Below are 59,163 nucleotides of genomic sequence, written 5' to 3' on the forward strand. Positions count from 1 at the left end.
TTTTCAGACTTTTGGTATTAGTCTGATGAACGAAGTCACGCAGTCATTTCTTCTTTCTGGCTTTCAGTCCTTCTGAGATTCAGTCCGATGTACAAAGTCACGCAATCTTTCTTTTTTCCTTCTGGATTCCTGTCTTTCTTCCTTCCTTTTGAATTACAGTCCGATGGTCTTCTCGGTTTCTCGATTTTCATTTCGTTTCGTTGATATTATCGCCATTTTGTAATTTTAATTTTATATGATTTAAAAAAAAATCATACCTACTTTCGGTATGTATTCTCGGTAAAGACTAGGATTTTTATGATGAAATGGGGAATGCTTCCGACGGCTGTACGTTGATCATCAGTTGGGTTTACAGTTTAGACGCATTAAAAGTGGATTTCTTGCCACTCTCCGGCATGTTTTTCAGAAAGAAATCCAACTCCTTGACGAATATTTCCATTGCTGGGGCTGGCAAGCAAACTCCCACGGCTATCCCTTCCTCTCCCTTACTGTTCTTACAAGGAATATAGAAGCTCCCTGTTCTAGGAATACTTCTCACAACACATTCGGCTGGCCCACCATAAGCTGGCTTGCCCCACCCAAAGTCCACCTTTCCAATCCCGGCACGGGTGACATCCGACACAATGAATGAGTCCACCGCCGCTCGGACTGGCCTGCCTCTGATCACCATTAGATCTTCCACCGACCGCATGTACTCCTCGTTCACTTCTTTTTTTGCCTTCCTCACCAATTCCAAAGCATAACCCAAATTAGTGTTCTCGCAGAGCTTTCCGGCAGTCGTGACTGCTGCTGGGAACGCAAGAACGTTGCCGTAGTAACCGCTGGGTAAAGGAGGATTGAACTTGCCACGCGCACTGACAGGGGCCATCATGCGCACCTCCTTGTTGCGGTCGAACTGGAGTGCGATGGTGCGGCATCGCCAAAGGCATGCGATGATCACCTCAAAGGTGGTGGACTGGCTTAGGTGATGCGGCACAAACCTACGGATGGCAGACACCTCGGCACGGCCGAAAAAGAAGGAGCGGCAAGCCATGTCCTCGAGCGGGGTGATGGTGCCAGTACCCTTGGTGTCGATCACCTCGTCGTACTCGCGGTGCGTGCATGTCAAGCATGTTGGGTCCCTCGCATTTAAAAGATGTCTCTGCCATACGGGTAAGACGGAAGGGGCGCGCGCCCCACGCGCCACCTCGCCCACGGCTGTCATGAACTGGACCAGACCAGCGGCATCGCTCATCGTGTGGTTGAGGCGTAGTGCGAAGATGAACCCGCCGCATTTGAGCCGCGTCACCTGCAAGCAAGTCATGAAGATGCCAAGATATGATCAACTTTAGGGGGGGAAAACTAAAAAAATTCACGAGTTCCTTAGCAGAATTTGTACCTGAATAAGCAGTAATGGGCAATGAAGAACCCCTCCAGAGCCTGGAAGGTCAAAAAGAAGCTCCTCCAAGCACGGGAATGGAGGTCGAAGAGCATCACCAAACTGCTCAAGTGTAACATCGACATCTGCCTCGATGAATACGACACCCTCACTCGTGCATTCTACTACAAGTTTCCTTCCAGGCCCTTCTCTAAGCCTACCTGCAAATGGGTAGTAAAACACAAGTGTTTGAGCAAGTGCCTCTCTGATGACTTTCACAGGGTCTCTCCCTTGCATCGAGGGATCGTGTCTATAAAATTGTATCAGCGGGGCTTGAAATCGTAAAAACTCTTGATCGTCGATATCAGAAAGTTGTTTGAACTCGTGGGGTGTGGGCTGAGCTGGGGCAATTAACTCGGGCTTGGACCTTCGTACTGTGAATACCAGAGACTGAGTTGGTGCTGCCATGGCAAGCAAATGGTTCTTAGAAAGTTTGGGAAAGTTTGGTTTTTTAAGACTCTGTAACGTGTGTGCTCTCTGCACCATAATTCGTTCTTCGAAGTTGCTATTTATATAGAAGAGGTGAAAGGGCCGTACAACTTGTTGGCAATTCCTGTGTTTCTTGTGTTTCGTCTGAAAGGTAATCCGCATGACGACCACCGAGTAATTCGTTAGACGTTCATGAACCGCCACCCATTTAAAGCCACAAATATAAATCTGCTTGTCGAGTCGGATTTTGAATTTTTTTTTGAATATTTTTGGGATCTTTTTTGACTTTTTTTAATTTTATATTTTTCGTATTTTTTAAAAAAGAACTTTTTTTGTTGGAGTTCAAATTTTAGTTTTTACAAAAATTACAATCTAAAATTAAATAATTCAATAATTAGTAATTCGTAAAATATACTGTTATGCATTCTAGTTGTCAAAAAATTACAATTTAAAAATAAATAATATCCATCATCTACACCTAAAATCATCTATCATTAACGTCCAAAATCATCCACACCCGTCATACACATCCATTATAATAATATTTCTTTTCAACTATTACAATAAACATTTTGTTCCCATTTGACAAAAGAAAAAAAAAACCCAACAACAACAAAACAAATTATTTTGCCAACCAATTAAAAGTTCCCAACGACAAAAAATGAACCAAACTAAATTAAATATTTCAAGTTCCATTTCAACAATCAAGTTGTACCTAAAAAAAAGATGATAAGATTATAAACTAAAAACAATAATAACTTTCAATAAATATGATTAAATGATAGCAATATGAGGTATTACCAACTTTAAGAGAAATTTGGTCCAAAGCAAATGATAGAGAGTATAATAATAATATGTGGGACCAAACTCTCAATTAGTTTAAGGCTACGTTTGGATGTTGGGTTGAGTGGAATTGAGTTGAGTTCTCTATGAATAGTAATGAGTCGAGATGTAAGATGAATTTATATGTGTTTGAATGTTAAGATTAGTTTAGATGTATTTATGAGAAGTTGAAAAAGATTGTGGGTTCTGCGTGTAAATAGGTGTTGAGTTGAAAAATGTAATGAATCTTACGTATAAAAAGGTTTTGAGTTGAAATGAATTTAGTAATTTGAGAGTTGAGTGTTTGGATGTTAGAAGAGGTCTAAATATGAACCAAACTCAACAAAGCTGAGTGCAATCTAACAACCAAACAAGCCCTAATTAACCACCAACACAAATTAACGTCCTTTTATGTTGTGGCATAGTTCTTGTAAGTATCACATTGATAATTTAAATGTGGTAATTAATATGAAGAAAATTAGGATAATATATGATAAGCGTTAATTAATGATCACATTTCATGATGGCTTTATACTTATCTCATCTAATCACATCATTACAACTTTTCTAAATTTTCACTCAAAATATAAAAACAATTCAACTTTTTCAAATTTCAAAACAATAATAATACTAAAAAGATTATATTCTAACAATATTTTATTCAACTATTCTAAAGCCATCTCATCTTATCTCACGATCCAAAAGAGCCATTAGAATTAACTTCATCCTTGATCAAAATACAAATTAAACCACTTCTGATAGTTGGTTCAAATTAACAAATAAATATTTGATGAATATCAAATACATAGTAATATTTATAATAATGAACAAAAACTGTCTCAGTACATTGAAACAGTTGCAGCTAATACACAATCTCTTAATAACGTGTGAATAAATCTCTTAAGATAATAACGTGGGAAGCAGTTGCAGCTACAGCAGGTTATAATAACGTCATATCTCTATTTAAGATAAATACACAATCTCAGTCCACAAGAAGGAACAAAAGAAAGGAAAGTAATGTTAAGGACATATAAAGAAAAGCTTAAACCTGACCAGAATCAAATGTCAATGCAGGTTATTACAATCATCAAGAACATTGACACACTAAAGTATTCTTCATACACAGGAATAGTTACAAATTTAACAGCAACAAGCCAACAACCATATTAATAAATGGACCAACTAGGTACATAAATTATTGCCACAAGTCTAGCATTAGCCGAGTAGTAGTTGCACCACCCTGAATAGACGTAGGAGTACTTATGCCTTCTATTTTCATGATTTAAGAACTAGAACGCAATACACAAATAAAATAGTGCAAAAATATTAATTCAACTTGAGACTGTTTTAGTTCTTTACAATCACTAAAACAACCCCACATGTTTAGGTTAGTCGTTCAAAACATCCTCACAAAAACCGTCCCAAAAACACAATACATACATATTAACTCAAATTGTGGATGTTATAAAACAAAACAACTATATATTAATCATTCAATACATGCAAAACAAAACAACTCTGAAAGCTCAAATAATAAATATTAGCTCAAATACAAACTAGACGTACATGCCAAATTCGACAAAGTGGTGAAATCTACTATGATAAATTTTAATTAAAACAGCTAGGTAGATTATAATTAATACACAAAAACATCCCCACAAATAATTCATATGATTTTCCATACCATACTTACTTAGTATGACATATCACAACCATATCACAACCAAATTCATAAAAACCAATATAAGAATCCACCCATTTTCAAGATTCACAATGCATATACCCATCTAGATTCTACACAGATTCACAAAGCATCTAGCCCAATCTACACAGATTCACAAAACATCACGAAATAGATTAATTTCTCTTTTCATTTGCACATTGAAATCAAATTAGTGCATAGATTCACAACATTTCAAAAAACTCACCCTGATACCGTGATGACATTCCATAGAGTTATCATCACAAAACTTAGTTCTTATAGCTTCGTTGAATCGTTAACCTCGAGACCCTGTAAAATTTTATGAGCAAATCAAAAATCAAAATAAAAGAGAGATAGAGAGATAGAACACGACGGGGTTGTGGGTGAAGAGATATAGACAACTAAGGGAAGAGAGAGAGATAGGGCCATAGGGGCTTACCAGAACAGAGAAAGAGAGAGATAGATAGATAGAGAGAGAGAGAGAGAGGTCATGTGACGAGACTTTGAGAGAGGCCGTGCGGTCGCCAATGGGATTTTGAGAGAGAGGTCATGTCGCTGGGGGGGGGGGAGCCACGCATAGGTTTATAACTGAAGAGTGAAGAAGAAGTGATGAAAGTGTAAGGGGAATTCTCCCCACGGGAAAGGCCCATAGGACTTTGGACCAGAAGCTCAACCCAAAAAGGATCTTACTCAAAGCAAACCATCAACCAAGGAGAGGCATCGTCAGGTCAACAAGACAGCTCAACTTGATGCATCGGTGGCCTCCCTCGACAATAGAGTATGCACGAGGTACACAAAAAATGCGGAGGACCGTCAAATCATCAGCATTAGAGTATCAATGGTTCCCAAAAACCGGGTTGAGGCTTAGGGAGCTACCCCATATTAATGACACTGTGTGTTTACATAAAATATCCGCAAGTGCACAGAATCGTAGTTGTAGTAAAATATTTTGAAAAAAACGGATATCGAACCCACATGGAATAATTATGCTATTGAGTATTGAAATTGACTAAATTAATTACTATTTGGAAAACCATAATTTGAAGAATGGATTATTTAAATTAAACTGATGAAAAGTGCATTAAAATTAAGATCTTAAAGATAATAATAATAGATCTAGAGCATTTGATTTCACCTAACAAATCCCACACAATTTAGTCATCCTTATTATAGAATTCCAATTATCTTAAGTTGATGATAAAAATTCCTTAACAATTCAATACTTTCTCTCGAATAATTCCAAAAATATCTCCAATTAATAACCCCATATCTTTATGTGAATTTAACTAGTTGGAGACTCATTAAGTTCTTTGGATTTTTCTTAAAAATTACACTAGTCGTAGTAAAACATCTCTACTTTCACTCAACTAATGATGCTTAATTCTAGAACTCTAATCACAAATCATCTCTTGGTCTCATTGTGATTCAATAAATCGAACAATAGTTAGCTAGAAACTTGCAAGCATTAAGAAGAAGGAATAAACACTCAATCATGAAAATATTAAAAATAAAATAACTTAAAATATAAATTGTGTGTTCAATACTATGCTACATCAAAACTCTAGAAAAGAAAATTAGTTCATAATGAAATTGAAAATAAAAACAATAAAACTAGCATTCTTCGTTGGAGTCATTTGATGAAGTATGTGGCTCTCGCCTCTGCCCTCCAAATTCGCCTCCTGGAGAGAAACTTAAAGAATAAATTTTGGAATAATATTAGACTCTACAACTCAGACTCTAAAAATTTTAGACTAACTCCCCTATTCATCCCAAAGGATGGGATTAAATAGATGTAAAAACTCAAGTCCGAAAATAAGATAATTGCAGCTACAATCTAGCCTAAAGATCTGAAAAATAGTTTCTAAAGATCAATTTTAACAAAAAGGAAAATTATCCCAAAAATAACGAAATTATCTAAAATTGAAGATTCAGTTATATGCGGCTTGAATTGCGGAGCTCGGGAGAATCTCATGGTCAGCAAATTGATTGTGGAACTCCGAAGGGTCCCATCGGGTAGATGTTGTGTGCGCTAAATATAACTAACATGGAGGTAAAAACTGAATGGGTGTGGAGGTCACAAAGATCGCACGACCCTCTCCTCGCCTACCGAGTGGAAAGACTCCCGACTGGGATGAAAGACTCATCTCACATTTTCTAGTTGTTGCCCACGATGTCATTTTGGTTGGTCTTTTAAGTTATTTGGTTATACTAGTTGCCCAATCTAACCACCAGGAGCCTTGTCGCCAAGTCTTCGCGCCCAGATCTTTGCTTCCAAAAGGTAGAATATATTGGCGCCAAGTCTTCGCGCCTAATTCTTGTCGTGAATTCTAGTCGCGAGTTTTGGTCGCACTTTTTTTTTGTATCAAAATGTCATCATTTCGCACTAAATCTTCTCATTCCTTCAAATCTAAGAAAATAAAGCAAAATATATAGAAATAAAATAAAATTAATAATATTGACAGAAAAATGACACTTTTCATAAATAAGAGAGTAATAAAAATCATATAGAAATCACACTTATGAAATACCTCCAAACTTAAGTTTTGCTCGCCTTCGAGTATCGAGTAAAGAAGAAAAGAAAGACAATTAAAACAAGCATTAGTTTGATTCATAAAATTTATTGTCTCAAAGATTGCCTAAAGTTTATAATTCAATAGAATCATTCAAGATCAATCAAGTCTAAAAGTTAATTCAAAACTCAATCCCACTGCATAGTCCATCTCCACATTCATGCATACCTATCACTCTCACCTCATCATTAGCTCCCTGGATAATACACCAAAAGAATAAATAGAGCATCTCACTTCTAACATCACTTCTCAACCATTGTAAATCTCTCAACATACCTCTCTTTATTATACTTTCAAGTCCCTCTCTCTTTACCCCTCTATTCGATAGATCGGATATTTTTTTTTCTTTTTTTTTTCATGGAAATATTCCATACCTTTTTGACTGCCTTCGTGGATGACTCTCGTCCGTCTTTGGCCACACAGTAGACGAGTTGAATTTTCACACCTCTAAATAACTTATGATTTTGATAATATTGCTATAATTAACTTTAATTGTTGAACTTCTACCTCTCTTGCCTTTCATGCTCTTGTGAGTCTGTGATTTTGTGTAAACTTAGTTCTCTTGAAAGATAAGTAAATTAGTGTTTAAGCTCAAATAACGTAGGGAATATGAAGTTTACAAGAAAGAAAAATATAAGACCAAAATATAATTCAATAAAGCTTAAATGGGTGGCTAGGGATAAAGATAATGAACGGATAAGCTTGAAATGTCAATCGGTCCAAAGAATGTCTTAATCATTTCTCCAGTAATATTTTGTCTAGGATTTCACCTTGACTATTATCAAACAAATTCTAGAGTAAGTTGAGACCATACAAATTCACAAAATTCACATAAAATTTCCCTAGGTACTCAAAACAATTAATGAGCATAAAAAACATTCATTGAATATAGAAAACATCAAATTAAGTAAGATCAAGTAAGAAATTAACAACTAGACATAAGCAATGAGAATTTTTCCTAAAAATTATAATCAATTTCAATCATATTCTTATCATAGGCTTTTTATTCATTAAATTATATTGTTATTATTATTATTATTATTTTTAAAAAATAAAATAATATCATTTCCTCCAAAGTTAAATATCGCATTGTCCTTAATGGAAAAAATGGAGAAAAACTAAAACAAAGAGTGAGAGAAGGTAAGAGATGCTCTCCTAATTTTTCTAGTTCTGCCAATTGAATATTTGCCTTGAAGGTGCAGCCATGTACTCCTTGGAGATCTCCTCGCCTGTTCATTCTTGTAGGATGAAAGCAAAAGAATAATATTAAACAAAGGAAAACAAATAAAAAAATTTCGGTTGCCTCCCAAAAGCGTTTTATTTAAAGTCTATAGCTAGATATTGTCCTTTCATCGAGTTAAAGTCTCCATCCATATAGGGTTTTAATCTCTATCCATTTACTTTAAATATGCATTTTTTTTCTAGTAATGAACTTCAACCGCCCCATAGGGAAAGACACAGGTCGCAAAAAACGATCTCGACTACTGAGAGCGTAGCTATCCTAGGAAGAGTTGAAGTCTTGAGTTAAATAATAGAACTTTCTTCCCGATTTTGAATTCCCTCCTTAGAATATGCTTATCGTGCCATCTTTTAGTTGTATCTTTGTAAATCCGAGCATTCTCATAAGCATCATTGCGGAATTCATCCGTCTCGTTAATCTGCAGTATTCTCTTCTTACCAGCCGCTTGTAAATCAAAGTTCAGTGTCCTCGTCACCCAATAGGCTATGTGTTCTAGATCCACAAGCAGATGGTAGGCTTTTCCATAAACGAGCCAATAAGGCGATGTCCTGATCGGTATTTTGAATGTTGTCCGATAAGCCCACGGTGTATCATCTAACTTTCTCACCCATCTGTCTGAAAGGTGCTCATGGTCTTCTCCAGTATGCGCTTCAGCTCCCAATTTGACACATCGACCTGGCCGCTCGTTTGAGGATCGTTTGGTGTCGCCACGTGATGGGTAACTCCATACTTAGTTAGTCGCGCTTCAAATTGGTAATTGCAAAAATGCTTACCGCCATCACTGATTATGGTCCTCGGAGTACCAAATCGGTAAAAGATGTTCTTCCGCAGGAAATTCACTACAACCCTCACATCATTGGCTGGCATGGAGACCGCTTCCACTCATTTTGGGGACATAATCTATAGCCACCAAAATAAATTTATTAGAATATGAGGATGGAAAAAGGACCCATAAAATCTATACGCCAAACATCAAATAATTCAATCACTAAAATATCGTTTAAATGCATCTCATGTTTCCTAAAAATCTTGCCAGCCCTTTGACAATGATCACATAAATTAACAAAATTAAAGGAGTCTTTAAAAACGGTCGGCCAATAAAAGCCGCATTGTAAAACTTTCGTTGTCGTTTTTGCTCCATCAAAGTGGTTGTCCGCATCCAAAGAGTGGTAGTGTCTGAGTATGCTCTCAATTTCTTCCTCGGGCACACATCTTTTGATTATCTAGTCCATGCAGTGCCGGTATAGAAAAGGTTCCTCCCAAAAATAGTATTTCAAGTTGGAGAAAAACTTCTTCTTTTGTTGATATGTCATCTCGGCCGGTAGAATTCTAGATACTAAATAATTTACCATGTCGGCATACAATGGATCGACTTAAATAGCCATTAATTGCTTGTTCAGAAAGGTTTCATTTTTTGGAAATTTCTTCTCGCCAGCCCCCTCTTTAAGCTCAAGACGAGATAAGTGGTCGGCCACTACATTTTGGGTACCTTTCTTATCTTTTATTTCCAAATCAAACTCTTGTAATAGCAAAATCCATCTTAACAGTCTTGGTTTGACATCTCTATTCGATAACAAGTATTTAATAGCTGAGTGATCGGTGTAGACAACCACCTTTTAACCTATCAAATAAGAACGAAACTTTTCAAAAGCAAACATAACTCCTAACAATTCTTTTTCAGTGGTTGCATAATTTAGTTGAGCTTCTATTAAGGTCTGACTTGCATAATAAATAACATGAAATTTTTATCTTTTCTTTGCCCCAAAACAACCCCTATAGCATAATCACTAGCATCACACATTAATTCAAAAGGTAAATTCCAATTCAGTGATTCAATGATAGTGCTGAAATTAATTTCTTTTTCAATGTTTCAAAAGCATGCAAGCATTCATTAGAAACTTCAAACCAAGTATCTTTAATCAACAGAGTGCAGAGAGGTTTAGTAATTTGGGAAAAATTCTTGATAAACCGACGATAGAACTCGGCGTGACCCAAGAAGATCCTCACGCCTTCACATTGGTCAATGGTGGGAGTTTGTCAATAACTTTTATCTTTGCTCGGTCAACCTCAGTTCTCTTAAGTAAATGCGGTTGCTGTGCACTATTCCCTCCTCGACCATGAAGTGGCATTTTTCCAAGTTTAAAACAAGATTTGTCTCCTTGCATCTCTGAAAAACTAAAGATATATTAGATAAGCAATCAAAAGAGTGACAAAAAACCGAGAAGTCATCCATGGAAACTTCTAAAAAATTTTCCACCATGTCCAAGAAGATAGACATCATGCATTTTTGGAAAATAGTTGGCGCATTACAAAGACCAAAAGGCATGCGCCTATATGCAAATGTGCCATAAGGACAGGTGAAAGTGGTTTTCTCTTGATCTTTGGGTGTAATGGCTATTTGATTGTAATTGGAATATCCATCTAGAAAACAGTACTAAGTGTGGCCGGCAAGTCTTTCTAGCATTTGATCAATAAAAAGTAAGAGAAAATGGTCTTTCTGAGCTGCATCATTCAGTCTTTGATAGTCTATTCATACTCGTCATCCTGTGATCGTCCTCATCGGTATGAGTTCATTGTTGTTATTCTTGATCACGGTTATCCATCCTTTCTTTGTGACGACTTGTACTGGACTTATCGACGCATTATCTGAGATTGGATAAATGATCCCGGCATCTAAAAGTTTCAATACCTCTTTATGTACCACTTCTTGCATTGATGGATTTAATCTCCTTTGGGGTTGAACAATTGGTTTAAAATTATTATACATTAAAATCTTGTGGATGTAAATTGAAAGACTAATTCTTTTGATGTCCGAGATGGTCCAACCCAAGGACAGTTTGTATTCTCGCAAGACTCTCAGCAACTTCTCCTCCTCTACATCACTGAAGGAACTGTTAATAATAACTGGAAAAATAGAGTTTTGATCTAAGAAAGCGTACCTTAAATTTGATGGAAGCGGTTTGAGTTTAAGCTTGGGTGGTTCCTTACTTGGGGATGTTAGCCGAGATGAGTTTAGCTCTTCCCCTTTCGGTTTTATTGAAGGGTAAAGGGATGGTGTAGCTTCTAAATATCTCTCACACTCCCTAACCTCTTCATTTTTGGATTGAATAGATGTAGATTGAGTAAGACATACCTCAAGTGGTAACTTTAAAATTTAGCTCCATAACTCGTCGGCCTTGACTATTTCTCAGTCGCTTATTTGAAAACAAGAATGTACCTCGGAAGGTAATTTCATAGATTTAAATACGTTAAAAGTGACATGCTCCTCACTGACCCTCAAAACGAGTTTCTCTTACTGGATATCAATTAAAGTTCTCCCCATCGCTAGGAAAGGTCCGCCAAGTATCAAAGAGATCTCCTCGTCCTCCTCCATATCGAGTATAATGAAGTTAGCCGGGAAGATGAACTTATTAATTTTCACTAGTACGTCCTCTCGGGTATTTAATATATCTGCCTGCCAACTGTAGAGGGATGGTGGCCGACTTTGCTTCTCCAAGACCTAGTTTCTTGAAAATAGAGAGAGACATTAGATTAATACTTGCCCCTAAGTCACATAAAGTTTTATCAAAATATGAATTTCCTATAGTGCAAGGAATCATGAAACTCCCCGGATCTTTCAACTTAGTTGGCATTACTTTCCTCGGTCAGCATTACAGTTTCATGCTTCTCCAACTTCTTCTTATTTAATATATCCTCCAAAAATTTTGCATATTTAGGCATTTTCTCTAAAGCTTCAATGAGAGGAATATTAATATGCAGTTGCTTAAATATACTTAGAAATTTAGAGAACTGATTATCAATCTTATTTTTTCTTAATCTTTACGAAAAAGAAATTGGTGGATCATAAATTGAACGCGAATAAGTTTCAGATATAAACTCCCTGGATTTCTTGGATTTTGCAGCCCTTTTATTCTCCTTAGTCATTTCAGCTTGCTGGTTGGTCACATCCCGCTTTGCTTCTTTCACCGCATACTAGGTTTCCTTCTTCTCGATCTCCACATTTTCAGCAGCTTCTGCATCTCACTCAGTATTTACCGTCTTTGGCTGGTCATATGTCCGCCCATTTCTTAGTGTTATGGCTTTGACATGCTCCTTCAAATTGGTCACAGTGTTGCTCAGTAAAGTCCTTGTTGTCCTCTTAGTAAGCATGTTTGAGAGCTGACTAATTTCGCCTCAAAATTGCGGATTGATGCCGAGTTGTTTTGGATCACCATATCAGTCTTTTATATGTACTGCATAATCATATCCTCAAGTGCCGACTTCTTCTCTTGCTGAGGAAACTATTGAGGTGGTCTAATCGGCCCTTGATTATTGTTTCATGAAAAGTTAGGGTGATTTCTCCTATTGGGATTGAACGTGTTTGAATAAGGATTGTTTTGACATTGAAAATTGGACACGTAATAGGCTTGTTCATGACTCTGTTGGATAAAAGGATTCCCTACTTGGCAATCTAGACTTGAATGATTTCCTGCGCAATGATCACAAACAACATTAGTTGTTGTGAATGATTTGTCATCTGCGCCGCCAATGTGATAATAGAATCAAGTTCAAAAAATCCAGCCATCTTCTTTGGCATTGCTCTATCTGTAAACCATTGATAATTGTTGGATGCCAATTCTTCCAGAAGTTCATATGCAACTTCATGGGTCTTACTCATTAATGCTCCAACAGCGGTCGCATCAACCATAGATCGATTGGTGGGTCTCAAACCATTGTAAAATGTCTGTACTTTAAGCTAGGTTGGGAGGTCGTGATGTGGACATTTGCGCAATAAGTCCTTGTATCTCTCCCACGCCTCATATAATGATTCACCCTCAATTTGGGTGAATGTAGTAATATTATTCCTTAACTTCGTTGTCTTGGCTGGAGGAAAATATTTTGCTAAGAATTTTTGTGATACCTCCTCCCAAGTGGTGATGATGCTAGGGGCAAAGAACTCAACCAAGTTTTTGCTTTTTCCCTAAGTGAAAAAGGAAAATGTCTTAATCGAATTGCATCATTTGTCACTCCGTTGTGTTTAAAAGTATCACAAATTTCTAGAAAATTTACAATATGTACATTAGGATCCTCTTATAACAGACCCCCAAACTGGATGGTTTGTTGAATCATTTGAATGATGGCAAGCTTGATCTCGAAATTATTAGCTTGTATAGCTAGCCGCCTAATACTAGATGTCGCCCTATTGATAGAGGACATAACATAGTCTTTTAACGCCTTGTGCTCCTAGTCCGCCATATCAAATTTGGAGGCAGTGTCCTCTTTCTCCTTCTCTTTATTGATCCGACATAAGGTTCTTTCAATCACTGGATCGAAAAGTGTATGCTCTAATGATTTAGATTGGGTCATGCATTTCTGATTCCAAAAGAGAAAAGCCAAACTGAGATCTAATTTAAACCAATTTTAAATAAAACAAAATTCAAAGTAGTAAAAATCTAGCTAGTATCAATATCAATAACAAATAATTATTCCCCGGCAACGACACCAAAATCTTGTTCGCATAATATTGCAAGTGTACATAATTGTAACAAGTAGTAAAGTGTTTTGAATAAAACAAATATCGAACCCACATGAAATAATTATGCTATTGAGTATTGAAATTGACTAAATTAATTACTATTTGAAAAATCGTAATTTGAAGAATGAATTATCTAAATTAACTGAAGAAAAGAGCATTAAAATTAAGATTTTAAAGATAATAAGAATATATTTAGAACATTTGATTTCACCTAACAAATCCACACAATTTATTCTTCATTGTTATAGAATTCAAATTATCTCAAGTTGATGATAAAAATCTCTTAACTATTCAATACTTTCTCTCGAATAATACCAAAACTATCTCCAATTAATAACTCCATATCTCTATGTGAATTTAACTAATTTGAGACTCATTAAGTTCTTTAGATTTTTCATGAAAGTCACACTAATCGCGATAAAGCATCTTTACTTTCACTCAACTAATGGTGCCTAATCCTAGAACTCTAATCACATATCACCTTTCGGTCTCATTATGAGTCAATAGATCAAACAATAGTTAGCTAGGAAATTGCAAGCATTAAAAATAAAGAATAAACACTCAATCATGAAAATACTGAAAATAAATAACTTAGAATATAAATTATATGTTCAATGCTACGCTATATCAAAACTCTAGAAAAGAAAATTAGTTCATAATGAAATTGAAAAGAAAAACAATATAACTAGTGTTTTTCGTCAGAGTTGGTTGATGAAGCATGTGGCTCTCGCCTATACCCTCCAGATCCGTATTCTCGAAAAAAACTTAAAGAATAAACTCTAGAATAATATTAGACTCTAAAAATCACACTTTAAAAAGCTCAGACTAACTCCCATATTCATCCCACAAGAATATAGATGCCAAAACTAAAATCCGGAAACAAGATAATCGCGGCTACAATCTAGCGTAAAGATCTAGAAAATAGTTTATAAAGATAAATGTTAACAAAAAAAAGGAAATTATCCCAAAAATAACGGAATTATCTAAAATGGAAGTTTTAGTGATATGCGGCTTGAATTGCAGAGCTCGAGAGGATTTCATGGTCAGCTGATTGATTGCGGAACTCCGAAGGGTCTCATTGGGTGGATGTCATGTGTGCTGAATATAACTAGCGTGGAGGTCACAAATGAACGAGAGTGGAGGTCACAAAGATCAGACGGCCCTTTCCTCGCCTACTGAGTGGAAAGACTCCCGACCTGGATGAAAGACTCTTCTCGCCTTTTCTAGTTGTTCCTACAATGTCGTTTAGGTTGGTCTTTTAAGTTGGTCGGTTAGACTAATCCCATAATTTAACCGTCCGAAGGCTTGTCGCCAGGTCTTCGCGCCCAAAGTTAGAATATATTAGCGCCATGTCTTCGCGCCTGATTCTGGTCGTGAATTGTCGCGAGTTTTGGTCGCGCCTTGTCTTTTGTACCTAAATACTCTCATTTCGTACTAAATCTTTTCATTCCTTCAAATCCAAGAAAATAAATAAAATATAGAAATAAAATAAAATTAATAATATTGAAGGAAAAATGACACTTTTCATAAATAAAAGTGTAATAAAAATCATATGAAAATCACACTTATCATTTTGAATCAAGGCACACTCACAATTATGAAGTCGATATGCACGATGCATTTAAATGTTCTGACAAAATGAACAGTACGGGGACTTTGGCATTATCTGCTCTCCGAACCCCTAGTATAAATAGCTGATCCCAAGTACGAGGAAGCTCTCTCGAATCATTAAACTCTCTTACTTATTTACTATATTCAAAGAACACTTACTGACTTGGGCATTGGAGGCTCCCTGGCCCCTAGGCCGCTCTCTCAATGTCGCATACGTTCTTCTGTTTGCAGAGCCCGTTGTGAAGACCTGAGTTATTAGGACCTGACCCAAGGGTGTGCGAAACACGATATCAACAGTGACGCTGTCTGTGGGATCAAGTTAGATTTTGCGTTTCCTTTGTACATCTGAGGCAACCCATTCCAAGTAACTCAGAGGATCGCTGAACCGACTTGAGATAGGATAGTAGAGCAAATGGAGGAGCAGACGCGCAAGAATGAGAAAATTACGACAGAAGAAGGCCAAACAAGTGAGGACAGAACGCAACAAGTGGCGGAGGAGGTAAGCACTCAGCTTCCGATCCCCAATCACATGGAGGTTGCGAGTGAGATTTGAGACAAACGATAGCTCTGAAAGGCCAAGCCAATCAGGCCGCTGGAACTTATCCTCCTCCACCCAAGCCGGCCAGAATGGCGATCTGAGGGGGGATGGCACAAAAAGCTCGAGATGCCATGTGACAACTTCTCTCTGAGCACATGGATGTGTTTGCAAGGAATCATGGAGACATGCCTGGGATAGCCCCTGAGATCATACACCACAGATTAAATGTAGACCCAAAAATCCGAGGAGTGCGGCAGAAGCGTCAGTGTAGAGAAGAACGCCACTATAACTAAAAAGGTGGATAGACTACTGAAGGCGAGGTTTATCCGAGAAGCCCATTACTCGGAGTGGTTGTCAAACGTGGTGTTGGTTAAGAAGTCAAGCGGCAAATGAAGGATGTGCGTTGATTTTACTGACCTCAACAAAGCTTGGTCGAATGACAGCTTCCCGCTTCCCCAGATTGACCTCATCATTGACTCTACGACGGGTCATCATATGCTCAGCTTCATGGACACCTATTTTGGATACAACCAAATCCGCATGAAGCCCAAAGACGAGGAGAAGACCTCGATCATCACAGACCGAGGTCTATACTGCTACAAGGCAATGTCTTTTGGGCTAAAGAATACGAGGGCCACCTACCAGCGGCTAGTCAATCGAATGTTCAAAGACCAAACAGGACGGAATTTGGAAGTCTACATGGACGACCTATTGGTCAAAATTGAAACCTTAAGACAACATCTGGATGATCTGAGGGAAGCTTTTGCAATATTGCAGCGATATCAGATGAAGTTGAATCTGGCAAAGTGCGCCTTTGGCTTCGGGTCGGGAAAATTTCTAGGGTTCATGGTGCCCGAGCGAGGTATTGAAGCCAATCCGAAGGTAGACGTTATCTTCAGTGTGGCTCCACAGCGAAGCATAAAAAGTGCAGAGGTTAGCTGGGTGAATTGCCATGCTCGGTATGTTTGTCTCAAGATTGACCGACAAATGCCTACAGTTCTTCAAGTCTTGTGGAAAGTGAAAATGTGGGACGACAAGTGTGATTAGGCATTCGGAGCCCTCAAGGAATACCTCACTAGCCCCCAGCTACTTAGCCAAGCCAGGTGTGGGGAAACGCTTACTCTATACCTGGCCATCTCCCCTCAGGCGGCTTCCTCAGTACTAGTGCGTGAGGAAGAAGGGGTCCAAAAGCTGGTATACTATGTCAGCTGGGTGTATCGAGGAGCCGAAGCCAGATACCCTTGCATAGAGCAATTAGCCTTTGCATTAGTAACAACCATGCGGAAATTACGCCCATACTTTCAGGCTCACCCTGTGTGAGTTCTCACAGAGACTCCTCTGAAGAAGGTATTGCAATGGCCAGATGTTTTGGAACGCCTTATGAACTGGATAGTGGATTTAAGCGAGTTCGATATCGAATACGCTCCTTGAACCGCTATGAAGGGGCAGGTATTGAAGAACTTCATCACCGAGTTTACCAGATTCCCAACAGTGGGCTATGGTACACGCTCTAGAAAATCCTAGCAAGGATTCGTCGATGGCTCATCTTGACTCTCAAGGGGGAAGAGCACAATTATGCCATTAAATTGGCTTTTAAGACAATGAACAATGAAGTAGAGTACGAAGCGCTGATCCAGGATTACAAGTGGCTAGAGCCTTAGGAGCTGTCGAAATTGAAGTATGGGCCGACTCCCAAGTGGTAGTGAACCAAGTATTGGGAGAGTTCGTCGTCGAGAGCAAGAAGTTAAGGAGATACCTCGCGTTGGTAGGGGCAAAGCGGCTTCACTTCAAGTATTTCCAAATTCAGTAAATACTAAAGATGGAAAATCAGAAGGTGGAAAAATTGGCACGCGTAACATCTGGGCAGGAAGGCTCAACCTTGCCGGATAACACGGTGGTTAAGACAATAGAAGTGCTCTCTCTCAGGATTCAGGTCATGACAATACAACTTAGGATCCCAGACTGGGCAGCAAGTATAGTCAAGTATTTTGAAATTGGTGAAATGCCTAAAGATAGGCAGGAGGCAAGAAAAATCAAGAATAGAGAGGCGCACTACACCATGATCGAGGCAGTCCTGTATCAGCAGGGTCACTTAGCTCCTCTCCTAATATGTATCTCCCCGGAAAAAGCGCAATACATGTTAGCAAAAATACATGAGGGAATCTGCAGGAACCATTCAGGAGGACAGACACTAGCCGGGAAAGTGACGAGAGTGGGTTACTACTGGTCCCAACCTCTCTGAGACGCTAAAAGCTACACTCGGAAGTGTAAAAAATACAGCCAAATTCCCCATTGCCCATCAGAGAAGCTGACGTTGATCACCTCACCTTGGCTATTTGCCCAATGGGGGGTCGATCTAGTCCGCCCCCTTTCCTCGAAAAAATGAGGGGTCAAATTTGTAGTGATGGCGATCGACTACTTCACCAAATGGGTTGAGGCAGAAGCTCTAGCCATCATCACTGCAGGCAATATTACATGATTCCTGTGGTCCAGCGTCCCGCACACTATCATCTCGAATAAGGGGAGGCAATTCGACTCCGATCACTACCGAAACTGGTCCCGAGACTTGGGGATCAAATTTCGATAGTCGTCCCCGGGGCAGCCGTAGTCCAACAGACAAGTCGAGGCAACTAACAAAACGCTAATGGGAATACTAAAGAAACGACTCAAGGACCGAAAAGGCACATGGGTTGAGGAGCTCCCTGCTGTGCTCTGGGCTTACCAGGTCATAGTAAAGACGCTAACTGAGGAGACCCCCTTCGCTCTCACCTACGGGCATGGGGCAACGCCACTAGTGGAAGTCAGACTTCCCACGTACAGAGTGCAACACTTCGAACGAGAGTCTAATGATGGAAGACTGGAGGAACAGCTGGACCTGCTGGAAGAAGTACAACTAGAAGTAGAGATAAAGGTTGTGTCCGATAAAAGGACTGAGAGGTATTTCAACAAGCGCGTGCGGCAGAGAACATTCCAAGTAGGGGAACTGGTACTCAAAGAAACTGGAACGACGATGCGGGACGAGGGAAAAATGGGTCCCCGCTGGGAGGGTCCATACGTGGTCATTGCCACAAACCGACCAGGTTCCTATCATCTCAAAGATTCCCAAAGAAACGAATTGCCACACCCATGGAACGCCGATCACCTACAAAAATATTACTGTTAAGCAAACTCCCTTGTCATAATTCCTATGTTTTTATTAAAAAAGTTGCAGAACGTAATCCTAATAAATTAAATGTGGCACACATCTTGGATTTCTGCTTCCTTCTCAAGGATAAAGTTATATTTGAAACCTCTGTATTGAATCTAAACCTTTGTTCCATAAACATTTATAAACAATTGAAACAATAAACAGTAACTCTCACGGAATAACCAAACATTAGGTTGAAATCGCAAAGCACAAGTACTGCAATAAAGTGAAGTCCATGAGAAGATCAGGATATACCCATTCCAAAGTGCCAAATTGAAAGATGGCTCTCACTCACGAAACAAGCAATGGAAAAGTAAAACCCATATTCTTGGTTCTTTTCACTTTGATTACTTCCAAATCATTTTGCTACAATTATAAACGTGTAAAGAACTACAGAAAAGTCTGTATTTACATAATGAAATTATAATTTTGGGGACCCTGGAAGAAAGGAAGGTCAGTTTTCGCATTGAGCATATAGAAATTGCAAACCAGATCATATATCCCCTAAATACTTAATATGAAGAAGAGAATGCAGAATAAATAAGAAAAAACTCACAGTAGACTAGGACCCACCGTAAGACATATATATCTCATATTGTTGAGATTTTATTTGTCACCTGACTAGTTCTAAGCTTTTCTCAATATAAATACATATTTATTTCTATTGCATTGGATTAACCATTTGCAAATTTTTTGCTTACTACGAACATTATTTCTACAGATTTACAGATCTACTGTTCACCATTCATCCTTTATTTTACTACTTTTTTTCTTTCTCCTCCTACTTTCTCTCTCTCACCCAATCGTTTTAATTGCAAAATATATATTAAAAAAAATTAAGTGTAAATAGTAGAGTATGGATAAATATATTATGTATCTACATATATTATCATATGATTTATGATACATTGTTAATTGATAACATATATTATTTAACATTTTATATGGTCAATGATAATAAATTAGATGAAAATTATATTGTTAACTTATGTAACTATTATATAAAATAAAATATATACCATTCGGTCGGTTTCGATCTAGTCCGGTCTAAAAATCATATACTCTAGGACTGGACCGAAACTCATTGGTTGGCAAGACGATCGCTTCCACTCATTTGGGGACATAATTTACAGCCACCAAAATAAATTTATAAGAATATGAGGATGGAAATTGACCCATGAAATCTATACCCCAAATATCAAATAATTCAATCACTAAAATATTGTTTAAAGGCATCTCATGTTTTCTAGAAATGTTGCCAACCATTTGACAATGATGACATAAATTAACAAAATTAAAACAGTCTTTAAATATAGTCGGCCAATAAAAGCCGCATTGTAAAAACTTTCACTGCTATTTTTGCTCTACCAAAGTGGCCGCCCGCTTCCAAAGAGTGGTAGTGTCTGAGTATGCTCTCCATTTTTTCCTTGGGCACACATCTTCTGAAAATCACACTACTTGCGATAAAGCATCTTTACTTTCGCTCAACTAATGGTGTCTAATCTTAGAGCTCTAATCACATATCACCCCTCGGTCTCATTACGATTCAATTGATCGAACAATAGTTAGCTAGGAAATTGCAAGCATTAAGAACAAAGAATAAACACTCAATCATGGAAATATTAAAAATAAAATAACTTAGAATATAAATTGCGTGTTCAATGCTACACTACATCAAAGCTCTAGTAAAGAAAATTAGTTCATAATGAAATTGAAAAGAAAAACAGTGTAACTGGTATTCTTCGTTGGAGTCGGTTAATAAAGGATGTGGCTCTCGCCTCTGCCCTCCAGATCTGCCTTCTCGAAAGAAACTTAAAGAATAAACTCTGGAATAATATTAGACTCTAAAACTCAGACTCTAAAAAGCTTAAACTAACTCCCTTATTCATCCCCCAATACAGGATTAAATAGATGTCAAAACTCAAATCCGAAAACAAGATAATTGCGGCTACAATCCAGCGTAAAGATCTGAAAAATAGTTTATAAAGATAAATATTAACAAAAAAGGAAATTATCTCAAGAATAACGGAATTATCTAAAATGGAAAATTCAGTTATATGTGGCTTGAATTGCAGGGCTCGGGAGGATTTCATGGTCAGCAGATTGATTGTGGAACTCTGAAGGGTCCCACTATATGGACGCCGTGTGCGCTGAATATAATTGGTGTGTAGGTCACAAAGATCACACGGCTCTCTTCTCACGTACTGAGTGGAAAGTCTCTCAACCGAGTTGAAAGACTCCTCTGTTATTGCCCACGATGTTGGTTAGGTTGGTCTTTTAAGTTGGTCGATTAGACTAGTTGCCCAATCTAACCGCCCAGAACCTTGTAGCCAGGTCTTCGTGCCCAAAAGGTAGAATATATTGGCGCCATGTCTTCGTGCCTAATTCTAGTTGTGAATTCTAGTCGCGAGTTTTGGTTGCGCCTTGTCTTTTGTACCAAAATGCTCTACTTTCGCACTAAATTTTTTCATTCCTTCAAATCCAAGAAAATAAAGAAAAATATATAGAAATAAAATAAAATCAATAATATTGAAGGAAAAATGTCACTTTTCATAAATAAAAGAGTAATAAAAATCATATAAAAATCACACTTATCATTGTGAATCAAGTCACACTCACAAATATGAAGTTGATAAGGAGTCACGCCGCATTTAAAGGTTCTGACAAAATGAACAGTACAGGGACTTCGGATCTCATAACAACGAGCATGATCTACTCTCCAAACTCCTAATATAAATAATTAATCCCAAGTACGAGGAATCTTTCTTGAATCCTTGAACTCTCTTACTTATTTACTACATTCAAAGAACACTTACTAACTTTGGCATCGGAGGCTCTTCGGTCCCTAGGCCACTCTCTTAAAGTTGCATACGTTCTTCTATTTACAGGGCCCGTTGTGAAGACCTGAATTGTTAGGACCTGGCCCAAGGGTGTGTGAAACACGACATTAACAGTGGTGCCGTCTGTATGATTGAATTAGATATTGCGTGTCCTTCGTACATCTGAGGCAACCTGTTCGAGGTAACTCAAGGATCACTGAATCGACTTGAGATAGGGAAGTAAAGCAAATGGAGGACCAGATGCGTAGGAACTTATCCTCCTCCACCCAAGCTGGCTAGAAGCCATGACGACGATCGGAGGGGTGATGGCACAAGAAGCTCGAGACGCCATGTGACAACTCCTCGCTGAGCACATGGATGTGTTCACAGGGAATCATGGAGACATGCTTGGGATAACCCTTGAGATCATACACCACAGATTAAATGTAGACCCAAAAATTTAAAGAGTGAAGCAGAAGCGTCAGTGCAGAGAAGAACGCCGCTATAGTTAAAAAGATGGATAGACTACTGAAGGCGGGGTTTATCCGGGAAGCCCATTACCAGGAGTGGTTGTCAAACGTGGTGCTCGTTAAGAAGTCAAGTGGCAAATGGAGGATGTGCGTTGATTTCACTGACCTCAACAAAGCTTGCCTGAAGGATAGCTTCCCGCTTCCTCGAATTAACCTCATCATTGACTCTACGGCAGGCCATCATATGCTTAGCCTCATGGACGACTACTCTGGGTACAACCAAATCTGCATGAAGCCTAAAGACAAGGAGGAAACCTCGTTCATCATGGACCGAGGTCTATACTGCTACAAGGCAATGCAGTTTGGGCTAAAGAATACGGGGGCCACCTACCAACGGCTAGTCAATCGAATGTTCAAAGACCAAATAGAACGAAATATGGAAGTCTATATGGACGACCTATTGGTCAAAAGCTGGACCTTAAGACAACATCTGGATGACCTGAGAGAGACTTTTGCGATATTGCAGCGATATCAGATGAAGCTGAACCTGGAAAAGTGCGCCTTTGGCTTCAGGTTGAGAAAATCCCTGGGCTTCATGGTGTCCGAGCGAGGTATTGAAGCCAATCCTGAGAAGGTAGATGCTATCATCAGTATGGATTCACTGCAAAGCATAAATGAAGTGCAGAGGTTAGCTAGGTGAATTGCCGTGCTCGGCAAGTTTGTCTCAAGATCGACAAAAAAATGCCTGCCATTCTTCAAGGTCTTGCGGAAAGTGAAAATATGGGAGGACCATTGTGACCAGGCATTCGAAGCCCTCAAGGAATACCTCACGAGCTGCCCGCTACTTAGCCAACCCAGGTGCAGGGAAACGCTTAACCTATTCCTGGCCATCACCCCTCAGGCAGCTTCCTCAGTACTAGTGCTTGAGGAAGAAGGGATCCAAAAGCTGGTATATTATGTCAGCCGTGCGTACCGAGGAGCCGAAGCCCGATACCACTGCATAGAGCAATTAGCCTTTACATTAGTAGCAACCACGTGGAAATTACGCCTCTACTTTCAGGCTCACCCTGTGCGAGTCCTCATAGAGACTCCTCTAAAGAAGGTATTGCAACGGCCAGACGTTTCAGAATGCCTTATGAACTGGGTAGTGGAATTAAGTGAGTTCGATATCGAATACGCTCCTTGAACCGCCATGAAGGGGCAGGTATTGAAAAACTTCATCGTCAAGTTTACCGGATTCCCAGTAGTGGGCGATGGTACGTGCCCTACAAAACCCTGGCAAGTATTCGTCAACAGCTCATCCTGACTCCCAAGGTGGAAGAGAAAAATTACGTCGTTAAACTGGCTTTTAAGACAACGAACAATGAAGCAGAGTACGAAGTGCTGCTCGCAGGATTACAAATGGCCAGAGCCTTAGGAGCTGCCGAAATTGAAGTATGGGCCAACTCCCAAGTAGTAGTGAACCAAGTATTGGGAGAGTTCGCCGTCGAGAGGAAGAAGTTTAGGAGATAGCTCGCGTTGGTAAGGACAGAGCGGCTTCATTTCAAGTATTTCCAAATTCAGAAAATACTAAAGATGGAAAATCAGAAGGCAGACAAACTAGCACGCTCAACGTCTGGGCAGGAAGGCTCAACCTTGCCGGATAACACAGTGGTTAAGACAGTTGAAGTGCTCACTGTCAAGATTCAGGTCATGACAACACAACTTGGGATCCCAAACTGGGCAGGAAGTATAGTCAAGTATTTGAAAATTGGTGAAATGCCTAAAGATAGGCAAGAGGTGAGAAAAATAAGAATAGAGCGGCGTACTACTCCATGATCGAGGGAGTCCTATATTAGCGGGGTCACTCAGCTCCTCTCCTAAGATGTATCTCCCCGAAAAAAAATGCAATACGTGTTAGCAGAAATACATGAGGGAATCTGCAGGAACCATTCAGGAGGACAGACACTAGCCGGGAAAGTGACGAGAGTGGGTTACTACTGGTCCCAACCTCTCTGAGACGCTAAAAGCTACACTTGGAAGTGTAAAAAATACGGCCAAATTCCCCATTGCCCATCAGAGAAGCTGACGTTGATCACCTCTCCTTGGCTATTTGCCCAATGGGGGGTCGATCTAGTCCGCCCCCTTCCCTCGAAAAAATGAGGGGTCAAATTTGTAGTGATGGTGATCGACTACTTCACCAAATGGGTTGAGGCAGAAGCTCTAGCCACCATCACTGTAGGCAATATTACATGATTCCTGTGGTCCAGCGTCCCGCACACTATCATCTCGAATAAGGGGAGGCAATTCGACTCCGATCGCTACCGAAACTGGTCCCGAGACTTGGGGAACAAATTTCGATAGTCGTCCCCTGGGCAGCCGCAGTCCAACAGACAAGTCGAGGCAACTAACAAAACTCTAATGGGAATACTGAAGAAACGACTCAAGGACCGAAAAGGCACATGGGCTGAGGAGCTCCCTGCTGTGCTCTGGGCTTACCAGGTCATAGTAAAGACGCTAACTGAGGAGACCCCCTTCGCTCTCACCTACGGGCATGGGGCAATGCCACCAGTGGAAGTCAGACTTCCCATGTACAGAGTGCAACACTTCGAACGAGAGTCTAATGACGGAAGACTGGAGGAACAGTTGGACCTGCTGGAAGAAGTACAACTAGAAGTAGAGATAAAGGTTGTGTTCGATAAAAGAAGGACTGAGAGGTATTTCAACAAGCGCGTGCGGCAGAGAACATTCCAAGTAGGGGAACTGGTACTCAAAGAAACTGGAACGACGATGCGGGACGAGGGAAAAATGGGTCCCCGCTGGGAGGGTCCATACGTGGTCATTGCCACAAACCGACCAGGTTCCTATCATCTCAAAGATTCCCAAAGAAACGAATTGCCACACCCATGGAACGCCGATCACCTACAAATATATTACTGCTAAGCCAACTCCCTTGTCATAATTCCTATGTTTTTATTAAAAAAGTTGCAGAACGTAATCCTAATAAATTAAATGTGGCACACATCTTGGATTTCTGCTTCCTTCTCAAGGATAAAGTTATATTTGAAACCTCTGTATTGAATCTAAACCTTTGTTCCATAAACATTTATAAACAATTGAAACAATAAACAGTAACTCTCACGGAATAACCAAACATTAGGTTGAAATCGCAAAGCACAAGTACTGCAATAAAGTGAAGTCCATGAGAAGATCAGGATATACCCATTCCAAAGTGCCAAATTGAAAGATGGCTCTCACTCACGAAACAAGCAATGGAAAAGTAAAACCCATATTCTTGGTTCTTTTCACTTTGATTACTTCCAAATCATTTTGCTACAATTATAAACGTGTAAAGAACTACAGAAAAGTCTGTATTTACATAATGAAATTATAATTTTGGGGACCTGGAAGAAAGGAAGGTCAGTTTTCGCATTGAGCATATAGAAATTGCAAACCAGATCATATATCCCCTAAATACTAAATATGAAGAAGAGAATGCAGAATAAATAAGAAAAAACTCACAGTAGACTAGAACCCACAGTAAGACATATATATCTCATATTGTTGAGATTTTATTTGTCACCTGACTAGTTCTAAGCTTTTCTCAATATAAATACATATTTATTTCTATTGCATTGGATTAACCATTTGCAAATTTTTTGCTTACTAGGAACATTATTTCTACAGATTTACAGATCTACTGTTCACCATTCATCCTTTATTTTACTACTTTTTTTCTCTCTCCTCCTACTTGCTCTCTCTCACCCAATAGTTTTAATTGCAAAATATATATTAAAAAAATTAATAGTGGATTTTAATTACAAAATTTATAAAATGCTAATTTTAGGAAAAAAATCAATAATAATTAAAAATAAGATATTATTATTATTTTGTTAAAATATGCATAATCCAATGTGGGAGTCTTTCTTAAAAGACAAAGGCAACCTCGAAAACATGTGATTTTGCATTTGCATTTGGCTATACCATTGCCAATGCTCTTGTAGTATAATTGTTTTTAGATATTTTAAATTATTTTATTATTATTTATAAATTATATATTAATATTTATAAATAGTTTACTGCTACTTTATTACTATTATCACTACTATTTACAAATCATATGAGATACTCTTAGTATCCAAACCAAATCCTCATTGGGTGACCAAGATAGATATGAAAAATTCATCAATAAAAATGAAATAATTTGTGAATAATAATGAAATCTTTTGAATTAAGATATTTTATTAGATTTTGGAATAGAGTGAGAAACAATTGAATAAAATATTATAAAGTGCTTGTATTTTAGGTAATGATTAGATAAAAAATTTGAAATTAAAAAATGTTTATATTTTAACAATATTTAAAAATGAGATGAGATAGAATGAAACTATATAAGTTCCCAAAAGAGGCTGTATTGACTATCTCAGTTTGTGTTTATAACTTTCAAAGGTGTTTTAAATAATTCAAATATTTTGGAAAAATAATATGTTTGATAAATTTATAAGATGTAAGTTATGCACTTAAAAATTAAAATTAACACCAAATTAAAGTTTGTGTTAACGCTATCTTTTTTACCTATATAAAAACTGTTGTAATAAAGTTTAAAAGCGTTTTAAACATGGACAATACTAGGTGACTACCAAATGTGCACACTAGTACATTAAACACCTTTTAAACATCCAATTAAGAAAAAAGATTAAAAATATATAAACTCACTAATAGCCATATCCTTAACTATTAAAAGTAAATAGAAAAATAGAAAAAAATAAAAATATATTAGTGCCCATTTGGTAGTTATATTTGATAGTCATACTATCATTTTCCTTTAAATATATGTTTATAAAATAATAAATAGTTTTTAAATAATATAATTATTTAATAAATTTATACTATTAAAAGCTCTAATATAGATTAAAAAAAAATCTAACATAAAAAACATCATTTCTTATCATAATTTCAAACATGTACTTACGGGGGGCATGCAAACGGATGTCTGACGCTATTCGTTGTCGGGATACAGGGCTAGGGTTGGGCAGACACGCCTTGGGTTTACTCCGTCCTCCCGGCCCATGATTATAAATATATATATATATATATATATATATATATATTTATATAAACATATTCGTGAGTATAAAACAATCTTTCTAGCTTTTTCTATTTGTTTTTCGCCATGGGGATGAATTCACTCCCAAGCATTCTGAAGGGGCACTTGCCCATGGGGGGCGGTGTTAGGGGACGGAGCCCAAACTCACTACAAGATAAAGGAATTTTTGTGATTAATTTATTGTAATTAAAAGATTATTCATAATTAATTTTAGTTGTAAATAATTATTTTATTGAAATTAATTGGTTATAAAAGTCTATTTTTTTTGTAGTGACTATCTCTCCCTCATTGAGGGTGGGGAGAGGGACAGAGGCAACCGTTTCTGGGGCCCCTATTTAAAACTAAAATTGGATGTATTTTACAAATAAAACTTATTGGCACACGGGACAATGAACGAATTAACTAGAACAGAAAAATTATTGTTTATGTTTCATATGTAAGTACGAATTCAGTGTACCTATCATGATTCATTTACAAAGTTCTTATGACATGATTATGATGTTTGTACGTGAAAACTTGAGTGTCATTTTTTTTTTTTTTAATGAATTGTGAATAAATATAGTTGAGATGAAAGTTTTATAGATAAATACAAGTGTGAGTAGGGGTCTAAATTGATTAGGTCCGATCTGAGAGGATGACTTTCGGTCCATCATTTTTCCGAACTAAACCAGACCAATCACTCTAGTGGATCCGACTGGACCATTAGTTATTAGTTCAATCCGGTTCGCCCAGTTATTTTGTTTGATTTTTTTGCAAATAAAGTAATAAAAAATTATTTAAATTACCAAAATTTAAATTAAGTGAATTATTGATGTGAATTATGTAATAAACTCATTAAAAAAATATTTAACTATAATTATATTTATGATGTTGATAGTTACTACTTACTAACTTAAATTTTATCTAATTACTTTAATTAAGTGTAAATAGTAGAGTATGGATAAATATATTATGTATCTACATATATTATCATATGATTTATGATACATTATTAATTGATAACATATATTATTTAACATTTTATATAGTCAATGATAATAGATTAGATGAAAATTACATTGTTAACCTATATAACTATTATATAAAATAAAATAAAATATATACCATTCGGTTGGTTTCGATTTAGTCGAGTCTAAAAATCATATACTCTAGGACTGGACCGAAACTCATTTGATCACCCATCTGTAGGATCGAAACTGACCACTCTTAGTTTTGATCCAGTCCAGTCCAAACCGAAACTTCTTCACCTCGAAGTGTGAGTCCTACCTTTTTTTTTTTCTAATAGAACTAGATATTTAAAAACAAAATCTCCATTAATTCTAAGGGTGCGGTACTGATTCGTAAAGAGTGTTTTTGTAAGTGCACTTCAAATATTTAAAAGAAAATTCTTTCATCTGATGACTCCTATAAATCATTTACACTTAAAAATAATTCAAATCATATACCTGAAATGAGCATACTATAAAATAAAAAATAAATAAATAAAAAATAGATAAAAAAAATAAAATAAAAAATCCTACTCGTTAAGCCAACTCTTAAGGATTGAAAAGTGTGAGTCATAGTTTAAAATAATATATTTTAGCTGCGTAGTTTATATATTTTGAAAAACATTAGAATGAATTTTACTTATCGGCCTTTTTTATTGGCCTTTTTTCCGAAGTTTACTTTGACTTACAGCCATTGCCTAAGTCCTCACCATATGTAAGATCCTAAAAAATAAAAATGAAGAGTATTTTATTTAAAAAAAAATTAAAAACATTTCATTAAATAAATTTTTAAATAATTTATATATTTTTCAATGTATGCAAGACCCCATAATAATAAATTTAATGTTTAATACAATGATTTTTTTTTTATACAAGTAATACAATGAATTATTTATATTTTAAATATTTGTATTAAGATTTTGCTAAATTGGGGCACAAAATCTGTATTGAGGCATCATTTTAAGTTGTTGTTATAAATATAAATTCACAAAAATTGTATTTAAATATTTCAAATAAAAACTTATTTTATTGAAAATTTTGAAAATATTCCATATAATAATTTATATTTTATTATATTATAATTACGAATGACTCATTTAAATTTTGCCTTAAGCCTTAATTTATATTGAGCCGCCCTAGTTTGGACTCACCATGTAAAGAGCCGTGAGTTAAACATATAATAGCCCAGTGGGGAAAATCTCTTTACAATTACACTGCCAATTCCTCTTGGATGTGTCCAAGGGGAATTTCTTTTTATTCTTTTAACGTCCCTTTATTATGCTAAATCCGTCGGTCCTCTTTTGCCGCGTGCTGAGCGACTATCCGCATTTCACCCATGTGGCAATACGACGTTAGTTACGTTTTTGTATTGAATGGCACCCCTTAGATTTCTGCGCCATGCCCTCGTTTTATGCAGTCATTAATTTCACACATCGTATCAGCAAATATACTCTGCAGCGGTTGCGATAATTAAGGAATTCTAGTACTTGGGAGGGACATGTTGTGATATGCGGAGTTATGGCATCTTGGGAGGTCAAACGTCAGCCCCACCTATATGAGGACCCTTTTCCACTTTGAAAAACCCATTACACTCACTCTGCCTTTCTTCTTTCTTCAGTTATTCCGTGACTCCTGCTCCTTGAGTTTGTAGTCCTTTCTTCACTTTTCTTTTGCAGTTCCTTTGCATTTCCTTCTATCTTTCATAGCTTCAAAGAAATCTTCACATTCTGCGGTGATGGTGCTTGTGCCGCCGTTGGTTGTGGCGGTTCCATCCTAAACGATTTTGCCGGGTATTCATGGCGATTGGTGGTGACCTCCGCCGAACTGGATGGGTTGGGGACAACTTACTGGATGCCCTCGAAGGTGGAACTCGTGGTGCCTTCCCCCACTCATGGAGCGGTGGATTCTGAGGGTTGTGGGACTCCTGTTGTAGCTTGTTCCATGAAGCTTTGCGGCTTTATGATGTAACTTGTTCTTTGTAGATCTGAGACTTTATGATGTAAATTGCTCCTTGTAGCTTTGTAGCTTTATGATGTAACTTGTTCTTTGTAGTTCTCAGTGATTAATAAAATTAACTTTTGTTGATTATATCCAGATATGTGTTTTCCACATTCTTTCCACGGTATTTCCTTTCACTGTGTTTCTTTTCTCCTTTTGTTTTCAAGGGTCGTCTTGGTTAGAGCGTGGTCACCAGGGTTCACCGCACAACGTTTCCTATGATCCACCTTGCTAGTGCCCCGTCACAATTGACGACCCCGCCAGTTGGCGGTCTTTCGATTTGTGTTCCTTTTGGCCATCTTCGTGTGTGTCCGTCTTTCCAAGGTTTCACAACTTCACCTGTGGTGTGAGCACTTTCTGTATTTTTCTCATCGTACCTAGGCTCTCTAGCCTGTGCTGCATGATGCTTGTCGATGATGTCTGTCTTGACGCCCTATATCATTGTTGTTTGTGCTGGCAGTGTCCTCGTTCTTTGCTCTATTGTTTGGGCAGTCCATGGACTTGGCCCGCTCTCCATCGGGAAAAGGTCGGAATGCCTCACGCCAAACCGTCTCTTTCACCCCCGAGGAGGTAATTCAAATAGCGTCATAGTTGGTTCGCTCCTTTGTACGGCAGGGATTAGGGTAAGTATTCGGCAGCCTCGAGGCCGAACCCACTCTCTATTGCGGGAGGGATAAGGCAACCTTGTAGGCCTACCTTTCCCTATGGTATCCCACAGGAAGGTAAGCCGTTTGGGCAGTTTGATACTGAACCCGCTCCCGCTCATTGACACAGTAGGAAAGAGTAATTTTGGGTCAGGCTGTCGCTGGTCCCACACTTTGTAGCAGGGTTTAGAGTAAGTTATTCTGGTAGCTGTGAAGCTGATCCCGCCCTCTTCTATGGGAGAGATAAGCCAACCTTTATGCCTACCTTTTCCTATGGTGTCTCATAGGGAGGTAAGTTGTTCTGGCAATCTGTTACTGAACTTGCACCCGCCTGTTGACACTTGCAAGAAAGGTAAAAGTTTTTTTTTTTTCCTTTGGGTAGTTAAGGACTAACCCGCACTCCATTGCGGGAAGGATAAGACAACCTTTACGCCTACCTTTCCTTCTGTTGCCCCACAGGAGTAATTCAGACAACAATATGGTTAATCTGCTCCTTCCCCTTGATGGGGGTCAGGGTAAGTTATTCGGGCCGCCTCGGGGATGATCACACTCTCATAGATGAGCAGCTCGAGTTGCCTCCTTCGTCTCGGGGCTGCTTCGCCATGGGGAGGTAAATTGCTTTGGCAGTCTGTTCTGGACCCGTTTCCGCCCATTGTTAACACAGGAAATGATAAATTTGGGTCAGGTTGGCTTTGATCCACACTTCGTCATAGTGGAGGTCGGGGTAAGTTATTCGGGTAGCCGTGAAGTTGATCTTGCTCTCCTCTACGATAGGGATAAGGCAACCCTTAGGCTTATCTTTCCTTATGGTATCCCACAGTGAGGTAAGTTGTTCGAGCAGTCTATTACTGAACTCGCTCCCGCCCACTGACGTTTACAAGGAAGATAAGCATTTGTCTTCGGATGGTCAAGGACTAACCTACACTCCTCTGCGAGAGGGATAAGGTAACCTTTTCAAGCCTACCTTTCCCTTTTTATCTTGTAGGAAGGTGAATAGTTGTTGAAGTTCCAGTTGTGTGGTGTTGACTTTGCTGACAGAGTGTGTCGATTCGTTCGTAAGGGAGTTCACTTGGCGCGTTATGTTATTCTCCTGAAATTAGCCATTGCGAAAATAAAAATAAAAATAAAAATAAAAAACAAGAACTTCTTTTATTAAGGCCCATAGCTGGTGTATAAGGACATATATAATTATAACAATAAACTGGCTTAGTAATAATATTTCCATAGGTGCTCGGCATTCTATGAGTGTGGCAACTTGGGAGTCTTTGAGGCGATAGGAGCCTGGGGGCCTAGTTTTCCTTCGTCGCGAGTTGTAGTTCCTGTTTCTTTGAGTACCAGGTCTCTGACTTTGAATGTTCTTGGCCACAAATGCTTGTTAAAGCACCTCTTGACCCTTCTTTTGTTGGCTGCAATCCTTATCTCAGCTTCTAGTCAGACTTCTTCTAGCAAATCTAGTTGTTGTTCTAGCCGTTTATCATTGGACTCTTGCTTGAAGTGTTGAACTTTGTATGTGGGGATTCCGATCTCTACTGATAGCATCGCCTCGTGACCGTACGTGATGGTGAAGGGAGTTTCCTGATCCGCATTTTTACCGTGACTTGGTATGCCCACAGCACGGCACGGAGCTCCTCTACCCATGCTCCCTTTCTATCGTCGAGTCACTTTTTGAGCATTCCCATCAGCGTGATGTTGGTCGCCTCGACCTGCCAATTGAACTGAAGATGTCCTGGGGACGAGTATCTGAACTCGATCCCCAATTCTTGGCACCAATTTCGATAATGGTTGGAATTGAACTGTCTTTCGTTTTCCGAGCTGATGGTGTGTGGGATGTCGAACTTGCAAACTACTGACCTCCACAAGAACTGCGTGATATTGCTCGCGGTGATAGTGGCTAGGGTTGAGCTTTGACCCACTTGGTGAAGTAGTCCACGGCTAGTACCATGAACTTGACTCCCCTTTTGCCCGAGGGAAGTGGTCCAACCAAATCAATTTCCCACTCGGCAAACGGCCAAGACAATGTGATCGACATCAGCTTCTCAGGTGGGCAATGGGGAATTCTGGCGTATTCCTAGCACTTCCAACACTTCCGCGCATAATCCTTGGCATCTTGCAAGGCTTGAGGCCAGTAATAACCTGCTCTCATCACCTTTCCGGTTAGCGCTGTCCACCCGAATGATTCCCGCAAATTCCCTCATGTATTTCTGCTATCACGTACTACGCTTCTTCTGGGAGATGCACCTTAAAAGAGGCGCCGAGTGACCCCGCCGGTATAGGATTCCCTCAATCATTGAGTAGCGTGCCGCTCTATTAAGATCTTCCTCACCTCCTGTCGGTCTTCGAGTACCTCGTTGGATTCCAAGTACCTGATTATGTTCCCTGCTCAATCTGGGGCTCCATGCCGTGTCTCCATTACTTCCATTCCGACAGTGGGTACTTCCACTGTCCTAGTCACCATATTTTCTAGCAGGGGGAGTTCTCCTCTCCGAACACGACTCGTACCATCTTGTCCACTTTCTGATTTTCTATTCTCGACACTTGCTGAATCTGGAAGTTTTTGAAGTGTGGGCGCTCAGCTTCTACCAATGCCATATATCTCTTCAAGTTCTCGCTCTTTGCAACAAACTCCCCTCGCATTTGATTCACCAGCACTTGAGAATCAACCCATACTTTGATTTTCCTGGCTCCTAGAGCTCTGGTCACCTATAATCCTGAAAGCAGCACTTCGTACTTTGCTTCGTTATTCGTTGTTTTGAATTTCAACTTAATTGCATAATTGTGCTCCTCTCCCTCAAATGCCACGATATGCACGCCCACTCCTCCTCTAGCCAGGCAAGACGAGCCGTCAATACTTTCTAGGGCTTTAAAGGACGTGCATCATTGTTCTCTGCTAGGAAACCATTAATTCAGTGACAAGATCCTCTAATACATGCCCCTTTATGGTGTTCCATGGTGTGTGATCAATATTGAACTCGTTCAGCTCCACTGCCCAATTCATAAGTCTGCCTGAGGCATCTGGTCGTTGTAATATTTTCTTAAGAGGAGTGTCTGTGAGGACTCGTACTAAGTGAGTTTGAAAGTATGGGCACAGCTTCCACATAGTTACCACTAATGCAAAAGCTAACTTCTCTATACGGGGGTATCGGGCCTCGGCTCTCCGATATGCCCAACTAGTGTAGTAAACCATCTTTTGGACCCCCTCCTCATGTACCAATGCTGAAGGAGCTGCTTGGGGAGAGAAAGCCAAGTACAAGGTCAACGTTTCTCCACACCGAGGTTGGCTGAGGAGTGGTGGGCTTGTGAGGTATTTCTTAAGGGCTTAGAACGCCTAATCACACTTGCCGTGCCATGTCTTAGCTTTCCACAAGACTTTGAAGAAAGGTAGGCATTTGTCAGTTGATCTCGAGAAGAATATGTTGAGGGCGGCTACCCGCCCAGCTAGCCTCTGTACTTCGTTTATACTTCGTGGTGGGGCTGATGGAAGCAAATCAATTGTAATAATAGGAAAATTCCAAGGTCATTTTCACAGGGACAATGGTGTTTCAAACACTTCAAAGCCTCAAGAATTTAGTAATCAAAGTACAAATAAATAAAGATTTAAAATCAGACAAGTGGAGAATTTGTTTTGATATGAAAGTGGTTATTGCATAATGAACTATTTACTGTCAATGGAATGTATGGTTGAGCATGGAGCATTTCAACTTCACAATCGTTGGAAAATTGAAGTAACTAGTAAAAATCAGTGCTAAAGAAAGTAAAGCAATTAAAATAAAACAATTGTAATTCTTGATTTTACCCACTACAGATCAGAAAAATATTCAGGATTTAAAAACAACAATTAATATAGAGACAATTTAACAAACACTTAGGTTGGGGGGTATTACCTTCCTCTGATTCAACATTTCACACATATTTCTAGGTACCACTCATCAATTACTAAGTCAATCAAGATGTTAAAAACTTGAAAATTTGGAAATACACGTTCAGAGTTCTTTATACCAAAACTTAGAGAATTCCTCACTGTGGTTACAACTAAATTTCACTTTAACATTCGGCTGAAAGAAACCTTGATTAATTCAAGGTTCTGTTGTACCTTATGTCAACAACAAAACAAAAGCAAGCAAATCTTCCAAGCTCTTAATTTTTAGAATCTGATTCTCAACAACAGGAAGCATAGAATGTTTACAAAAATCCAGAAAAAATTGAGGACAAAATGAAGTTTTTACCACAACGCATGCTTCAGATTTAGCCGATCTTCCCCATTTTGAATGTGAAAGATCGGCATAAGAAAAACCAATATTTTGAATTTCGTACCGTACCGGTCAATACGTCCGAAATATAGCATTTTTGTGGCGTAGCCAATCAGAATTTTGGTCGTTTCGGCCCGTATAGGCCCATATTTTAGCCTTTACTTTTTTTTTTTCATTTCTTCAAACTACAAGCTCATTCTTTTACCCCCCCCAATTCAAACCAGACTACCTATAATATATATATATATATATATACTATTCTTTTGGAATATAATTTATATATATTTTTATATGTAATTTATTTATATATAGACTATTTTGAAACGGTATCCGAAACGATCAACGGCACAGTATTCAAAACATTGAGAAAAATCCTAAAATCTTTTGATGATTTGCTACGGAAAATAAAAACAGAGAAACAAACTTTTGCTCCAAATCGACACACCCTTTATGGTATTTCTGCCCCTTTTTAAACCCATTTCCTCTCTCTGTGCCACTGATTCTCCTTCCTCCAGCATGCTCCCATAACCGTTTCGCCCCTTTCCTTTCTTTCTTTCTTCTCGATGGCTCTGTTTGAAGCTTTCTTTTTTTTCTTTTTCTTCTTCTTGGGTCAACTTACGTGGGCCTTACTCCTGCAGTGTATGTTAGTTTAGATTTTATTCAAGCCCAATAACCTAAGCCCATGTTCATTCTTTTAAGGAGTAAATAGTCATTTCACATGCCCCATGTCTTTGTACCATATTATGTTTGATTAATACTCTTTTTAACAAATAAAGCTTACTTAACTAGTGTACTAAGAGTATTAATAACAATATAATTGTTCGTTTATTAGGAGCCATGCTGAGGATGGCCTCCACCTTCTTGGGATTGGCCTCGATACCCTGCTCAGACACCATGAACCCAAGAACTTTCCTGGTCCGACACCAAAAGCCCATTTTGCCAGATTCAGCTTCATTTGGTACTGACGTAGTATTGCAAAAGCCTCCCTTAAGTCATCTTAGTGTTAATCTAAGGTTCTAATTTTGACCAACAGGTCATTCACGTAGATCTCCATATTCCTTCCTATATAGTTTTTGAACGTACAGTTGACCAGTTGCTGGTAGGTGACCCCACATTCTTAAGACCGAATGGCATCACCGTATAGCAGTACAGGCCTCAGTTCGTGATGAACCAAGTTTTTTCTTCATCTTTGAGGTTCATACGGATCTGGTTATAGGAAGGGATAACGTTTATCTAAATGGACTAACACAAACTCAAACCGTCCATTTTCCAACACTCAACGCACTGACACAAATAATCCATCAACCATTCCTTTTCCCAAGATTCAAACAAAAAAGACCATTATGTCCTTATAATACACGGATGAAATACACGATAGACACTTAAGAAAAGGATAAGGGCGGCATAATAAAAAATAAAAAAGAAAAACAGATGAACTAGAATTACTATTCATCAGATAAGCGATTGACGCTTTTTATAACGGAACAAATATATATATATATATATATAGAGAGAGAGAGAGAGAGTTACTGTTTATGCATTATACACTATAAACACAGGAGTAGTACTATGCAGCAGTGCTACACTGCACTCCTATTAGTTTTTCATTTCTTTGGTCATTTTCCCATTTCTCCATCCATGTCTCTCTATCCTCGAAAGCTCTTCACTCTCTTAATCGATTTGGATTGAAAAATGAGTTGAGATAAACTCATTTCACTACTATTCACAAATTTTAACTTACAAATCTCACTATTATTTAAAACTATCTCAACTTATTTCAACTCTCAATTCAAACAAGACTATCTCTCTCTCTTTCTCTCTCTCTCTCTCCTCGAGATTCAGGTTGGGTGAAGTATTTTTTTTCATAGAGAGAGGAGCGCAACCAAAAGAAAGCTGGGCTACGAATCGTGATGTGATGTCCAAACCGGACTCACCACATCATAGTGTACGGTGTAGAACAATTAGAACAACTGCTGAATATAATTTCTCATTAACACAAATAGTGAACAATAATTATGTCTTGTTGTATTTTTTTTCTTATACTATTCTCGTGAGTTTAGCATTATAGTTTTGGATTGAAATTCATTAGTACCCAATTTCAAAAGAAGAATTCTATTGATAAGTTTAGGTTGATAACATATTTAATAAGAGAAATGATATTTGTAATGGTAAGTAAGTTTTGGGCACTTTTATTTATTATTCATATAACATATCCTATATATAATTTTTTATTTTTTAATAATTATATAGTGTTGGAATGATGAATAAAAAATTTAATTAATTTTAATATATATACTTGGATGAAGGAATTGCAAATGCGTAGGCTAATTCATAACCACTAAATCATGATAGATGGGACATCCATGAGAAAAGTAGGTGCACGGCTTCATAACAATGGACAAGGACCACCTACATCTTGCCTTGACAAATAATTCGACGATTTTGAATAGAAAAAAGTTCTCTTCAACGAATCAACCGGTCCCTGCAATCAGGGGTAATCTTCACACTATTTAAATAAAATGGTATGTTTTAATTGAACAACATGTGATGAGACGAAGGACGCGATGGTCCTTTCCTTTAATTAAACGTGTGTTTCATTTAAATCTTATTTAGATAGTAAGATGATACGAGATGATTTTAAATAAAAATTAAAAATTAAATAAAATAATATTTTTTAAAATTATTATTATTTTGAGATTTTAAAAACTTGAATCATAATTTAAAAAAATTGAAATGTTTATTGTATTTTGTATAAAAATTTAAAAAATTTATAATAATAAAATAAAATGAGATGAGTTGAGATAATTTTTTAATCTAAAAGAGACCTTAAAGTTAAAATACACTATTTTTATTCAACGTTTCATTCATCTGATGGTCTTCTCTCTTTTCCTTCTAAGTTTTTTTCATTTCTTCCTTTCTCAAGCTTTTTCCTTTCCATGCGTTCGATCCCTTCTCCCTATAAAATGCACCGATATCTACCGCTCAAAACTTAAAACTTAGCACACAGAATTTGTGTGCATCTTTCTATGTTAAATTTTGGCCGTAATTCTTTTCTCTATTTTCTCATTATCATTCTCACTGGTATTTCTCAATCTTAATTAAGAAATGCAAAAATGTATAGATATCTTTGCAGGGAAGTATAAACTAATCAGAAATGCAAAGAAGAAAGGTAAAACTCCAAAATGATATCTACCACTCAAAAATTAAGACTTACCACACTTACCAAACAAAATTTGTTGTCCTTTTTACAGGTTTTATTGGGTTTGGAGAACATGGGTTTGGGAGAACAAAAATTCAAATGCTTCATAACCCAGTGTTATTCAATCTAAATCATTTTCATCTGAAATGTTTCTTTTCACTCTGTTTTAGTCCAATGACTCAAGTCAAGCTTTCGAAATGGATTTGGCATTTTTCAGACTTTTGGTTTTAGTCCGTTGAACCAAGTCACGCAGTCCTTTCTTCCTTCTCGCTTTTAGTCCTTCTTTCTTCATTCCTTCGGAGTTTCAGTCCGATGTACAAAGTCACGCAATCTTTCTTTCTTCCTTCTTGATTCCAGTCCTTCTTCCTTCCTTCTGAATTACAGTTTGATGGTCTTCTCGGTTTCTTGATTTTCATTTCGTTCCGTCGATGTTGTCATCATTTTGTATTTTTAATTTTATATGATTTAAAAAAAAAAATCATACCTACTAAAATCATACCTACTATTGGTATGTATTCTCGGTAAAGACTAAGATTTTCATGATGAAATGGGGATTGCTACACAAGATATTTTGAATTTCGCCTTTTATTCGAACGACTTGCCTTCCGACGGCCGTACGTTGATCATGAGTTGGGTTTACAGTTTAGACGCATTAAAAGTGGATTTCTTGCCACTCTCCCGCATGTTTTTCAGAAAGAAATCCAACTCCTTGACGAATATTTCCATTGCTGGGGCTGGCAAGCAAACTCCCACGGCTATCCCTTCCTCTCCCATACTGTTCTTACAAGGAATATAGAAGCTCCCCGTTCTAGGAATACTTCTTATAAAACATTCGGCTGTACCACCATAAGCTGGCTTGCCCCACCCAAAGTCCACCTTTCCAAACCCCGCACGTGTCACATCCGACACAACGAATGAGCCCACCACCGTTAGGAATGGCCTGCCTCTTATCACCATTAGATCTGCCACCGACCGCATATACTCCTCGTTCACTTCTTTTTTTGCCTTCCTCACCAATTCCAAAGCATAACCCAAATTAGTGTTCTCGCAGAGCTTTCCAGCAGTCGTGACTGCTGCTGGGAACGCAAGAACGTTGCCGTAGTAACCGCTGGGTAAAGGAGGATTGAACTTGCCTCGCGCGCTGACGAGGGACATCATGCGCACCTCCTTGTTGCGGTCGAACTGGAGTGCGATGGTGCGGCATCGCCAAAGGCATGCCATGATCACCTCAAAGGTGGTGGACTGGCTCAGGTGATGCGGCACAAACCTACGGATGGCAGACACCTCGGTACGGCCGAAAAAGAAGGAGCGGCAAGCCATGTCCTCGAGCGGGGTGATGGTGCCAGTACCCTTGGTGTCGATCATCTCGTCGTACTCGCGGTGCGTGCATGTCAAGCATGTTGGGTCCCTCGCATTTAAAAGATGTCTCTGCCATACGGGTATGACGGAAGGGGCGCGCGCCCCACGCGCCACCTCGCCCACGGCTGTCATGAATTGGACCAGACCAACGGCATCGCTCATCGTGTGGTTGAGGCGTAGTGCAAAGATGAACCCGCCGCATTTGAGCCGCGTCACCTGCAAGCAAGTCATGAAGATGCCAAGATATGATCAACTTTAGGGGGGGAAAACTAAAAAAATTCACGAGTTCCTTAGCAGAATTTGTACCTGAATAAGCAGTAATGGGCAATGAAGAACCCCTCCAGAGCCTGGAAGGTCAAAAAGAAGCTCCTCCAAGCACGGGAATGGAGGTCGAAGAGCATCACCAAACTGCTCAAGTGTAACATCGGCATCTGCCTCGATAAATAGGACACCCTCACTAGTGCATTCTACTACAAGTTTCCTTCCAGGCCCTTCTCTAAGCCTACCTGCAAATGGGTAGTAAAACACAAGTGCTTGAGCAAGTGCCTCTCTGATGACTTTCACAGGGTCTCTCCCTTGCATCGAGGTATCGTGTCTATAAAATTCTATCACCGGGACATGAAATCGGAAAGCCTCTTGATCGTCGATATCAGAAAGTTGTTTGAACTCGTGGGGTGTGGGCTTAGCAGGAGCAATTAACTCGGGCTTGCACCTTCGTACTGTGAATACCAGAGACTGAGTTGGTGCTGCCATGGCAAGAAAATGGTTCTTAGAAATTAAAGTTAGGGAAAGTTTGGTTTTTTAGGACTCTGTAATATGTGCACTGATCCGCGCGATAAATCGTTCTTCGAAGTTGCTATCCGTATAGAAGAGGTGAAAGGGCCGTGCAACTTGTCGGCAATTGTGTATCACGTGTTTCGTCTGAAAGATAATCCGCGTGACGACCACCGAGTAATTCATGAACAGCCAACCATTTTCAACCACGAAAAAATAAACGTGCATGTTTGTGTTTGAAAATTTATACGCATCATCCTCACATGATATATATACATAACTTTTATTAATTTTTTTTAATTTTTTTCTGTTACTAAATATATTGTGTATAAATGATGAGAAGAGGAACCTAATTAATTTTAAATGAATAAAACAAAAAAAAAAATTACAAAAATTAAAAATAAGTGTAGCGTGTAGTGTATAAAGATGATGAGTATCAAATCCTATATTTCATATGAAAGATAATCCGCATGACCGCCATCTAGGGTTGAGCGACTCCAACTCTGCCTTTGTTAGAGGTCGAATCTGATCTCCAAATCTGACTTGTCGGAGCAGAGTTGTATTTTAGACCTTTTTTTTACTTTATTTTTAGCTTTTTTAATTTCATATTTGCCATTTTTTAAAAAAGAATTTCGTGCTGGCTTTCAAATTTCAATTTTCTCAAAAATTACAATAAAAAATAAATAATTCAATTTTTAGTAATTCATATATAATATATACTATGCATTCTAGCTATCAAAAAATTACAATCTAAAAATAAATAATATCCTCAATGGACCAACTAGGTACAGAACTTATTGCCACAAGTCAAGCATTATTGCCTCAATGGACCACCCGGCAGATTGGACATAGGAATACTTGTGCTTTCTATATTCATGATTTAAGAATTAGAACACAACACACAAACAAAATAGTACAAAAATAAAACAGCCCCACATGTTTAGGTCTGTCGTTCAAAACATCCCCACAAAAACATTCTAAAAAGCACAACACATATATATTAACTCAAATTGGGACTGTACGTTCTAAGATTATAATAACCACAATTGGGGCTGTTTTAGTGATTTAATTTCAGTTTAATATATAAATTCAAAATTGCCCCAAATTTTGCATCATATTATATAATATATAAACAGCCCCAAACCAAACATATAACAATCAAATACTTTATACAAAATCTATATTATGTTTTACACTACAAGAAAACAAGCCTATTGCGGCGATTTTAATTTCGCCGTAATAGAAAACGCCGCAATAGAACTTTTTTTGCAATGACTTTGTAGTCGCCGGTCACTTTTAACAGCAACTTCCGATATTTTCATTTATTGGGTAGTGTTTTCCTTTTTGTAGCGATATTTAGGTCTACTGCGTCGGAAAGTTTGGTCGTAAATTCATTATAACTTGTGTCGTTTTTTTCCTTCGGCAAAAATGTGTTCTAACTGTAAGTATACTTTATACAAAATCTATTTTATGTTTTACATATAAATAAATTAATATTAATAATAAATATCTCAATCCTGCGATCAATAATTAAAAAATACAGCTGAAGTGGTGATTCAATACATATACTAAAATGCCACAACAAACAAAAGGTCCAACGTCAGTTTTGAAACAATGACTCTACCTCGTGAGCAATCTGTAGCGGATTCGTTTACCTCTTGAAAATATTATTGTCTAAAGGGAAGAAAAATATAACAAAAAAAATTAAAGAATCACCTGAATTAGGTCACTTAGAGCCAAAATTAGGGCAACAAATAATGGTTTCTTGTATGATTTCCGTTTATGAAATTAAGAATATCAGTTACACACACATATATATATTATTTCCAAGTTTTGTTTTTACACAAAGTCATTAAGGTCTCGTTTGTTTTCACAATTTATCTCATCTCATCGCATCTCATCATTATAATTTTTTTAAATTCTCACACAAAATAAAATAAATAATTTAACTTTTTCAAATTTCAAAGCAAAAATAATATTAAAAAAATATTCTAATAATATTTTATTAACTTTTAATTTTAATTTCAATTTATCTTATTTTATCTGTGAAAATAAACAAGATATAATCGTGGATATATAACGTATATTTTTTGTGGGTTTTAAGACCAAGTCCTTGTACTGAATTTTTTTAATTTTTATTATATGAAGGGTCCACTGCAGAGCAACAATCGATGTTCGTGGACGTGATACGGAAAGCATTTCAAGCAACATAAGAGGGTTTTATGTCTCTAGTTACCAAAAAATGGCCATTGAAGCCACAAATTGCTCAACAAAATATAAAGCATACCAACAAGCATATGAGAATCCACAAACGTGAGAAGCCAAATGTCTTCAAAATCTAACACACTACAACAAAATTGACTTTTAGGGACGAAATTATTTAGAGACGAACTAAATTTCATCCCAAAAAATTGATGACTTTACAAAACCGTTCGACCGGCTAAATATCTGTTTGAACAGTATTTTCTGTGACGAATTAAATCGTCTTAAAAAGTATTTTTCATTTGAACGGAAAAAAATACGTTCAAACAGAAAAATCTTGACGGAGAAGTATCTTATTATGCCGTTGAAAGTTTAAAACCGTCCGAATGATAATTATTTTTGTTCGAAAGGAAAATATTTGGTGGTAAAACCAAGCGGGAAGGTTTCTAAATCGTTCGAGCGGAATATATTTAGTATGAACATATTCAAGCATCACATTTATACATTCTAATGTATAATATTAATCTCGGTACGTAACTGAAAATATAAAAAATATATATCTTATATACAAATTCATTAATTAATTTTATGTAATTAATTTAAAAATACTTTAATGATTTCTTTTATGTTAAATAAGATTTTTAGTTAAATAAATATTATCAGTCATATACCACATAATATAAATCAATAATTACTCTAGAAAAGATAAAATATTTAATTTATAACTAAAGCAAATTATCAAAACACCATATATAGTGTCCATAACTATAGCAAAAAAAAAAAAAAATACAAAACAGAAACTACTGTAATGCGAGGTCTCTGTACACATCCTCAACTACAGTTAATTGTCTCTCTACCAGTGTCAGTCGAGTACTGAACTTGACCTAAGTTATATTATTGGCATTAATCTCTATACATAACTCAATAATCTATGTACGTAACTCAAAGACGCTAGCAGTAATCTCTATACGCAACCAAGACATGGCATTATGCACTATATCGATCACTGCTGACGTGTGTATGCCCATCTCAGCACGCAATATGTCGGCCATCTCCTCGCGAGTAGATGTACTTGATGCCCCGGCCTGTGTAGATGTCTCACAATCCGATACTCCAGAATATCAGCCCTGTCAGGAACATGTCCACGAAAATGAAATCTCGAGTGTCCCATGCTCCGTGACAGGGTGGTGCTGTTGATCGGTCCCATCGGCTCCTATGCATGCTCGGTAACTTCTAGCACGACCCTGGAATGTAGCAAAAATCAAGTGATCAGGTCCCAAACAGTATTATATTTGTCGTAATGTACTGAGCCTCTGATCGAATCCTCTCAAATATATACCCCACGAGGTCGATCGGAATGCCACGAGCAACCCGTATCATAAATCTCGCTCGATCCATGCCAACCTCGGTCGTGTACTGCCCAGGGTCAATATTGTTGGCGATAATCAAATTCATGATCTTGAAGAAAGAAGATAAATCTGCTTGCTTAATGGTCTTTGTCTCATCGTACACTGGAGCATTGGGACCAACAATCAAGTCTCTTAGCTCATGATTAGCAAGTGTATCGATTTCATCTGTGTAAACTGGTCCCTCATCCCGAGACATCTCCGCATCAACTGAAGGATCAGACTCTCTAGGCGGCAGGTTCAGATAGACATCGACTAGCCTAGGAATACCGAGATATGCAGTGAGTCTGTCCGCTAAAAATATAACAAGAGCTCCTCGGACACAAATCCTGTATGCCCCTCCATCGTCTGGGTTGGCACCACCCAGCTCTTTATAGAACTCAACAGTGATATCAATGTAGAAAATTAGCGTCACTCATTCTTCTCGCTGATCTAAGATTGGTGCCCAACCACGATTATTGAATATTGATGGGAGGAAATGACCCTTCCATATAAGAGTCACAAAATCAGACAGTTTTACTTACCGCTCAAGTAAAACAGTCTGCTCTCAAACTGTTTGGATGGAAGGTTTCCCTAATCTACTACGTTTACGGCCCCTATAAGACATTACTATGAATCTGAAATGTTAAAAATAAAATATATATTCAACATTAGTGATAAAATGTAATATGAGAAAAGATTTACGGAATTATATAATAATAGAAATTTAATAAATTAAGATAGAACAATTTCATAAAACAATGAAAATAATTTAATAAGCTAATACAAAGTAAATGGTTCGAACGTAATATAAAGTGGTCGAACGACAATTTTTATGTTCGAAAGACAAAAAAAAGTGGTCGAACAAAAAACAAATTGTTCGGTTCAAACAGTTCAAACGTTTAAAAAAGTGTTCGAACGGCATGTTAAACGCGTTTGTACGAAAAATAGATTGAGTCCGCCCATGTCTGAGTCAACTCAGCAGCCATGAAAACACTTAAAAATGCAACGATTCCATGGGTTTCTTCGGCAAAACACATACAACTCTGCATTTCTAAACATCCTACGGTGGATTTGTGGCGTTCTACGGTGAATATTGATGAAAAATATAAATTTTCGAGAGAAAATGAATAAAATCATAAAAATAAATGTTAAAATAACTTTTAAAGTGCATACCTTCACTTAGGAGGAAGAATGTTTGATGTAGGTGGTGACTACGGCGGTAGACGGCGGCGATTGATGGGAATTCAAATGTTTTCTCTCGTTTTCAAATGGTGGGGACGGCGGCGTTCGAGAAAGTTCTGCTCACGATAACATATATGTGCAAAACCGTTCGAACGCTATATTTAACCATTCGAACGGTTTTAAATTACTATTCGAACGTTATTATTTACCGTTCGAACAATATTTGTTTCAAGTTTAATAAAAATTTATATTATAGTATATTATATTTATAATCCTATAATTTAATATAAACATATATACCATTATAGTAGATTATATACTGTAATATATATGTAATATTATAGTATATTATAATATATATATTATGATAGTATAATACTTTAAATGAAAACATAATAACTTATATATATTTTATTATAGTATAATAGTAATATATTATAATACTTTACTATCAAAGTATTATATATGATAATATATATACGATAGTATATAGTACTATATATATGAGTTTATACTTAACTAATATATATCATACAATATATTCCATTATACTTTACTATATATGTTATATATGATACTATGCAGCATATATAGAGTATAGATTACTAATATATTATCATTTTATAAATTTCTCTATACTTTACTATATGATCTTAGTATATTTGAGGCTATATATATGTGAGTATATATTACTAATACATATGATCTTATATTTTCCTTTATGCTTTAATATAGTATAATTTTTATGATACTATATATATGCTATATAGTATAGATTACTATATTTCATATAGTATATATTACTAATATATATCATCTTAAATTTTCCTTTATTATTTAGTATAGTATAATATTTATGATACTAAATATATGATATATAATATAGATTACTATATATATGATATATATATGATAGTACTATACTATAATAAATAGTATAGTACTAATATATATGATAGTATATATATATATATATATATATATATATATATATATATGATAGTATATATATGATATATAGTATATATTACTAATATATATGATATTTAGTATAGAATACCATATATATGATATATATATGATAGTACTATACTATAATAAATAGTATAGTACTAATATATATGATAGTATATATATATATATATATATATATATATGATAGTATATATATGATATATAGTATATATTACTAATACATATGATCTTACAGTTTTCATATAATGAATAAATATATTTAAACATTAAGGTGATATGTTCAAACGGTATCCGTAAATCGTTTGAAAGCTTTATTTGCGTTTGAACTTATGAAAAAAACATTCGAACGATTTATTGCAGTGGTGGAAAAATATCCTGTCAATTAATGACTCTGGATTACCGTTCGAATGTCCTTTGTCATCCTTCGAATGGATTATCGCAGTTGTGAAAAAATATCCCGCCAATTAATGACTCTAGATTACCGTTCGAATGTCCTTTGTTATCGTTCAAACGGATTATTGCAGTGGTGAAAAAATATCTCGCCAATTAATGACTTTTGGATTATCGTTTGAGTGTCATTTGTCTCCTTTCGAACACGTTGAAGAAATTTGTGCAAGCGGGAAAATTGGCGCGTTGAAAATTTTTCGCGTTCGTCCACAATTTATTTACGTTCGAACGGTTAGTGAGAACTTATATTGTTCTCGCACGCCGTCAGTTCGTCATTTTTCTTTCATCTTTTCCTCTCTTCTAATTTTTCTCTTCAAAATCTTCCATTTTCGTCACACAATCCTTCATTCTATCATCTTACAAAGAGGATTGCACACTTATTTTGTTTAAAGGTCTGACTTTCTTTTTCATTCTATTTCCACATCTATTATTAATTCTATTATATATATATATATATTGTATAGGTGTTTATTAGATAAATCTATACTTTAATATAGTTGTTTATTGATATTTATAGTTTATATATATATATATTGTATAGGTGTTTATTAGATTAAACACAAAATATGTTTATTAGAGGGTTGCTATTTGAAGTATATATGTTGTATGTTTGTAGTATTTTTTGAATATGAGTTTGTGATGTTTTGTGAGATTTTGTTTCATCTGAACTGATTGGTGTTTGGATTGTGGGTTGGGACCATTCGAATGCGGTAATATTCCGTTCGAACGGATAAACAAGTTCGAATAGTCATTTATGTGTTCGAACGGTTGTGCTCGTCAGTTATAATATAAATAACTTAAAAATAATAAAACATAAGAATTATTAATACTTAAACTCATATTAATACTTAAAAGATAATAGTTGTAAAAACTATCTTACAACTAACTTAAAAACTAATAAAATTAAATTATAAATAATAAACATAATAATTATTAATATTTAAACTCATATTAATCCTTAAAAGATAATAGTTGTAAAATCTATCTTCCAACTAACTTAAAAAATAATAAAATTAAATTATAAATAACTTAAAAATAATAAACATAAGAATTATTAATACTTAAACTCATATTAATACTTAAAAGATAATAGTTGTAAAATCTATATTCCAACTAACTTAACAATTAATAAAATTAAATTATAAATAACTTAAAAATAAGAAACATAAGAATTAATAATATTTAAACTCATATTAATACTTAAAAGATAATAGTTGTAAAAACTATCTTACAACTAACTTAAAAGGGGCTAAAATTATACTATAAATAACTTAAAAATAATAAACATAAGAATTAATAATACTTAAACTCATATTAATACTTAAAATAGAATAGTTGTAAAAACTATCTTACAACTAACTTAAAATGAGCTAAAATTATATTATAAAAACATAAGAATTATTCATACTTAAATTCATATTACTATTTAAAAGATAATTAATTAAAAACTATGAGGACTAACTTAACAAATAATAAAATTAAATTTTAATTAATACTTAAAAATAACTATAATGTATAATTAATCTAATTAGAAATTAAGTAAAATTTAATATACTAAGGATATTGAAAATACACTTAATATTAAAAAAACTAATATAATTATGATACTTACAATACACTTAATATTTAGGATACTTAAAATACCCATGATATAAATAGATACTTAAAATAGTTTGATAATTAAAATACATAATTAAGATTTGGGGATTCTCGTATCTTCAATGATCGTATCATCTTGTATTCTCGTCTTTTTTTTTATTATTGTTATTTTTTAATATCGTATCTTCTACTTGCCATTGAAATAAACTTTAGACCCGTTTGAGAGTTATCAATCATGTTGAACGATTGATTGATAGCTCTTGAATTGTCCAGAGTGGACAGTTTGAGATTGTAAGATCATTCTTGCAAACTATCAAACTATATCTGTTGCATCCGAAATTATGATTTTGGTAGAGTCATCCCTTATTGTTCTCTGGTTATGCAGTTTCGGTGATGGTGCATCGATGTATTACTCGTCAGTGTGCACGACCAAATGAGCATATTTTGAGAACTATGGGGAGATGCTGCCGAAATTTTATTGAACGTAACAGATAATAGTTGGTAGGTTGGAGACTATGATTTTACAATCCCGAATGGGATAAGACCAACTACCCTGTGAAATGAAGAAATTACACAATATGTTAGATATGTTATTTACAGCCACCAAAATAAATTTATAAGAATATGAGGATGGAAATTGAGCCATGAAATCTATACCCCAAATATCAAATAATTCAATCACTAAAATATTGTTTATAGGCATCTCATGTTTCCTAAAAATGTTGCCAACCATTTGACAATGATAACATAAATTAATAAAATTAAAAGAGTCTTTAGATATGGTCGGCCAATAAAAGCCGCATTGCAAAAACTTTCATTGCTATTTTTGCTATACCAAAGTGGCCGCCCACTTCCAAAGAGTGGTAGTGTCTGAGTATGCTCTCCATTTTTTCCTCGGGCACACATCTTCTGAAAATCACACTACTTGTGATAAAGCATCTTTACTTTTGCTCAACTAATGGTGTCTAATCTTAGAGCTCTAATCACATATCACCCCTCGGCCTCATTACGATTCAATTGATCGAACAATAGTTAGCTAGAAAATTGCAAGCATTAAGAACAAAGAATAAACACTCAATCATGGAAATATTAAAAATAAAATAACTTAGAATATAAATTGCGTGTTCAATGCTACACTACATCAAAGCTCTAGTAAAGAAAATTAGTTCATAATGAAATTGAAAAGAAAAACAGTGTAACTGGTGTTCTTCGTTGGAGTCGGTTAATAAAGTATGTGGCTCTCGCCTCTGCCCTCCAGATCTGCCTTCTCGAAAGAAACTTAAAGAATAAACTCTAGAATAATATTAGACTCTAAAACTCAGACTCTAAAAAGCTCAAACTAACTCCCCTATTCATCCCCCAATACAGGATTAAATAGATGTCAAAACTCAAATCCGAAAACAAGATAATTGCGGCTACAATCTAGCATAAAGATCTGAAAAATAGTTTATAAAGATAAATGTTAACAATAAAGGAAATTATCTCAAGAATAACGGAATTATCTAAAATGGAAGATTCAGTTATATGCGGCTTGAATTGCAGAGCTCGGGAGGATTTCATGGTCAGCAGATTGATTGTGGAACTCTGAAGGGTCCCATTATATGGACGCCGTGTGCGCTGAATATAATTGGTGTGTAGGTCACAAAGATCACACGGCTCTCTTCTCACCTACTGAGTGGAAAGTCTCTCAACCGAGTTGAAAGACTCCTCTGTTATTGCTCACGATGTCGGTTAGGTTGGTCTTTTAAGTTGGTCGATTAGACTAGTTGCCCAATCTAACCGCCCAAAACCTTGTAGCCAGGTCTTCGTGCCCAAAAGGTAGAATATATTGGCGCCATGTCTTCGTGCCTAATTCTAGTTGTGAATTCTAGTCGCGAGTTTTGGTTGCACCTTGTCTTTTGTACCAAAATGCTCTACTTTTGCACTAAATTTTTTCATTCCTTCAAATCTAAGAAAATAAAAAAAATATATAGAAATAAAATAAAATCAATAATATTGAAGGAAAAATGTCACTTTTCATAAATAAAAAAGTAATAAAAATCATATAAAAATCACACTTATCATTGTGAATCAAGTCACACTCACAAATATGAAGTCGATAAGGAGTCGCGCCGCATTTAAAGGTTCTGACAAAATGAACAGTATAAGGACTTCGGATCTCATAACAATGAGCATGATCTACTCTCCAAACTCCTAGTATAAATAGTTAATCCCAAGTACGAGAAAGCTCTCTTGAATCCTTGAACTCTCTTACTTATTTACTACATTCAAAGAACACTTATTAACTTTGGCATCGGAGGCTCTTCGGTCCCTAGGCCGCTCTCTCAAAGTTGCATACGTTCTTCTATTTACAGGGCCCGTTGTGAAGACCTGAATTGTTAGGACCTGGCCCAAGGGTGTGTGAAACACGACATTAACAGTGGTGCTGTCTGTAGGATTGAATTAGATATTGCGTGTCCTTCGTACATCTGAGGCCACCTGTTCGAGGTAACTCAGAGGATCACTGAATCGACTTGAGATAGGGAAGTAAAGCAAATGGAGGACCAGATGCGTAGGAACTTATCCTCCTCCACCCAAGCCGGCTAGAAGCCATGATGACGATCGAAGGGGTGATGGCACAAGAAGCTCGAGACGCCATGTGACAACTCCTCGCTGAGCACATGGATGTGTTCACAGGGAATCATGGAGACATGCCTGGGATAACCCTTGAGATCATCCAAATCGTCCATCATTAACGCCCAAAATCAACTACATCCAAAATCATCTACACCCATCGTGATAACATTTCTTTTTGACTATTACAATAAATATTTTCTAAGTTCCAATTCCACAAGAAAAAAAACCCAACAACAACAACAACAAAACAAATTTTTTTGCCAACCAAATTAAAAGTTCCCAACAACAGTAAATGCTTCCTATAAATGAACGAAAAAAAATTAAATATTTCAAGTGTCATTCCAAGAATCAAGTTGTACCTTAAAAAAAGAGATGACAAGATTACCAATTAAAAATAATAATAAATTTTAATAAATATAATTAAATGATAGAAATATGATCAATGGTACAACTTCAAATAATATTTTATTCAACTTATCTAAAATCATTTCATCTCATCTCATCTCACTATCCAAAACATGCCTTTATAATTAACTTCATGCTTGATCAAAATACAAATTAACCACTTCTGATAGTTGGTTCAAGTAAATAGTTGATAAGAGTATTCTCTGTGCTCTCTCTGTGGAGAAAGAACAGGTGAAGGAAACAGTCTCGGCTTGCTCTTTGAGTGAGGGAGGACGACTCTGCCCTAGCTTTACTCCAGTAAAGGTGGGGTAAGGCGATTATGAGCAAGGCGATTATGAGCAAGGTGATTATGAGCAAGGCGATTATGGAGGATTTGGAGAGATGATGGGGAAAACTTAAGCTCACGGAAGAGGAAAATGAAGTGATTGAGGTGAGTGCAGATTTTATGAGCAAGGGGACAGAAAAGGGGGATAAAAGCTTGGTAGGGAAGTTGCTATCGGACCGAAAAGTGAATAAAGAGGTGATTAGATCTACTATGAATAAAATCTAGAAGCTGAGAGGCTCTTTCATTTTCTACAACATTGTGCCCAACATGTTTGTAATTGCATTCGAGAATCCGAAGGATAGTCAGAGAGTTCTGGAGGGGAAGCCGTGGCTATTCGATAATCAACTGTTTGTCTTGAAGCTGTTTGATGGTTTAACACCACCGCAGAAAATGAACTTTGATTATGAAGAGTTTTGGGTACACCTAAATAATCTACCATTGGCTTGTATGACTAGAGAAGTGGGGATGCAAATTGGTGCTACGGTTGGAAGTGTGAAAGGAGTCGATATAAGGGAAGATGGGATAGGATGGGGAAGTTATCTGAGGGTTAAAATTGAGATAGATCTGAGGAAGAAGATTTCAAGGGGCCGAACTGCTAACATGATGGGCAACAAACTATGGATTCCATTGAGCTATGAGAAACTCCCAAAAGTGTGCTTTAAATGTGGTAAAATCTATCATGGAGGAAATGGTTGTCTGGAGATGGAAGGTAGCAGTGATAAATCTCAATACTGTGTTTGGCTTCGAGCTAATTATTCGGGAAGAGGTAAGTCTTCGGAGTCTTCAAGTAACAAGGTTAGTGAGAATATGGGTGAGAGTGAGGGTGAATTTAATCATGTTTCTGAAACTGTGGGAGAAAAGGAGTCAGGGGACGGGGGGAATGAGTCGAAGGTTGTTAAGGGTGATGGTGCACAGCAAGTGTTTGATAAAAATTCTGGGACAAGGGAGAGGAATGAAGGGGTAGATAGGAGTGGGAAGACGATGGAGGAGTGTGATGTAGTGACCAGATTCCAGCAACTAGACCATGATAAAGAGATGTCTGAAAATTATGGGGGAGAGGAGAGGAGGAGGTGGAAACGAAGGGCCAGAGTGGCGGTTAAGAAGGATGTAGGAGAGTCAGTTATGGGGGGTAAGCGTAAACTGAGAAGTGAGAAACCAGAAGATGGCAGTAAGGGGAACTGAAAAAAGGAAAAGTACACATGGAAAATGGGGCTTCAAAAAATGATGCGATTTTGGTGGAGGCTGCGAGTTAGCCCCACCAACAACAATGAAAATTCTTAGTTGGAACTGCCGGGGGCTTGGGAACCCCCGAACAGTTCAAAACCTTCTCCTGTTGGTGAAAGACAAGAAACCCAATATAGTCTTCTTGATGGAGACTAAACTAGCTGCTTGTAATGTTAAGGGAATTAGGAGGAGATTGGGATGGGAATGATGCTTTGTTGTTGATTCGCTGGGGAGAAAAGGGGGCTTGGCATTGTTGTGGTGCAGGAAAAAGGATGTGGAGATACTCAATTACTCTCAACACCATATCAATGCTATGGTCATGTGTGAAGAGAAGAAGATGCCGTGGCTGCTCACTGGGTTCTACGGACATCCTGAGGTTAGTAAAAGGAGAAACACATGGAATTTATTGTCTTTATTAAATTCTTCTAGCGATATGCCATGGTATGTAATAGGAGATTTTAATGAGATTTTGTGTCAAAATGAAAAAATGGGTGGCAGACCTAGGCCAGAGGCTCAGATGGTTGATTTTAGGAAAGCATTGGAAGATAATAGTCTTTTTAACTTGGGGTGGAAGGGTAACAAATACACATGGAGTAACAAGCATATGGATAGCACCTTTACCAAGGAAAGACTTGATAGGGTTGTTGCTAACCTCCAATGGTCTGAAACTTTTTGTGATAGAGTGGTGGAAGCACTGACAGTAGCTCAATCAGACCATATGGCTTTAATGCTTGATTTGAGACAATAATATTATGTGAACAAAAAGAAAAGAAGGGTGTTTAGATTTGAAGCAAAATGGATAAGAGATGAGGAGGGAGTTTGTGTGATAGAAAGGGCGTGGAGGAGGACTGAATTAGATCCAAATCCAGTTAGGAATATCCAAAGAAAGCTGAATGGGTGTAAAGGAGATTTAATCAGATGGAGTAAATCAAAAGATGAAGAGGCTGTTTTGTTGCTGAAGCAGAAAACTGAAAGGTTGAAAAGAAAACAAGAAAATGAAGGGCCACATAATGCTGAACTAATTAGATTGTTACAAGAGGAGATGGGGTCTGTATTGGAACAGGAAGATCTAAAATGGCGACAAAGAGCTAAGAAAACATGGTATCAATTGGGTGAAAAAAACACAAAATTTTTTCACTCATGTGCTACTCAAAGGAGAAAAAAGAACCGGATAAAGGAGATTAGAAATGCTGATGGGAGCATGGTGATAGATAAAGAAGGGATTGAAGAGGTTTTTTATGATTAGTTCAAGTCAATTTTCTGCTCAACACAACCAACTTCAGAAGCTATTGAGGAGTGTCTGAAGGAGATAGAACCGAGAGTGACTGAGGAGATGAATATAGAGCTACAGAAGGAATTTACAAATCCTGAGGTGGAGGAAGCACTGAAACATATGGGATCTCTAAAATCCCCGGGTCCTGACGGTTATGGCGCTTGTTTTTATCAAGCCTATTGGAGCACAGTGGGGGAGGAGGTAAGTAGGGCTGTGTTGAATTTTCTAAATGGGGAGGGAGCATTGAATGAATGTGTGAATAATACTTTTTTAGCTTTGATCCCAAAAGTTAAAAACCCCTCTGCTCCATGTGAATTTCGTCCTATTAGCTTATGTAATGTGTTGTACAAGGTTGCCTCTAAGATACTTGCCAACAGGCTGAAGAAGGTACTGCCTGCCATCATTTCCAGCAACCAAAGTGCATTTATACCGGGAAGGCTTATCACGGACAATGTGATGATAGCTTATGAATCATTGCACACGATGAAGACAAGACAAAAAGGTAAAATTGGTAGCATGGCTCTCAAGCTAGATATGTCAAAAGCTAACGATAGGATAGAGTGGAGATATTTGGAGGAAGTCATGAGAAAATTGGGATTTGGGGATAGATGGGTATCTCTGATTATAAGGTGCACTACTTCAGTGACCTACTCAATCCTTGTTAATGGGGAGCCCGGGAAAATGTTGAAACCCACAAGGGGAATAAGACAAGGGGATCCTATTTCCCCCTACTTATTTATCCTTTGTGCAGAAGGGTTAAGTTCGTTGGTTAATGCAGCTGATGCTAGAGGGGAAATAAGAGGAGTGAATGTTTCAAGAGGGCGAACTAGAATCAGCCACCTATTTTTTGCTGACGACTGTGTAATTTTTGGAAGAGCAAAGATAGAGGAGTGGATGAGAATTAAAAATCTATTGAAAAAGTATGAACAAGCCTTGGGCCAAAGCCTTAATATGTAGAAAACTTCCATCTTTGTTAGCTCAAATACTCCTGGAGCTTCTAGAGCAATTATTCAGAGGGCAGGTGGGGTTTCTATATGTGGAAGTTATGAAAGATGTCTTGGTCTCCCAACCATGGTGGGTAGATCAAGATACAATACTTTCAGGAGTTTGAAGGAAAGGGTGTGGACAAAATTGAGCAGCTGGAAGAACTCCTTCCTTTCACAGGCAGGAAAAGAGATTCTATTGAAAGCAGTGGTTCAAGCAATCCCTACTTTTTCTATGAGTGTTTTCAGACTTCCACAAAGACTTTGCAAGGAAATAGCATCCCTATTGACAAGATTCTGGTGGGGCCATAAACAAAATGAAAATAAGATTCAATGGAGAAGTTGGTTTAACATGGGAGAATAAAAAAGTAATGGAGGTTTGGGCTTTCGAGATTTTGAGTGTTTTAACAAGGCAATGCTTGCAAAGCAATGCTGGAGATTGTTAAAACAACCTGATTCCTTAGTGGCAAAGATTATGAAAGAGAAGTATTTTAAGAAGGTGGGAATTGTTGATGCTAATCTAGGATATGGGTCATCCTTTATATGGCGAAGCTTGTGGTCTTCATTGGGGTTACTTAAAAATGGGCTTTTGTGGAGAGTGGGAGATGGTAGTAATATAAGTGTTTGGAGGGATAAATGGCTACCAACTAAAACCTCCCACTGTGTACAATCAATAATTAAAAATCTGCCTGTTGATGCAAAAGTGCAGCAGCTTATTGATACTGAAGAAGGTGTGTGGAAAAATGATCTTATTTTTTACACTTTTAATGGGGAGGAAGCTGAAATCATATGTGGGATTCCTTTGAGTAAATGGGGATCAATAAACAGATTGGTATGGGGATCAGTGTTTTAAATTTTGTACCGTATCGGCCGGTACGGCCGAAATTTTTCGTTTCGACCGTCTGGCTGGTACAGGTACTATACCTGTTCCGTACTGGCCAAAATACCAGCCGTACCAGCCGGTACCGGTCGTACTGGCCTAAATTTCGGCCTGTACTGGCCTATATTTCAGCCGGTACCGGCCGATATTTCGGCCTATGTTTTTTTTTTTTCATTTTTTCAAACTACAATCTTATTTTTTAACCCCCAATTCAGACTAGACTATTTATAATTTATATATATACATGTATTTATATATAATTTATTTATATATAGACTATTATTTTGAAATATAATTTTTATATATATTTATATATATAATTTATTCATATATCGACTATCCCGAAACGTTATACCGAAACGCTATCCTGAAACGGTATCGGTACCGAAATATTTCGTTCCAGTGTCTTGACCGGTACGGCGTTCGGTACGGTATTCAAAACATTGATGGGGATGCTCAAAAGATGGGAAGTTCTCTGTTAAGAGTGCTTATCATCTAGAACATGAAGATATGAGGAAGAGAAAAGGGGAAACTTCAATGGGAAATAAAGCTGAGAATGGATGGAAGCTGATATGGGGTTTAAATGTCCCAAATGTGGTGAAGCACTTCTTGTGGAGGGTAGCTCATAATTTGCTGCCCACAAAACAAAATATGTACAAAAAAAAGATTACCGAGTCTGATAAATGTCCAATATGTGAGAGGGAACCTGAATCAACTATGCATGCCGTATGGAGCTGCCCAGCTGCCTCAGATGTGTGGGCTGAAGGCAATAGTCCAGTGCATAAATGGGGTGTTTCAGATTGTGGTTTTGAAGAATTGTGGAGGAAACTCAATGCTGCTCTTAAAGTAGATGAGGTGGAAATGGTAGCTTGTATCATGAGGAACATTTGGATGAGAAGAAACTCACTGCTATATGAAAACAAATTTGATCACCCGAAAGTTATTCTTTGTGCTGCAATGCAGGGACTAGCTGAATACAAGATGGCCCAGGACCAACTACAGGCAAACCAGGTGAGAAGCAATATTGATAGGAGTGTGACTACATGGGAAAAACCAGGTGGAACAGTGATAAAAGCCAACTGGGATTTTGCCGTGGATGCAAAGAACAATTGCGTGGGAATTGGTGTGGTTGTCCAGGACGCAAATGGGGAGACCCTTGCGTGCCTCTACTCGAGATTTGCTCATAACAGTAACCCAAATGTAGCCAAAGCCCTGGGATTAAGAAGGGCAGTAACCTTTTGTAGTGAAATGGGATTTTCATATGTATTATTGGAAGGGGACTCTTTATTAATAGTGAATGCTACTAAGAGTGGGAAAGAAATAGGGGCTGAATATGGTTGTATTATTGATGATGTGAGGAAAATCATGAATGGGAGATTGAGTTGGGATGTACGTTTTGTGTATAGAGAGGCTAACACCACTGCACACAAGTTAGCAAGATTAGCTCTTATTGTTGGCGATGAAAAGGTATGGATTGAGGATAGTCCTGTAGAAATAGCTAATGAGATTCTTATGGAAAAACTTTGTAATGACTGATCTTTGTTATTAATGAAGGAAGTATATGTTTACATAAAAAATAAAATAAAATGAACAAGTAAATACTTGATGAATATATATATATATATATATATTTATATATATAGCCAGCAGCATCCAATATACATAGTATATAAGTAATGATCAACAAAAACTGTCTCAGTACATGATTGAAACAGTTGCAGCTAAAGCAGATTATAATAGCCTCATATCTCTCAAGATAATACACATTAATCTCAGTCTACAAGAAGCTGGAACCAAAAAATAGAAAGTAATGTTAAGGAAAAATAAAGAAAAGCTTTAAACCTGACCAGAATCAAATGTCAATCATCAAGAACATTGAAATCTCGCAGCCATTGACACACTAAATTATTCTTCATACAGAGGAATAGTTACAAAATTTAACAGCTAGCAACAAGCCAACAACCATATTAGATGGACCAGCTAGCTAGGTACAGAAATCTATCCTCAATGGACCAACTAGGTACAGAACTTATTGCCACAAGTCAAGCATTATTGCCTCAATGGACCACCCTGCAGATTGGACATAGGAATACTTGTAATTTCTATATTCATGATTTAAGAATTAGAACACAACACATAAACAAAATAGTACAAAAATAAAACAGCCCCACATGTTTAGGTCTGTCGTTCAAAACATCCCCACAAAAACATTCTAAAGAGCACAACACATATATATTAACTCAAATTGGGACTGTATGTTCTAAGATTATAATAACCACAATTGGGGCTGTTTTAGTGATTTAATTTCAGTTTAATATATAAATTCAAAATTGCCCCAATTTTTGCATCATATTATATAATATATAAACAGCCCCAAACCAAACATATAACAATCAAATACTTTATACAAAATCTATTTTATGTTTTACATATAAATAAATTAATATTAATAATAAATATCTCAATCCTGCGATCAATAATTAAAAAATACAGCTGAAGTGGTGATTCAATACATATACTAAAATGCCACAACAAACAAAAGGTCCAACGTCAGTTTTGAAACAATGACTCTACCTCGTGAGCAATCTGTAGCGGATTCGTTTACCTCTTGAAAATATTATTGTCTAAAGGGAAGAAAAATATAACAAAAAAAATTAAATAATGGTTTCTTGTATGATTTCCGTTTATGAAATTAAGAATATCAGTTACACACACATATATATATTATCTCCAAGTTTTTTTTTTTACACAAAGTCATTAAGGTCTCGTTTGTTTTCACAATTTATCTCATCTCATCGCATCTCATCATTATAATTTTTTTAAATTCTCACACAAAATAAAATAAATAATTCAACTTTTTTAAATTTCAAAACAAAAATAATATTAAAAAAATATTCTAATAATATTTTATTTTAATTTTAATTTTAATCTCAATTATCTTATTTTATCTGTAAAAATAAACAAGATATAGTCGTGGATATATAACGTATATTTTTGGTGGGTTTTAAGACCAAGTCCTTGTACTGAATTTTTTTAATTTTTATTATATGA

At 36.9% G+C, this 59,163-nt stretch overlaps 4 protein-coding genes and 1 non-coding gene across 5 annotated transcripts; 2 read left to right on the plus strand and 3 right to left on the minus strand.

The window, feature by feature from the left end:
- Nucleotides 1-242: 242 nt before the first annotated feature.
- On the minus strand, nt 243-1,913 carry LOC121258116 (benzyl alcohol O-benzoyltransferase-like). The gene is made up of 2 exons (XM_041159490.1): nt 1,379-1,913; nt 243-1,288 (listed from the first exon to the last, which is right to left on the minus strand). Exons 1-2 carry the CDS (start codon nt 1,901-1,903, stop codon nt 350-352), a joined length of 1,464 nt encoding a protein of 487 aa, XP_041015424.1. The 5' UTR covers nt 1,904-1,913; the 3' UTR covers nt 243-349.
- Nucleotides 1,914-8,436: 6,523 nt separating this feature from the next.
- On the minus strand, nt 8,437-9,047 carry LOC121258639. The gene is made up of 2 exons (XM_041160182.1): nt 8,788-9,047; nt 8,437-8,728 (listed from the first exon to the last, which is right to left on the minus strand). Exons 1-2 carry the CDS (start codon nt 9,045-9,047, stop codon nt 8,437-8,439), a joined length of 552 nt encoding a protein of 183 aa, XP_041016116.1.
- A 3,878-nt stretch (nt 9,048-12,925) lies between these two features.
- LOC121258915 lies at nt 12,926-13,032 on the plus strand. Its single transcript, XR_005939466.1, has one exon. It is a non-coding gene; the product is annotated as a small nucleolar RNA R71 (small nucleolar RNA).
- A 4,631-nt stretch (nt 13,033-17,663) lies between these two features.
- Nucleotides 17,664-18,086, plus strand: LOC121258640. Its single transcript, XM_041160183.1, has one exon. It carries the CDS (start codon nt 17,664-17,666, stop codon nt 18,084-18,086), a length of 423 nt encoding a protein of 140 aa, XP_041016117.1.
- A 20,909-nt stretch (nt 18,087-38,995) lies between these two features.
- On the minus strand, nt 38,996-40,693 carry LOC121258117 (benzyl alcohol O-benzoyltransferase-like). Its single transcript, XM_041159491.1, has 2 exons — nt 40,146-40,693; nt 38,996-40,055 (listed from the first exon to the last, which is right to left on the minus strand). The coding sequence occupies exons 1-2, from the start codon at nt 40,590-40,592 to the stop codon at nt 39,117-39,119; spliced, it is 1,386 nt and encodes a 461-aa protein (XP_041015425.1). The 5' UTR covers nt 40,593-40,693; the 3' UTR covers nt 38,996-39,116.
- Nucleotides 40,694-59,163: the final 18,470 nt, after the last annotated feature.

The sequence above is a fragment of the Juglans microcarpa x Juglans regia genome, chromosome 3S, assembly GCF_004785595.1.
Source record: "Juglans microcarpa x Juglans regia isolate MS1-56 chromosome 3S, Jm3101_v1.0, whole genome shotgun sequence".
NCBI lineage: Eukaryota > Viridiplantae > Streptophyta > Magnoliopsida > Fagales > Juglandaceae > Juglans > Juglans microcarpa x Juglans regia.

What these genes read in the sequence shown, in the direction of transcription:
- LOC121258116 (XM_041159490.1), bottom strand. Translation starts at nt 1,903, where the DNA reads ATGGTGCAGAGAGCACACACGTTACAGAGTCTTAAAAAACCAAACTTT. An exon ending in GCCCATTACTGCTTATTCAG is followed by an intron (nt 1,289 to 1,378) that starts GTACAAATTCTG and finishes ACTTGCTTGCAG; the next exon opens with GTGACGCGGCTCAAATGCGG.
- LOC121258640 (XM_041160183.1), top strand. Translation starts at nt 17,664, where the DNA reads ATGGAAAATCAGAAGGTGGAAAAATTGGCACGCGTAACATCTGGGCAG.
- LOC121258117 (XM_041159491.1), bottom strand. Translation starts at nt 40,592, where the DNA reads ATGGCAGCACCAACTCAGTCTCTGGTATTCACAGTACGAAGGTGCAAG. An exon ending in GCCCATTACTGCTTATTCAG is followed by an intron (nt 40,056 to 40,145) that starts GTACAAATTCTG and finishes ACTTGCTTGCAG; the next exon opens with GTGACGCGGCTCAAATGCGG.
- LOC121258639 (XM_041160182.1), bottom strand. Translation starts at nt 9,047, where the DNA reads ATGCCAGCCAATGATGTGAGGGTTGTAGTGAATTTCCTGCGGAAGAAC. An exon ending in AGCACCTTTCAGACAGATGG is followed by an intron (nt 8,729 to 8,787) that starts GTGAGAAAGTTA and finishes AATACCGATCAG; the next exon opens with GACATCGCCTTATTGGCTCG.